At 41.6% G+C, this 72,089-nt stretch overlaps 5 protein-coding genes and 3 pseudogenes across 5 annotated transcripts; 7 read left to right on the top strand and 1 right to left on the bottom strand.

Moving 5' to 3' along the window:
* Window positions 1-8,454: 8,454 nt before the first annotated feature.
* Window positions 8,455-9,436, top strand: LOC120442355 (annotated as a pseudogene).
* A 3,591-nt stretch (window positions 9,437-13,027) lies between these two features.
* Window positions 13,028-14,049, top strand: LOC120442356 (olfactory receptor 1500-like). Its single transcript, XM_039618774.1, has one exon. The coding sequence runs from the start codon at window positions 13,078-13,080 to the stop codon at window positions 14,047-14,049; it is 972 nt and encodes a 323-aa protein (XP_039474708.1). The 5' UTR covers window positions 13,028-13,077.
* An 8,068-nt stretch (window positions 14,050-22,117) lies between these two features.
* On the bottom strand, window positions 22,118-23,101 carry LOC120442357 (olfactory receptor 1500-like). Its single transcript, XM_039618775.1, has one exon. The coding sequence runs from the start codon at window positions 23,099-23,101 to the stop codon at window positions 22,118-22,120; it is 984 nt and encodes a 327-aa protein (XP_039474709.1).
* Window positions 23,102-38,702: 15,601 nt separating this feature from the next.
* On the top strand, window positions 38,703-40,341 carry LOC116322126 (olfactory receptor 1500-like). The gene has a single exon (XM_039617987.1). The coding sequence runs from the start codon at window positions 38,703-38,705 to the stop codon at window positions 39,684-39,686; it is 984 nt and encodes a 327-aa protein (XP_039473921.1). The 3' UTR covers window positions 39,687-40,341.
* Window positions 40,342-42,540: 2,199 nt separating this feature from the next.
* On the top strand, window positions 42,541-43,468 carry LOC120442358 (annotated as a pseudogene).
* A 2,938-nt stretch (window positions 43,469-46,406) lies between these two features.
* LOC116311761 (olfactory receptor 1-like) lies at window positions 46,407-47,360 on the top strand. The gene has a single exon (XM_031728971.2). It carries the CDS (start codon window positions 46,407-46,409, stop codon window positions 47,358-47,360), a length of 954 nt encoding a protein of 317 aa, XP_031584831.1.
* A 5,093-nt stretch (window positions 47,361-52,453) lies between these two features.
* Window positions 52,454-54,642, top strand: LOC120442359 (annotated as a pseudogene).
* A 7,951-nt stretch (window positions 54,643-62,593) lies between these two features.
* Window positions 62,594-63,559, top strand: LOC116322124 (olfactory receptor 6C4-like). The gene has a single exon (XM_031742132.2). The coding sequence runs from the start codon at window positions 62,594-62,596 to the stop codon at window positions 63,557-63,559; it is 966 nt and encodes a 321-aa protein (XP_031597992.2).
* The last annotated feature ends 8,530 nt before the right edge of the window (window positions 63,560-72,089 follow it).

The following is a 72,089-nucleotide window of genomic DNA, read 5'->3' on the forward strand; positions in this document are numbered from 1 at the left end:
TCTCTGAGAGGTTTTGTCAGGTTGAGCAATCTGGCTCTGTTCCTTTCAGTCATGGTGGACTGAAAGCAGTCTTATTTTGATGGGATTCTGGAGGTCCTGGAGGAGGCCATAGCTAGCCGCAAATAGAGGTGGGCTGTGACTAACTGTTCCATAGGGGGGCATGCAGAGTAAGGCGTGCTTGCCCATGCCCTCAAAATTAAGTGAAGATTCTGTATAGGGCTTCTGCTGCTGAACGGGCAGTCCTTCCAAGAGACAGTTACCTCTTCCGGTAGCTCCAGGAAGACAGAGAGTAACTGCTTTGCTGCCCTTATGGCCTGGGCAATTTCTTCCCCTCTTAACATGATCTGGTGGTCTCAGTTAATACATTTGTCCTAGCGTTTCCCACTGCAAAACGTATTAAATTCAGTTCTTTGTATTCTTTAACGGCCAAGAAAGACACGGCTCAAAGTGGTCTAACTTAAAAAAATTATCTTTAATTTTACATTTTCCAGAAAATGGAGACTTGGCACAGAAACGCCAGCTCAAGTCTGAAGCAGCAGCAGGCAGTCACACACACACACTCCGTTTACCCAGTTCCTCTTTTCTTTGTGTCTTACTTCCTGTGCAGCTTGCAATAACTTCCCCTTTCTGAGGTTTATTGCCAGGGCAACCTGTCACTCCTCGTCTGAACTTAGTTTCACTCTTTCTCTGCAGCTCATATTCTGCAAAAACATGCAGTTTCCTGTCAGCCTGTGACCTAGTCAAGTCTGGGCCTCTCATAAAACAATCTAATCAGCAAATAAGCATTAAGAATATATATTTATTTCTTAACAGTTTACACACGTTTTGCAGTGGGAAGGGGTGGGATTCCATGTTTAAGTTTTCCAAGTTAATGTTACATGTCCCTAGTGTTTAGTTTAGTTCAGTTTTCCCAGTTTAGTCTTAGTTAGTTTTGCTTTAGTTTACTCCTGTCTTCCGTTTGTATCACTCTCCAGTTTTCCAATTAAGTCAAGTTTTGTTTCCACGTGAACATGTTGGACCCAGCACACATTTAGTTCAGCAACAATTTTGATTTTAGTGTCTGTGTTACTCAGCTCTGCGTCATATGGATCTTCTCCACTAGAGAAGAGAAGGGCCTCAGCTGGCCCAGATTGCTATGGCCAACCCAGGTTTTATGGATTGCCTACCGTCTTGAGACGCTGGCTTGCTTGGTTGCAACAGCAAGCCAGCATCACCACCAACGTCATTGTTCTGAAGTGATTAGAGTCGGCAACCTGCGACTCTCCCCAGCGCCATACTCACCAGCTCTATCACTGCCATTAAGTCCTTCAACATCCATGTTGCCGCTGCTGCGGCAAAGCCTCTCAAGTTCTTCCAAGTCCATGTCACCACAGCAACGGACAAACTCCTCGGCAGGCATGTGGTCTGAAGATGGGGAGCCTATTGCCACGGCACCTTTAGTTGGTCCTGGCATCCTCGTTGCCTCTTCCAAGAGGAAGTGGCATCCAGGCAGGTTGCCAGGACCAACCGCTCCAGGGTCTTCATCAGGATGTCAGAGCCACCAGCCTGTAGCTGTTGAGGTCCTTGGGGCGTGAATGCAGATACATGTATTGTTGCACCCCTAATATATATATATTTATGTAGCTACATGTTGGGATAGGTTCTTTGTGAAGGCAGTCTTAAATTTCTTAAATTTCACCATGTAGTTTGAGTCATCATCGGAGACCTCCATGGTGTAATGGCAGAAAGCAGGTAAAACCACTGAACATGAAACCTATATCTCACCTCCAAGAAGCTCAGATACAAACCTGTAGTAGACAGTTCAAGAAAGTAATTATTAATCTACACAATAACTGTCCACTACAGAGCTTTTTGAAATAGTTTTATTTTACTGCATAGCTCAAGGACAGTCCACAGCAATTGGAGTTTTACCAGCTCTGATGGTGTTAAAATGACTAGCTTGTGCTTTTGTTTGTCTAAAGCAGCAAAAACAGCCTCTTGATTTCCACCCTGTGGAAACATCCTGTATGAGTGGCTCTTTCTGTTGCCCCAGTCTTGTTTGCTCCTGGTGTAGTTCCTCCATATTAGCAGGGTTGTGTTTAAAGTGACCCACTATCTTGTGACATTTTGCTAATACATCACTAAACCCAGTATTGGCAAGGCTAACAGTCAAAAAACTGTTGAACTGTACGTGAAATAGTCTTTCTGCATTGTAGTTGGAAAGTTTGATCGCCTGACGCTAACTGTAGCACATTTTCTAACCCCCTATCTTCTACCACTGATAGTGGTCTACAGTTCAGAGCAATCCATTTTGCGAGAGAAATTGTAAGTTTGTCCAATGTTGACTAACTCCTTTTGGTCCTGAAGCCAATCATTTCATCAAGTTTGGGCTGCTGACACCTTTTGTTGGTACTTGAATTGAGGCTTACAGCTCCCACGGCCTCTGTGCTCGCTGCAGGTCCTTTAGTGGTATGCAAACTGCTTTTTGCACAGTTTGCACAAAACCACGCTTTTATCAAAGCTTCTGTCGGGTAGTCTCTTAACTAACTGAAGTCTTTCATTGAACTACCAAATATAAAAATTTGTACTCTCTTTCTGTCCAGACACATGGCAGCACTTATTTAACAAAATAATAATGCAGACATAAGTGTACACATTAATTTTTGACTGCTAGTGAAAATTGTTTTCTTTACTAATTACTCTCTCACTGAACTAACAGCCAGTCCCTCAACATGTTTATACTCCCTGCTCATATTGCCTTCAAATTTGTTTGTTGTTGCACTCAACAACAAACAAATAACAAAACTAACAAAAAAGTATCTTCAAGTATCGAATTGCATTATATTTCCTCATGTCAATATACAGGCCACAAGTAGGGGCGACGTGTGGCCCCCGGGTGTGAGTTTGAGACCCCTGATGTGAGTGAATGAACTTCCAGTTACATTGCGCCCCCTGGTGGATGCACAAGAGATTACGACTAGTTTTCATAAATGCTGCTTGGGTGCATTAACATTCCTGTTTGCACTGTACACGTCACATGCGGGGAATATCATTAAAATCATGGATCAGCCGGCAATGGGTCAATAAACCACCAGGTATCTATTATGGCCCTGTCAGGAATGAGTCTGCCATTTAAAGTGGCTGTATCTATAATTTTATTTTCCCGTACCAGTATGATTATTGTATGATCATATTGAATTGAATGACACTCAGACACCCTCATATATTCTTCTACCAGGGCTTGACTGGGACAAAAACAAAATCAGAACAGGCAATTTTGGTACAGGCGTCCCACCATTATCAGTCAGTCAGGTGGCAACCAATGTGAAGTTGCATCTCTGCTTCAAAAAAATCTTTGAAAAGATTATTCAAACTTTCATTTAATCGATACTTGACTATTGGAACAATCTTAAGTCTTCACATGTCAATCTTTCATTGCTTGGTCGAGCTGGTACAAAATCCTCAGTTATGGCTGAGGTTTGTGTAACCAACTTTAAAGATATAAAGGAGAATTACAGTACAATACTACTTGGACCCTAGCCAGAATCAGAAGAGACCAAATTCGTGTGGAACCAAAGTACTGAGCAGCAATAATGACTCAGACACAATTTTAACTTTAGAGTAGCCAATTTGTACAGGAAAAAGTATAAAAAAAAAAATGACCCTGATTATTAGAAAACAAATGAACAGTGTGCACACTTAACCAAAATAAAAGTACTTGTTGGGGCCCTTTAAGAATTTAGAGCCAACTTTGAAATTCCTTGTAAGTGTAGTGTGTAGGTGTGTCTCTCCTTCGTGGTGATTTGTCCTCAAAGTGGTTGGCTCGCCATCTGTCACGACCTGAATCTTGTCCTGGTCCTCGGACTTTGCGGTCCTCTCCAAAAACCTGTCAAACAATTTACATTTCTAGTCAGTCCATTTTCAGATGCATTTGTTTAAGGTTCAAATGTAAAATCAAAATATTGCATCAACCTCATATATACATCTTAAATTGTTTCGAATCTCACAGTTTCTGCTTTTCTTTTAGTTGTACAACATTTAGTTTCAAGTACTCAAATATTTGTCTGTTCATGTAAACAGTAATTCAATAACCCTTTACTCTAGGTTACTTTAAACTCACAGTGAACTGACAAAAATTAGCTTCAGGGAGGCTAAGAAACATATTTCCCACCATTGCTCTGTTTCACAAAGTCAAACATATTGGTATCGGAACTGCAGCAGCTCCCCGGATGAAAGGTGAGTGGTTAGCCTCTGAGAAACCGAGCTAGCATTAGCATGACCACGACGGTAAGTCTCTACAAGCTTTTATTTTCATCAAAATAACACTCGTCTTACCGACTTTACTTCTATCCTTCACCCAGTCACTCGGCTCCGGACTTCCAGCAGGTAAGTACGCTTTCTTTTCCTTTTCCCCAAACTCTGGGTTTTCCTCTTTTTTGTTCTCTGCATTTCTCAGTCTAAGCAGTAGATACTGGCCCCGTTTCAAGTCAAAAGGCAATTAAATTTAAGTTGCCTATTATTACAAATCACATGTAAATTTGCCTTGTTAGGCTTTAAGATTTCAATGGGATATGACACCCTTTTTTCTTTAACACCCATGTCATGAAAGGTATTCAATTTTATGAGTCAGTGTAATTCTTGTTTTCTTTCTGCTTACCTACCAACTTACCTAATCTTTCTCCCTTGGCATTTGAAGTGTTTACCTAACCTTTCAGGACATTACATCATCCCGCGAGAGCAGTGGCAACAAACAACTCATTAACAGTCTCATTAAACAGAAATTTTCCAACCTAGGGAGTTAAGACTGTTGTGAAGTCAAGTTCATTGAGACTTTACTTTATTACAGTATTTCTGAGGTAAGCTGTGTGATTATATATGTATACAATCTGTATACTCAATCAAGCTATTGTTTGTAGAAACATATATCAGATTTATTATATTTGGATTCCATACACACCCTTCATGTTTTATACCAAATTTATAATGAAAAATATTCTGGATAATACATTGCCATGTTTTTTTCCGATCTATCTCTGCAATTTGTGCCACAGATAAAGATGGATGTATTTAACTGAAACTTGTCCCTCGTATCTGAGCTAGGTTAGCATTTGTCAAAACAAACATATTGTTTCTGAGATCAACACCTTAGATCTACGTGTGCCATAAGTGTGTGGTGAAGAGTTTATGCACTTCAGGATTCAATTAAATCTGAAGTTTATTCAGATCAGGTGTTAAATAACCAAGAAGCACAACATAAAGCGACCCCAAGGTTTCAAGCTTTAACTACATAGAAAACCAGTGAAAAGTAACACTATTCTCCAGTACTTTGATGTTAAAATGTAAGTGGCTGTATGCCATCTTTTTCAGAAACCAGCTATGAAGGAAGGTGTCATAAATCAGTGTACTTCTAGTGCTAGTCCCTAGCCTAGACAAATGAGAGTTTCATCATGTATGGGATCCTAGTGTAAAATCTTTGCTTAATCAAACGTATAGAATGACGTCAGAATGGTTTGAAGTTCAGGTCCAGCGCTGCTCGCCAACATGATGCTGGTGAAAAGTTTGCTACTGCTGGCTGAAGTCAAAGGAACAGAAAAAAAGAAAATAAGAAAATAGTCCATGTGAAAGAAGGTGGAGGTGAAAGCAAGGGTGCTACATGTAGCTTGGTTGGTAAAGGGAGAGAACTGGATGGAAAGAAGACAGGCGGATATTTAGTGTTTGCATGCTTCTAGCATCCACATGCATTAATACGCTGATGGATATATCAGAGAGCAACTTGGGGTTAGTGCCTCAACGATATTTGGCATGTAGACTGTAGCAGATGTGGATCAAACCACCAACCTTCTAATTATTAGCTGACCTGCTATACTTCCTGAGCCAAAGCCACCCATTTGAAATTGTTGTACCAAAAGTATATGAATATTGTTGAAGAGCACTAAGGAGTGTTATATGGGACTGTGAGTTTGCAGCTGGAAATCAAAGGATGATGTTGAAATTTGAGTGTGTATGCCTCACATGCCAAAAGACAAAGAGGAATTCTGGTGTAAAGTCGATGCAGTGGTAGAGTTATCTAGGTGTGCCTTAAAATGCACTCCGAGATAGACTGATAAACCCTGGGATAAATAGGATAACTAGTTTTGTGTTAGTTATGTTGAAGTTGTTGTTTGTGTAGCCGCTAAGGCTGGTAGGTCTAAATATCCCACCCGAAAGTTCTTTCACGTACAAGGACGAGGGGAGCAAGTGAATCAGTGCTCAGGGCACAGAGACTGAGCAGGTCTTAAATACACCATTTATTCCCAAGAAGGAAGAAATTCAGAGTTACAAACACAATTTTAAAAGGACCTTTATGGAATAAAAACATTTTCAGTATGCTAAAATCCCTGCCAACAGGAATAAATATACACTATTCAAAAAAAAAAAAAAATAATAATACAATGTTTCTCATACACTAAAACTCTCCCCCACGGTCCCGTGATACCATTGTCTGGCCACGCTCAGGCAAATGTTTCTTATCTTTAAAACCAGGCGAGGAATTCCTCTTCCGAGAGAGAGACCACGCCAGCCAGAAAACCAAGGAGGAACCTCCTGTCTCAGCCCTGTTTCTTCCTAACGGGCGCGTTGCCACACAGCCCAGCCGCACTCCACACTTGGCCTCTCGATTACTGCAAACACAGCCTCCCTCGTAACACCGCCTTATGCTGGCCGGTCCGTCTCCGAATGACCCGTCGTACCCCACGATCAGGCAGCAGGTCCTTCTTTGCCCACGCTGGCTTGCACGCGTTTTTTCCTTCCAGTCTCTGCGCTCACCCTCTCCTTTATCAAGTCTGTTTGGTGGCTAATAGGCTGCCTCAGGGCATGCCCACACTTCAACAATTGCCTGCTATTGTCTGCCCAGTCCACAGTAGATTAAAATGATATCATGCAACAACACTAAAACATGCAATATATATATCAGGGTAAAACCATGCAAATAAAATCAGTACTGTATGCACCAATATATTACAATCAAAACAACATAAACCCTAAAACTAACACAAATTTCCACTGTGTGACATCTGCATTGTGTTCAGTGCCCTGAACACAAACAAAAAGTAAGCTTTATTATAAAGCCATTCCTCCACTATTTACCTACCATATTTGTTGGACCATAATGTGCACTGGATTATAAGGCGCACTGTTGATGAATGGGTCTGTTTATAAGGCGCATTCAGCGAAACAAAACAGTCAGATAAGTCAAACTTATCAGCTGAATTCAAAGGCGATATATGATGTATCTACTGTACAGGGGAGATTAAAATATTAATGAAAGGAAAGGGAGAGTTTGGCAAAACAGCTGAGTTACATGTAATACATTGAGATATTCCCATAGATCGCAAAGTGTTGCTGAGCCTGTACCTGTTCAACTTGCCTGTTTTATTGGTTTATCCACAATGTGCATGCGCGAACCACCAGAAACAAGCTGCTGCCCTTAGAACTTACAGCTCCAGTCACTGTTAATGGGGTACGACACGCTGTCAGGGGCAGAGACGACACTTTGTTATAGCCACAATGGCAATAATAAAAACGTTTGATGCACATATTAATTCACAGGTGAGGAGCTTTATGACAGAGCAGTGTGAGATTAAAGGAGTAAGATCGCTTTAATTTGAAACATTTTAAGTTATGACAAGGCAAGAAGTGTTTGCCTTGCTTTTCCTGAAGAAACTGCCACTGGTATATATTAAGGGCTGATTGGGAATTAGAAACAGAAGGGAGCCAAGACATGTGAAAACAGTCAGGACAATCAGGGGGAGAGGACATGAAAGAAAAAATAACCTTAATGTAAAACAGGGAGTAATCAAAATAGACTAATAGACTAATATGAATGCTAACACTTAGGATTTAAAGATAAGGAAATGCAAATGGACCAAGGTGTAAACACAAAACAAGAGCGAGGGAGCCGCAAACAGACGCACAGGGATGTAGTTGACTGCAACTCTAATGCCAGACATGAATCAAAAGCTCTTCACTAAAATAGCCAAGAACAGGAACCAGATTCAGCAATGCTACAATGCAATCAAATCAGTCAAACCACAGAACAATGGAAAAAAAAAAAAACAGGAATCCAAAATTTCAAACATTAGAACAGAAAAACTAAACAGAAAACTAAAACTTGAATATATTAATTAAGATATTAAAACAGGAAAGAAGGAGCCCTTTGAACCTTCACAGGTGATATTAAGTATACTGATAAACTGAATTTTACTGAAATATCAAATAAAACCAGCAGCAGAATGACCCGTTTCTACTGTAACCATTTATTTTGTGAACCAAGTGACTGTGACCTGCTGAATGGTTGACACAAGGGAACAGACTGCTGCTATAACTAACATAACACAAAGTTGGTCTGTTCATGTTTGGAGCCAGCCTTCAGAGAACAAAGGTTACATAAGAAGACAGAGCACAGAAAATTATAGAAGATTAACAGAGGGTTATCTAATGGAATTTTTGAACTCAGCTGTTGAGAAAACAGCACCTTTGTGCAATCTGCATATTTTATAATAAGTGGGTTCATTGGCATACCTAATATTAGATATTATTTCGTCTTTCTATGTTTTATTTACATTTTTTCAGTGGTGGGAAACTCTTTAGTGATGATTGTAATAATTTTGGATCGTATGTTGAGAAGTCCTAAATATATTGCAGTTTTTAATCTTGCACTTACAGACCTGTTAAGTAGCTGTGCTTTGGTGCCAAAGGTTCTTGACATTTCTCTGTTTAACCATTATTATATCTCTTACAACAACTGCTTGACTTTCATGTTTTTCTGCTTTACTTTAACTTCAATGCAGGCTTTTAATCTGGTTGTATTGTCCTTTGACAGAGTCATGGCTATCATGTACCCGCTGCACTATCAAATGAGAGTGAGCCACAAGGTCATTCTGTCTTTTGATTGCTTTTTTCTTCCTTTGGCCATCACTCTTACACTCATTGCAGTTGGCCTTCTCACAAGACTTTCCTTCTGTCAGTCTGTGATTATTCAGAGCTATTATTGTGATCATGGTCCTATGTATCGTCTTGGCTGCAATGATGTTACCCCTAATTATATAATTGGGTTTTGGCAATAATTCTTGTTCTTGCATTTCCACTGGCATTTATCGTGGGAAGTTACTGCTGTATCGGTTATTCTTTGTCAAAAATTTCTACATTTAGGGAAAGAGTGAAAGCTTTTAAAACCTGCACAGGTCACCTTTCATTAGTGGCAATTTATTTCCTTCCTATTATATTTGTGTATGTTTTTTGGCCTGTAATACATCCAAATGCAAGGATCATAAACCTTTCTATGACCAGTGTCATGCCTCCTATGTTAAACCCAATAATCTATGTTCTTCAGACACAGGAGATCAAAGAATCATTGAGAAGATTGATGAAATCTAGAGTGCAGGCTAAATTGGAAGTGTTTAGACTTAAACCTTTGTAAGTTTCTATTCTATCATTCTAGTTTTTTTTTCTTTTAAGTTGAATATGTAGGCGAAGTATTTCATCCACAGTATTGCAGTCTTTTATGCAGCCAAACCATCAAGATTTCATTTGGAACAATAAACAATATAACTACTTCATTCACCGAAATGCAAAATGATCTAAAACGTTACTGTCAGAATAAAAACTGACAAAAGACAGCAACAGCCAAGAACTGTAATAATGGACACTTATTCTTGCAAGGGAGCAAAAGCATCAAATACAAGGTTTCATATTAGACTTTGTCAATTCCACCCTCCTTTGCCTTAAAACTCTCACAAAATAAAATTTTTCTTTCTACGGGCTTCTCACAGTGTGTGTACTGTAGTGAGTAGATATTGAGTAGATAATTGAGTAGTATATTGAGATAATGAGTAGACATTTTTTTGCAGCTTATTGAGTGTATCCTTGACTTTTTTTTTTTTTTACTATAATGCAGCTCACACTAATTAGAACATTGTATAACATATTTTTTACCCATCAGTTAAACACAAAAATCTAAAATGTAACAAAAAATTTCCTCATTTGTATTTTGTTGGAGTAACAATGTAACTCAAAAAAAAGTTATAACAAAAAGTAATAATATAGAGTAGCAGCAGTCTTTTCGTTTTTTTGTCTCATTCCTCATTTCTATTACTTTTATGGTACAGGTATAGGCTCTTAATTATTCTTTCTTCTTCATGCATACTGTTATTGTATGTGTGGTTGTGCATTCAAAAGAAGCACCTAAATCCACTAATAGTAGACAAGTTTGTGTTTTAAGTGCTGACCAAGTTTATAGAAGCCTACATGGGACTGTATAAAACCGATGATATAAAATGGGAAACTTCACCTGAGTGTAAATACAAATGAAAATCCAAAAAGTTTAATGTTCTTTGGCTGTACTTCTGTGGGTGTTCTATATCATATAAATACTTCAAATTCAGTTTTCAAAGTCATAGCATTCAATTCCCTATATTTATCCTCCTCATACATCTTACTTGTGACATTCAAGAAGTATGGAGATTAAAGTTGGTATCGGCACGACACCATTCTTGCTGGCTGCCTCCAAAAATATTTGTGAAATGATTTGTTTTCTTGCTGACTTCATGGATATTGGGTATTTGTTATGGAAACAAACATGATTAAGCGAGTAAGTCTGTATAAGAGGATTTAAGAATTATTTTCATCATACTAAAAATAATTATAAAAAAAATACTTGACGATATGCCATCTTATTTACTCCTTAAAATTGTACATTATCAAACTGGCTTATGTGTGCATACGTGTGCATATATATACTTGCAATTTGTTATTTTAAGAAAAAGGATGCTATGGCTTAATCGCATGTTGTAAACATCAAATTAACACTGAATAATATATACCAGTTAAGCCCATAATTATTCATACCCCTGGCAAATTTTGACTTAAAGTTACTTTTATTCAACTAGCAAGTTATTTTTTGACTGGAAATGACACAGGCATCTCACAAAAGATAATAAGATGATGTACAAGAGGCATCATTGTGGAAAAAAATATTTCTCAGCTTTTATTTACATTTGAGCAAAAAGTATCATGTCCAGAATTATTCATACCCTTCACAAACTGTCACAGTCTCTGGGAAAATCCAAAGTTCCATACCATTCCAAATAGTCAAAGCTGTTCTAAAGCATCCTAATTACCCTGATTAATTGGAAATAGCTGTTTTGATCAACTCAACAGGTGAAAAACAGCAGCTCTCTGCAGGTGGTCTGTGGACATTCATGGCTAAGACAAAGGAACTCAGTGAGGACCTGCAGCTGTGCATTCTGGCTGCTCACAAGTGACGAATGGGCTACAAGGCCATATCCAAATGTTTTCAAGTTCCAGTGGCTACAGTGCAAAGTATTATTAAAAATACAAGATGTTCCGCACTGTGGAAAATCTCAGAGGACGTTGTCGGAAGCCAAAAGTGAAACCTGTGCTGGCCAGGAGAATAGTGAGAGAGGTGAAAAAGAATCCAAGGATCACCACCAAGGTCATTCTGGTGAATCTGGGCTCTGCTGGTGGCAATGTCTCAAGGCAGACAGTCCAACGGACACTGTTGGGTTCCACGGATGCAGACCAAGGAAAACGCCACTTCTCCAGGCACTTCTAAGACATGCAAAAGCTCATTTGGCCTTTGCAAATGCTCATCTGGACAAAGAAGAAGGTTTCTCGTCTTCAGTGTTATGGTCAGATGAAACAAAAATTGAATTATTTGGTCACAATGATTTTGCCTTCATTTGGCATAAAAAATGGAGAAGCCTTCAACCCAAAGAACACCATCCCCACTGTCAAACATGGTGGTGGGAACCTAATGCTTTGGGGTGTTTTTAGCCAATGGACCATGGAACCTAATCACAGTAAACAGCACCATGAAAAAAGAGCAATACATGAAGATTCTCAACAACAACATCAGGCAGTCTGCAGAAAAACTTGGCCTTGGGAGCCAGTGGACATTTTAGCACGACAATGACCCAAAACATACAGCAAACGTGGTGAAGAAATGGTTAGCAGACACCAACATTAGCGTTTTGCAGTGGCCTAGCCAGAGTCCTGACTTGAATCCAATTGAGAATCTGTGGAGGGAGCTAAAGATCAGGGTGATGGCAAGAAGACCCTCCAACCTGAAAGATTTGGAGCTCATTGCTAAAGATGAATGGGCAAAATGCCTGTGGAGACATGCAAAAAGCTGGTCTGCAATTATAGGAAGCGTTTGATTGCTGTAATAGCCAATAAAGGCTTTTTTCTATTGATTATTGAGAAGGGTATGAATAATTCTGGACATGATACTTTTTGCTAAAATATAAATAAAACCTGAGAAATATTTTTTTCCACAATGATGCCTCTTGTACATCGTCTTATTATCTTTGGGGAGACACCTGTGTCATTTCTGCTCAAAAAAGAACTTGCTTGTTGAACAAAAGTAACTTTAAGTCAAAATTCGGCAGGGGTATGAATAATTATGGGCTTAACTGTATACCAGTTTTGAAGCAAAATATGAAGCCATAAAGAAAGAATCTTTTTCAAGAAAGGCCTTGCCAAATTGAGCATTTAACAAGATGATGCCAAATCACATTCTACCAGTATTGTAACAGCATCACTACAGAGACCAACTCCAGTTATTAAACACTCCTTAACTAATTAAAACATTTGGTACAATATAAAATGTAAGATATGACAAAAGAAGCCCTGAACTCAAATCCATTTTTGAAATTTTTGAAAAAACCTTTTTGAAATTTGTTGTTTGCATGAAATTTGAAAAAAAAAAAAAAAAAAAGCATATATATGAATAAATATATTATAATATATTTTGGAATTTCTGTTGTTATTATTAGCAGTTATTGGTTTGAATAATCAGGTGACTGAACTGAATTTAATGTACATTTTAAACACCTTGCAATTATTGTGGAAAAAACAGGTTGCAGAATACGCTCATGGGATCATGCCTGAAGATAAACATTGAGGGGATCTGCAAACAGTTAAAGCATGCAAGAGCTTCATCATCTGGTGTACTGCATGTGCATAACAAAACCCAGTCAGCCAGTGCTGCCACCTGTCTCATCAGCACTTGGGCAATATAAGCTTGGCAGAAATCTTACAATGGACTTTTTTAACTCTGCACTTGGAAAAAATATCACTTTTTTGCGTCCTGCATTTTTCATTATAAGTGGATTTATTGGCATTCCTAATATCAAATATTATTATGCCTTTCTGGTTTTTGTTTATATTATTTCTGTCCTGGCAAACACAGCTGTCATGGCTGCAATATATTTGGATCACAATCTAAGAACACCGAAATATATTGCAGTTTTCAATCTTGCATTGGTTGATCTGTTAGGTAACTCTGCTATGGTGCCAAAGGTTCTCGATATCGTTTTGTTTAATCACCCCCACATTTCCTATAATGACTGCTTGACATTCCTGTTTTTCTGCTATGTATTCCTTTCAATGCAAGCTCTAAATCTGGTTGCACTGTCATATGACAGAGTTATGGCGATTGTTTACCCACTGCATTATCAACTGAAGGTAACTCACAAGCTCATGTTCTCTTTAATTGCCTCTTTCTGGGTATCTGCCATTACTTTTATACTAATTGCAGTTGGCCTTCTTACAAGGCTTTCCTTCTGTGAATCAGTTGTTATTAAAAGCTATTTCTGTGACCATGGTCAGATGTACCGGCTTGCATGCAATGATTATACACCCAGCTATGTAATTGCTAAGATTTTGCCAGCTCTTATTCTTTGGCTTCCTCTTACAATTGTTTTGTTGAGTTATCTGTGTATCTGCTATGCTTTAGCTAAAGTAGCCACAGTTCGAGAAAGAATGAAGGGCTTTAAAACCTGCACAGCTCATCTTTCATTAGTGGCAATCTATTTCCTCCCAATATTAATCACATTTACTCTAGGCGCAAACATAGAGCCAAATGCCAGAATCATAAACCTGTCTTTGACCTCAGTCTTTCCTCCAATGCTGAACCCTATCATATATGTTCTTCAGACACGAGAAATCAAAGAATCTCTGAGAAAGTTGTTAAGAATCATAAAACGCTACAAAATTAGAAAGGTCAAATGAAAAAAGTGTAAACTTCCTTTTTTCATGTTAGTCTTTTGAGTTAGTGTTTTGTTTATTTAAGGAATGACTATGAAATAAAAAATGGCTGATATGTTGCAGTACTTTGAAACAGAAGTGGTACATTCAATATTCACAGTGCAAATTGTGGTTGATTTTAAAACACATCACCTAGCAAAGAGGTAGATTTTTTTTTTTGAGGATTTGGAAGGTATGTTTCTGTGCATCACATATCTCTGTCTTCAAAAATGTTGTATTTATGTTTTGCCCTATAGTAGACGAAAATGACAATACGTATGTTGCAAATAATCAGGGATACATCATATCTCCATTTTAAAAGGAGTGTTTTCAAATTCAGTTAATGTGCATCAAGTTATGTTAATGTCTCCTGTCAGGGACAACTTGAACTCTTCTGTATTTAATGATGAGCAATTTTTGTGTACCTGACATTATCTTTTGAGCCTATATAGTTTTAGAATTTCAGACTTTGCTTAATATTGTGTGAACGCAATATTATAGGGGGCCTTGAGCCAGCTGTGTACCTCTAATACTTTATTAGGGCCAGCATAGAGAAATAGGCAGCTACACATCACTCATTCACAACTGTGGCCAGTTTATACAGACAGTTTATACACATACACACAGTTTATACAGTACTAGTTACTTTTAAATGTACGAAAAAACCTGGAGAGAACATGCAGAGAGAACAAAGAAACCCCACATTGAAAGGCCCCAGCTGAGGCTCAAACCATCACCTGGTGACCGTATCAGTGACGATCTTTGGTCAAATGTAGGAGTTTCTTTTTAAAAATGTAACTGCAGCATATATTTATTGTTTGAAATATATTTATTGTTGTTCAAACAGGTAAGCATAAAAGCATTTTTTTCTGTGTTACACTTTGTTGTTGTACTTTGTTCTATCAGCTGTCCTCAAAATTGTAACTGTAAAAATACACTTACTGTTTTATTGTCTGCTCTGAGAATGTCAGTACATTTTTGTTTCTTTGCCTTCCAGCTTGTAAATAATTATGTAAGTTCATCAAAAAGTTTATAGTGATTAGAAACTTTTTGATCAATTTTATAGCCAGGATTGATCAGGTGACCCTAGGCCGTCCCTTCGTTGTGCTGCAAAAGGCCTTAGCAGCTGGGGGCTTCTCATGATGCACTGAATGTTATTCTTCACTCACCTCTCCTACTCTGTACACCACCCATATCATTGATTATGATTAATTTCTGGCTCCTCTACACAGCAGGGCTCTAGACTAACTTTTTTGCCATGGGCGCACCGGTGCCTAACTTTAAAAATTTAGGCGTGCCGGCACAAATGTTAGGCGCACTCAAATTTTTCAACCGCATCGCTTAACACCGCAGTTTTACATGTGCACTTTCTTTGGGGGAAGTCCATACAGACAATATTCATTTCTAAATTATTAACTAACAAACTTGTGCTTAAATTGCTTTGTCAATATTGTAGAAAATGTTAAACTTAATCATCATCTTGGCTCCTCTGACGACCTGTTTGCTGCTGCCTGCTGCTGAAAGGCAGTGGGGAGAGGGGACACTTGGGCAGTGCATTTATTGCAGCATATAATGTGTTTTCTGGATACACTGTGCTTTTTCAGCGTTCAGAGGTTGATGGCACCGTGTCAGAGCTGGCTATGAATTTCAGACGGATCAGTCCTTAACTTAACACAAAAGTTATCAATAGTTCTTTTCATCTTTTCTTATTACCCACAGCTACATCCACTTCTGTCAGGCCTAGGCTGCTCACTATAGGGCTGGGTATCATCAATGATTTCTATAATCCATTCGATTCTGGTTCTCAAAGTCCTGATTCGATTCAATTTAGCCTCAGACAGTCAGAAATATTATAATTCTGATCATTTATCAGTACTGATACACATGAGACTTCATCAGAATTGTGAACATCACAGCAGATGCTTTTGTGTCAAAGTAACTGAGAATAAAACACAGAAAAACATGAAGGAGATTTTCCTGGTCTGGCGTTTTATAGCAGATAACCTTAAAAATATTCTGCAATATTCTGCAATTTTGCATAATTTTAAAGTTTAAATTTCTTCAGTATTGAACAGCAGAAATTAGGCTTTCTTGTCCGAGGTCATTTAAATAAAAAAAAGAAAAAGAAAAGAAAAAGACAGCAACCGAAAGCGCTGTAAACAACGGTAGACTGGTGGGTAATAAGCGAATAAATAATGCAGAAAACAGAGATTTGAGACGGGAAACTGTTCTTGAAGTACACAGAGTGAGAGAGAGACAGCTGTGCATGAAGTGTGATTTTTATCGTGGTGGAAGCAAAACAGCAAAAGTAAGAGGGAATTCATGACGACATTGATCAAATGTGAAGCGTAGTTTGCTGCTTCTTTTGCTGCTGGCTCGGCGAATTTTGGTTGGAGAGACAAAACCTGCAGCTCAGAATCAGTGCAAAAAGACGGAAACACAGCGCGGACCCGACGCATCAGAATCGCTAAGCTCCGACAGCATGTCCGTGTTCAGGCCGTGGGGTCCGCTCTGTGTTTACGTCTTTGTGTGGAATCCGTTAATGAATTGATATCGCTTTATTCAAGCTACTCACCTCTCTCTTCCACCTGCACTTTCAACTGGACCACGGCCAATCAGAGAGGTCCCGCCCCTGACTATCTCTGATTGGTTTAGTCCACGATAGGGGCATAATGTGTGTCTGTTGTTGACCACATGGAGAGTTGCAGAGATTTTTTTTTGTTTTGTTACCCGAAAATATTTGGTCGCACTGGTGCGACCAAATATTTTTTTTTTAGTCGCACCACTGAAAAATTTGGTCGCATTTGCGACCAAATTGGTCGCACTCTAGAGCCCTGCACAGTATGTATTTTGTAGTGTCTCCCTCCCCTCAACACTATCTGGTCGCGACAAATGGCTGCCCCTCCCTGAGCCTGGAGGTTTCTTCCCGTTAAAAAGGAGTTTTTCCTTACCACTGTTGCTGAGTGCTTGCTCACAGGGGCTCGTTTGATTCTTGGGGCTGGTACAGTTGTAGCCACACCTGCCGTCCCAGAAGCGAGGCTTCCATATCGCACCATCGGCCCCTCTGGCTATCACCAGTAGGCGTTAGGTGAAGTGTCTTGCCAAAGGACACAACGACCAAGACGGACAGAGCTGGGCAACCTTCCGGTTACAAGATGAGCTTCCCAATCCCCTGAACCACGATTGCCCCCATGGTTCAGAGAAACATAATACACTCCTTCCCGTACCACTGTGCTGGAGCATGATGTAGGGGACCACCCTCCAATCAAACAGCATGACTACTGGGTGAATCCCACTAAACGTGCTCTTTTCCAGACAGAAGTTTCTTATCTGCTGGAAAATGGTCTTGCTGTTCCTAGCTCTAGTGCATGGAGTTTCCCGTGTCTCCTAGTGCCTAAAGCGGATAAAACCCCGCAGTTTTGTATGGATTTTCTGAAGGTGAACAGCGTGACCAAACCTGACTCCTATTCTCTTCCCAGTATGGAAGATTGTGTCGATAGGGTCGGTTCTGCAATGTTTGTTACTAAACTGGACTTGTTGAAGGGCTATTGGCAACCCTGTGCACAGCCTGGATTGATTACAAGAAGGCCTATGACTCAATGCCCCATGCCCACACCTGGATCCTGGAATGCCTAGAATTGTACAAGATCAACAGGACCCTAAGAGCCTTCATCAGGAACTCAATGGGGATGTGGTGTACAACAGTAGAGGCCAACTCCAAGCCCATAGCACAAGTCACCATCAAGTGTGGGATCTACCAAGGAGATGCTCTGTCCCCACTGCTGTTCTGCATAGGCCTGAACCCCCTCAGTGAGATCATTAACAAGACAGGCTACGGATACCGACTACGAAACGGAGCGGTTGTCAGCCACCTCCTGTACATGGATGACATCAAGCTGTATGCAAAGAGTGAACGAGACATCGATTCACTGATACACACTACCAGGCTATACAGCAATGACATTGGAATGTCGTTCGGAGTGGAGAAGTGTAGTCAGATGGTAACAAAGAGAGGGAAGGTAGTCAGAACTGAGGGGATTGAACTACCAGAAGGCAACATTGCAGACTGTGACAAAGTGGCTAGGACAGAATTCATTTGCCATTTGTCACTTGCATATATTGTTATTTTGTGTTCTGTTATCCTATAGTCTATCATAATGCTTTAATGTAAACACGGCACATGTAACCTTGGCTCTACATACTATCCCGGGTCTGTTTGTGGTAGCATTGGTTATATTCATTTCATCTGTGCAAATGTACTGAAAACTAAATGTCACTTCTTCATTAATTGGTTTGAATCTTTCATTTGTTTATGTAGTTTGGTTATACTTACCATTGTGTGTTCCTTTGAGCAGGTCCTATGTGTAACACGGGTATATGGGAAGGGCCGCCCCAGTACTTCCTGATTTTATAGGATATGATGTCATTGATCATGTCAATTGGGTATAACCAAATGAAGGGTTTTTTCTTTTGTGTAAAATTGTTTATTTCATTTAAAATAACCTTATGAGTCAGATTAAGTGAAGAGATTGACTTTTCAAACTGTTTAGTTGGGTGAATGAGTTTAAGCGGAAAAATGATTTTATTCCTGTTTCTTTGTCTAGACTGTGTTATTAAGGCTACATTCACACTGCAGGTCTTAATGCTCAATTCCGATTTTTTGATCAAATCTGATTTTTTTGTCTGCTTGTTCACACTACACATAAAATGCGACATCAAACGCTCTCCAGTGTGAACGCTCAAAGCGGCCCGCATGCGCAAAAGAAGATGTCACACACAACTCGCTCTGTTTAGACCCAGAGCAAACAATATTGTTTGACTGATTGCCCTTAATATAAAGACTTCGGACTTTATGTTTCCAGATTTTTGCTTTAAGTTATTTTGTTATTTACATAATAATGTAGAATGATCCTTTTGCTGTTTTAGAGGAGCGGTGCTTCAAAGGATAGTTGCAGATTTCTGTCAGAATCTGCAGAAAATACAGTAAAATAAAATGTTCACATTTCTCCAACGTTGTCTTCCCAACAGTTTCACCGGATGGTAGGAAATCGTTCGCAATGTCCTATCGGGCGCTTCTCCGGCGCTGATAATTGCCGTCTGTCTTGTGTCAGTGACGTAAAAGACGGATTTAATGCGACTTGACCGTTCACACAGCAGTCGCTTTCTAAAACATCGGATACGTATCGGATTCAGTACCACATATGAAAGTGACCCAGATTGGATTTGAAAATATCGGATTTGTGCCGTTAACACTGTCATACCAAGATCGGATACGGGTCGCATAGGGGCGAAAAAATCGGATTTGATGCGCTTTCGCCTGCAGTGTGAACGTAGCCTTAGTCTACCCTGTTTTCCCAATGGTAGAGGTTAATGAGATCCAGGTGTGAGTGGAATTCTATATAAAGCAGGTGAGATTTTGACTGCCAGGTTCTTATGTTTTGTGAAACAATTGTTGAAAGGCGATGCCAGAAAATAAAGAACACTTAAAAGAAACATGAACAGTCTGCAGATGCTGTCTTCCTATCATCTTCCATGCTGCTCATGTTATACTACTTCACACAGACATAGAGGACAGTTACAAGTACCTGGGGATCCCGCAGGTGAATGGGAACCATGAAGTGGCCGCTAGGAAAGCTGCAACCACCAAGTACCTGCAGAGGGTCAGGCAAGTCCTGAGGAGTCAGCTGAACGGTAAGAACAAGATCCGGGCCATCAACACCTACGCCCTGCCCGTGATCAGGTACCCTGCTGGGGTAATAGGCTGGCCAAAGGAGGAGATAGAAGCCACTGACATAAAGACAAGAAAGCTCCTGACCATGCATGGAGGTTTTCACCCCAAGTCCAGCACCCTGAGGCTGTACGCTAAGCGGAAGGAAGGGGGCCGAGGACTGGTGAGTGTCAGCACCACAGTCCAGGATGAGACAAGAAACATCCATGAATACATCATGAAGATGGCCCCAACTGACAGCGTGCTCAGTGAATACCTCAGGCAGCAGAAACCCAAGAAAGAGGAGGAAGGCGAGGAACCATCATGGAAGGACAGGCCCCTGCACGGTATGTACCACCGGCAGATAGAGGAGGTGGCTGATATCCAGAAATCCTACCAGTGGCTGGACAAAGCTGGACTGAAAGACAGCACAGAGGCACTAATCATGGCAGCACAAGAACAAGCTCTGAGTACAAGATCCATAGAGGCTGGGGTCTATCACACCAGGCAAGACCCCAGGTGCAGGCTGTGTAAAGATGCCCCAGAGACAATCCAGCACATAACAGCAGGGTGCAAGATGCTAGCAGGCAAGGCATACATGGAGCGCCATAACCAAGTGGCCGGCATAGTGTACAGGAACATCTGTGCCGAGTATAACCTGGAAGTCCCAAGGTCAAAATGGGAGATGCCCCCAAGGGTGATGGAGAATGACCGAGCTAAGATCCTGTGGGACTTCCAGATGCAGACGGACAAAATGGTGGTGGCTAACACACCGGACATAGTGATGGTAGACAAACAGAAGAAGACGGCCGTGGTGATCGATGTAGCAGTTCGAATGACAGCAATATCAGGAAGAAGGAACACGAGAAGCTGGAGAAATACCAAGGGCTCAGAGAAGAGCTCGAGAGGATGTGGAGGGTGAAGGTAACGGTGGTCCCGTGGTAATCGGAGCACTAGGTGCGGTGACTCCCAAGCTAGGCGAGTGGCTCCAGCAGATCCCGGGAACAACATCGGAGATCTCTGTCCAGAAGAGCGCAGTCCTGGGAACAGCTAAGATACTGCAAGGGACCCTCAAGCTCCCAGGCCTCTGGTAGAGGACCCGAGCTTGAAGGATAAACCGCCCGTAGGGGCGTGCTGGGTGTTTTTTTATATATATATGTATATATATATATGTATGTGTGTGTGTGTGCGTGTGTGTGTAATTCTTAAATCCTCTCATATAGACTTACTTGCTTAATCATGTTTGTTTCCATAACAAATACCCAATATCCATGAAGTCAGAAAGAAAACAAATTATTTCACAAACATTTTGAGAGGCAGCCAGCAAGGGTGTGTATGAGTGTTTGAATGTTTTATTAAATAAATAAATAAATAAATAAATAAAGGGAATTGAATGCTATGACTCTGAAAACTGAATTTGAAGCATTTATATGATATAGAACACCTACAGAAGTATAGCCAAAGAACATTAAACTTTTTGGATTTTCATTTGTATTTACACTCAGGTGAAGTTTCCCCATTTTATATCATCATTTTAATACAGTTCAATGTAGGCTTCTATAAACCTGGTCAGCACTTAAAACACAAACTTATCTACTATTAGTGGATTTAGGTGCTTCTTTTTGAATGCACAACCACACATACAATAACAGTATGCATGAAGAAGAATGAGTAATTAAGATACCATAATAGTAATACAAATGAGGAATGACGAGACTGTTGCTAGTCTATTTTATTTTATTTTATTTTATTTATTTATTTTTTTTACATTTTTTATTTTTTTTTTTTTTTAAATTTTAAGATTTTTGTGCTTAACTGATGGGTAAAAAAATGTGTTATTCAGTGTTCCAATTAGTATGAGCTGCATTATAGTCAGAGATAAACTCGGTGCCTGGAAGTACACCCAAGTTGCAAAAAAATGTGATCATATTATACTACTCAATTATCTACTCAATATCTATTTACTACAGCACACACACTCATAACTGTACCCGTGAGATACCTGTAGAAAGAAAAAATTATTTCGTGAGAGTTTTAAGGCAGGGAGGGTGGAATTGACAAAATCTAATATGAAACCTTGTATTTGATGCTTTTGCTCCCTTGCAAGAATAAATGTCCTTTATTACGGTTCTTGGCTGTGGCTGTCTTTTGTCAATTTTTATTCTGACAGTAACGTTTTAGATCATTTTGCTTTTTGGTGAATAAAGTAGTTATATTGTTTATTGTTCCAAATGAAATCTTGATGTTTTGGCTGCATAAAAGGCTGCAATACTGTGTATGAAATACTTCACCTACATAGTAAACTTAAAAAGAAATAAAATTGAATGAAAGAATAGAAATCGGGAACTACAAAGGTTTAAATCTAAACACTTCCAATTTAGCCTGCACTCTAGCTTTCAACAATCTTCTCAATGATTCTTTGATCTCCTGTGTCTGAAGAACATAGATTATTGGGTTTAACATGGGAGGCAATACAGTGGCAATAGAAAGGTTTATGATCCTTGCATTTGGATGTATTACACGCCCAAAAGCATACACAAATATAACAGGAAGGAAATAAATTGCCACTAATGAAAGGTGACCTGTGCAGGTTTTAAAAGCTTTCACTCTTTCCCTAAATGTAGAAATTTTTGACAAAGAATAACCAATACAGCAGTAGCTTCCCACGATAAATGCCAGTGGAACCCCAAGAACAAGAACTATTGTCAAAACAGCAAATATATAATTAGGGGTAACATCATTGCAGCCAAGACGATACATAGGACCATGATCACAATAGTAGCTCTGAATAATCACAGACTGACAGAAGGAAAGTCTGGTGAGAAGGCCAACTGCAATGAGTATAAGAGTTATGGCAAGAAGCCAGAAAAAAGCAATCAAAGACAAAATGAGCTTGTGGGTCACTCTCATTTGATAGTGCAGAGGGTACATGATAGCCATGACTCTGTCAAAGGACAATACAACCAGATTAAAAGCTTGCATAAAAATTGAAGTAAAGCAGAAAAACATGAAAGTCAAGCAGTCATTGTAGGAAATATGATAATGGTTAAACAGAAAAATGTCAAGAACCTTTGGAACCAAAGCACAGCTACTTAACAGGTCTGTAAATGCAAGGTTAAAAACAGCAATATATTTAGGACTTCTCAACATGTGATCCAGTGTTATTACAATTATCACCAATGTGTTTCCCACCACTGCAAGAATGTAAATAAAACACAGAAAGACAAAATAATATCTAATATTAGGTATGCCAATAAAACCACTTATTATAAAATATGCAGGTCGCACAAAGGTGATGTTGTTCTCGGCAGCTGAGTTAATCAATGCCATGTAAAGAGCTTCTGTTAATCTTCTATAAATCTCTGTGTTTTATCGTTTGTTTAGGGAGCCTCTATTTTGTGAAGCCTAGCTGGACATAGAATCAGGGCAACACTGTGCTCTGATACTTATAGCAGTGCTCTTTTCCCTTGTGTCAGCTGTAAGCAGACCTGGGTTCACAAATGTTATTATTGGCCCATTTGAAAAAAATAAAATAAGTCTGCCTCTTCTCTTCTTGATAGCTACATGCCAGTCTCATAATTCATATTTACTGCTACTTGGTAAGGTTTTAGAAAAGGTTGTGGCCAAGCAGCAGCAATAAAGGTATCTTGATCATTTTCAATCTGGCTTTGCAGACCTCATTTTACAAAAACAACCATTTGCAGAGTCCATTTCAAAGTCAGCTGGTTAACTATTTTATGATAGCAGAACGCTTCTCAACATTGTTAATATGTTTTTTTAACCTGACCTGCCATGGCCAACTGAGATACTGCGCAGTGCGGTCAACAGCAGGGGACGAGACGCTTGTAGGTGCAGAACAAAGAAACGCCAGGAGACACGTTCTGGCGCATCATGCACTATTGCCCAGCATTTTGTTGGTCAATGCACTGCCATGGGAGAACAAGCTGGACAACATAAGGGCCAGAGTTACTTTCCTGAGGGATTGTAATATGTGCTTCACTGAGACAGGGCTGACCCCCATCTGTGCCAGACCATGCCATAAATCTGTCGGACTGATTCTCAGTGTTCTGTAAGGACAGAACGGGAGAGTTGAACAAAACCAAAGGTGGAGGGGTGTGTCTCATGGTAAACAGAAATTAATGCGATGCCAGGAGCATTTCTGGCAAGAGACTTTAATAAAGCAAACCTCAGAGAAGTTATGCTGAACTTTTACCAACACATTATGTGTCCGACAAGGGGAGAAAGAATTTTGGGCCATTGGTACACGCCATACAAGTAGGGCAACAAAACTGTTTCACATCCAAATCTGACCACAACCCCATTTCCTCATTCCTTAGTATAAACAAAACATACATATTGATGAGGTAGTCACGAGGAGGTGAAATGCTGGTCTGCCCAATCAGAAGCTAAGCTACAGAAAGCATTTGAACACGTGAACCGGAAATGTTTCGGGTTATCAATGACATTAGCGAATTCTGGAAGTAACAGCTAGCTTCGTTAGCATGGCAGCAGGGAGATCATCCTTTCTGTAAGAGTCAAGATACTTCCAAACCAGAAACCGTAGTGGACGGATTGATTGGCACTGCAGTGAACACTAGGACCGCCACATACAATGCTGGTCTCGCCACTGGCAATATGAGCGCCTAAAAAGTGGCTTTGTATAGTAGTGAGAGATGCCACAGGTATCGGGAGTGCGTGGAGTCTCACTTCCACCAGGGTGACACACAGAGCATGCGGCATAGACTGCGCAACATCACAGATTACAAAGCCAAGGACACCACGACAATCAATGTTGATTCTTCATTTACCAATGAGCTGAACGAGTTCTACGCCCGTTTCAAGGTTAGCCAGGTGGCTAGTGCTAACTACAGCCCGACAACAGGACGGTGACGTCAGCACCGAGGAACAGGTAATCAGCATAGTGGAGCACGGCGTCCGGCGGCATTGAGGAGAGTGAACACCACGACAGTGGCGGAACAGACGGCATCACTGGCCATCTGCTGCATTGCTGTGCTGACCAGCTCGTGGGTGTATTCACTTATATCTTCAGTGACTCCCTGGTAAAGTCCGTGGTCCCCACATGCTTGAAAATATCCTCCACTGCTCCGTGCCCAAGAACAACAAGCCAGACTTTAGGACTTAAGAGCCATCTATGTGCATGTGTGTTGACTTCCTCACTGGCAGATCTCAGGTGGTGAGGGTGGGTAGGTGGGTCTCTGACAACATCACTACCAACATGGGAGCACTACAGGGGTGCATACCCTCGCCACTGGTGTATTCCTCTAAACTTCTGAGTCCAATACCATTGCTAAGTTTGCTCCATCAACAATCCTATTTGGATGAGGTGAAGAACCTGGCATCGTGGTGTCAGGACAACCACCTCCAGCTGAACATCTGACCAAGACCAAGGAGCTGGTGGAGGACTTTATGGGTCATGGGTCAGCAGTGAGTCTATCGTCAACGGAGCTCCAGTGGAGTGGGTACTGCCCTGAAGTATCTAGGTGTTCACATTGCCTCAGACCTGACATGGTCTGCTTGCATTGAGGTCCAGTCCAAAAAGGCTAGGCAGCACCTGTACCATCTCCGACAGGGATGGGGTCTCTCAAATGATCCTTAGGACTTCCTATTCAGGTGCTGTGGAGCACATCCTCACACAGAACATACTGGTATGGGAATAGCTGTGTTCATGACCAAAAACTCTTCAGAGAGTGGTCCGTGCGGCAGACCACTGCTGCAGGTCTGTTCTCCCTTCCCTACTGGACAGTTACCACAGGAGATGTTGGTCCTGTGCAGTTCAGATATTAAAGGACTCGTCCCATTCCAGTAACAAACTGTTTCCACTTCTGCAATCAGGCATAAGGTTCCACACTATCAGGACAAAAACGAAGAAATTCAAGAAGCCCTTCTATCCTCAGGCCATCTGAGTCCTAAATCAGAACATGCCCCCACTCCCCCTCATAGCATCACCATAAGGGTCTGCAACACAACCTTATTATCATATTCTTGTCATATTTCATAATTCTCACTGTCAAATTTCATATTATATCTGATTTATTATTACATCACACACTGCTACACTTATCATACTGCTTCACTGCTTATATTACTCTGGTTATACTGTTCACATTACTCTGGTCACTCTTTTTACATTACACTATATTACTCTGGTCACTCTGGATAGCATAGTGGTTAGACTACACGCCCTACACGAGCAGAGGATCGTTTGATTCCGCCTGGGCGCCTGTATCCAGTAAGGGTCCTAAGGCTAGACCCCTATGCTAAGCAAGCCTACCGCAGACATGAGCGAGACACATAAATATGAAAGCATGCCGGGCTCGGATGTCGCCCGGATCAACAAGGTCCACGTCAGGTGTTGAGGAACCAGGGCACCCTGACGAGAAGTGGGCTACTGGAAGAAGAAGTGGGCAAGAGACGAAAACAGGGTGTTGTTGGAATGCTACTGCGCAAGTAACCCTGGTGCGGAGGAGGTTAGCCAACTATCGGAGTTGCAGAAAGGCGCGATGAGGAAGGTGCCTAAGAAGTACAGGAAGCTGTCCATATCTGTCCATATATGAGGCCTTGGAAACTGCCAAGCAACGACTCACAGCCTTGGCCAGCCGCTTGAGGAGATACACCAGCTGTTCTCCACGGAACCAGCCAAGGTGTACTCTCAGTGGCAGGGGAACAATATGAGAACAGCACCACCAAGAGCATATGGGAGAAGGACGCAACCCATAACGGCAATGCTCAGTGGCTAGTGGTTCTGAGGGCAGACCACAGCGACCTCCCTGAACAGGGTCCAGTAACCATCACAGTGGCAGATATCCAAGAAAGGGTCTCCAGTATGAAAAGTTGGACAGCACCAGGCCCTGACATGGTTCACGCCTACTGGCTGAAGAAGCTGACTGCACTCCACGAGCGCCTGGCAGCACAAATGAACCAGCTGCTAGTTGACAAGAGACACCCGGAATGGCTAACCGAAGGCCGGACGGTCCTGATCCTCAAGGATCCCAAGAAGGGACCGGTCCCATCCAACTACCGACCAATAACCTGCCTCAGCACCACGTGGAAGCTCCTGTCAGGCATCATAGCGGCTAAGATGAACAGGCACATGGGTCAATACATGAGCGAGGCACAGAAAGGGATGGGCAAGAATACCAGAGGCGCAAAAACACCAGCTACTGGCAGACCAAGCAGTCAGCCGAGACTGCAGGACCAGACTGACCAACCTGTGCACAGCCTGGATTGATTACAAGAAGGCCTATGACTCAATGCCCCACGCCCACACCTGGATCCTGGAATGCCTAGAACTATATAAGATCAACAGGACCCTGAGAGCCTTAATCAGGAACTCAATGGGGATGTGGCGGACAACACTGGAGGCCAACCTCAAGCCCATAGCACAAGTCACCATCAAGTGCGGGATCTACCAAGGAGATGCTCTGTCCCCACTGCTGTTCTGCATAGGCCTTAACCCCTCAGTGAGATAATTGACAAGACTGGCTACGGATACCGACTACGGAATGGAGCAGTTGTCAGCCACCTCCTGTACATGGATGACATTAAGCTGTATGCAAAGAGTGAATGAGACATCGATTCACTGATCCACACCACCAGGATATACAGCAATGACATCGGAATGTCGCTCGGGCTGGAGAAGTGTAGTCAGATGGTAACAAGAGAGAGAAGGTAGTCAGAAGTGAGGGGATCAAAATACCAGAAGACAACATTGCAGACATAGAGGACAGTTACAAGTACCTGGGGATCCCACAGGCGAATGGGAACCATGAAGAGGCGGCTAGGAAAGCTGCAACCACCAAGTACCTGCAGAGGGTCAGGCAAGTCCTGAGGAGTCAGCTGAACGGTAAGAACAAGATCCGGACCATCAACACCTACGCCCTGCCCGTGATCAGGTACCCTGCTGGGGTAATAGGCTGGCCAAAGGAGGAGATAGAAGCCACTGACATCAAGAAAGCTCCTGACCATGCATGGAGGATTTCACCCCAAGTCCAGCACCCTGAGGCTGTACGCTAAGCGGAAGGAAGGGGCCGAGGACTGGTGAGTGTCAGCACCACAATCCAGGATGAGACAACGAACATCCACGAATGCATCACGAAGATGGGCCCAACTGACAGCGTGCTCAGTGAATACCTCAGGCAGCAGAAACCGAAGAAGGTGGAGGAAGGCGAGGAACCATCATGGAAGGACAGGCCCCTGCACGGTATGTACCACCGGCAGATAGAGGAGGCGGCTGATATCCAGAAATCCTACCAGTGGCTGGACAAAGCTGGACTGAAAGACAGCACAGAGGCACTAATCATGGCAGCACAAGAACAAGCTCTGAGTACAAGATCCATAACTTATGTCTAAAAATGTATTGTTTCATGCATCGGTTAAAACACTGGACTCCAGCTACATGACGCGCATTACATAACCCAAATGGCATGACTGTGTACTGGAGGAAACTGTCCGGAATTACAAAAGTGGATAACTTTTGGTTAAAGGAATTTGCCAGTAACCTTTCAACATATCCAGTTTAGTAATAAATGTGGCAGGTCCAATGTCATCAATGCAATCATCGAAGAGAGGCAAGGGGTATCGTCAGGAACTGTCACAACATTCACTTTACAGAACCGTGGACTCCAATCAGCTTTAATGTCCAACAAACATGGGGACCTCTAGGGGCTAAAATGGGTATGGCTAGTCTATTCCTAACTAGATACTAGTCTTTCTTTTCATAACCTCTCTTCTGATGGGATTGACACTCTATGCACGTAGTTTAATGGGTGCAGGATTGGTAAGAAGAATGTAATGGGATATCAAACTCGTCTTGGTAGGAATATCCCCAAACATACACCGGAAGGACAAAATCAGGTTCTGAATGTCTTCAGCCAAGTGACAGGTGAGACAAATAGTGGGGCAAGTGAGACAGAATCTCACTATTACTTAGTCTCGTACCCTGTGACACATCTTTGCGCAGGACCGCATCCTCCTCACTGCTTTCATTGGCTATCTCTGAAGCTATGCATGCTACATTAATGCACAAAAATATGTTGGCTAAGGTTACTCAGAGGTTAAAGGTGAAGCTGATCAAATAACATTTTATGTTTCTGCCTTATTTTTAAAGAAGAAAACTGCACTTTATGTTGAAATTGGTAATATTATTATTATAAGACAATACCATTTTGAGAATGTACTTAAAGTACTTAAAATAACGCTTTATTTTTAAGGGTTTTCTCTGGATTATATAGGGTATGTATTGACGCGACTGGGATGACCCCAACCTTCCTAAGGACCTTCTCCAGGCCTGGAATGAATGGGAGCAGGAACTGCCCCAGCTGCAAACCATTTCTCTAGCTCATTGCTACACCAGCTCCAGCATTGATTTGAGCACCTGCCAACGTGACATCCACATATTTTGTGATGCCTCTGAACGGGCCTATGGATCAGTGGCTTACCTGAGGAGTGCGGATGCTAGTGGCACTGTGGAAGTTAAGATAAGATAAGATGACCTTTATTAGTCCCACAGGTGGGAAATTTGTTTTGTTACAGCAAAAGTGCAAAGTTATGTAGCAGAAATGAGAAAACACTGGAATGCAATAAAATAAAATACTATATACAATAGAATAAAATAGAATAGAATAGAATAGAATAATATATACAATAGAATAAAATAGGAATACAAATGCTATATACAACTGAGTAAGAAAATACAAAAGTACAACTTCGTTAGAAGGAGAATTGTACAAGAATTGCACATATAGCATATAGAATTGCACATATAGCAGTCTTATTACACGTGTGAGGGTTTGATCAGCTGCAAAAGTCTTTGTTGTGGAGTCTGACAGCAGTGGGGAGGAAAGACCTGCGAAATCTCTCCGTCCCACACCGTGGGTGCCGCAGTCTCCCACTGAAGGAGCTGCTCAGTGCTGTCAGAGTCTCTTGCATGGGGTGGGAGATGTTGTCCAACAGGGATGACAGCTTAGCCGCCATTCTCCTGTCATGCACCACCTCCACTGGGTCCAGAGGGCATCCTGGAACAGAGCTGGCCCTTCGGATCAGCCTGTTCAGTCTCTTCCTGTCCCCAGCAGAGATGCTGCCGCCCCAGCAGACCACACCATAGAAGATGGCTGAGGCCACCACAGAGTCATAGAAGGTCTTCAGGGCCCTCTACTCCAAATGACCTGAGTCTCCGCAGCAGGTACAGCCTGCTCTGCCCTTTCCTGTAGAGGGCAGTTGCCTTCCTCACAGCACGTTCCAGAGTAGCGTCCCGGAAGCAACAGACCATACCCCGCTTGGAATTACGTGCTGCATTAACAGGGGCACAGCTGGCACAGGTGCTCAATACTGAACCTACAGTCATCAGCTGGGTTGCTGGTTGAGTCGAGATATCTCCAGGCTGCCCGGTCTGTCAGGTCCTGTACCTCTGCCACCCGTGTTCCGACAAAGACTTTGAATCGGCACGTGTCTGACTGTAGCCATGTTAGTATTGTGGTAGAATCGGTCCAATAGGTGACATGGCGAAGCGAGACATCTGTCAGACTTAAGTGAGTGAAGCCGCTGGTGCCGAGGTCCTCCATTCCATTTCAACCCACCAACTTCCCCCTATTTTGGTGGTTGCTGGGAGAGAGAGATCCGCTCCTTGTTGCAGGCTGTGAAGACAACCTTAGGGGCACAGACTCTAACTGAGGAGGTTCTGCAGACCCTCCTTGCCGAAGTTGAGGGTATTCTGAATTCAAAGCCCCTGAGCTATGTTTCCTCAGATGTAGCTGATGTAGATCCTGTTAGTCGGAGAGTAATGCTGCTGCAGGACTTGTGGACTTGAGTTGAATTGGATTAAGGTGGGCAAGTGTGCGTTCATAGAACAAGTAAGTCACATTGGGAACATATTTTATTTCTCTTGCTGTTAATGTACCAATGTAGACATCTGTTACTAGGGTTGCCAACTCCTGAAAAATAAATAAAGGGACACCTCGTGGCCAGGGCCAGGCAACCCAGTTGTCTTCACCCTTCCCAGTGTGGTGAATTTTACAGCTCTTTTTTTTTTTGTGTGAAATTATTTTTTAACCATTTGGCTTGAATTTGATTTAAGTAGATGCATATTCTTTGTGATATGAACACATGGGAAACAAATGATCATTTAGCCATTTATTTTTAGCTCAAATTGACAACATTAACACAATAAAACAGGTCTTTTTCTTTAAAAGAACTCTGTCCTGCTTAACTTAAAATTATATAAATTAATAGAAAACAATAGAAAGAAAAGCATTCTTGTAACAGTGCACATTTAGTGCATTTAGTGCAATTGGCTTCAGTTGAGGTATTATTTCAGCTGTTCTAATGCTAATCAGCTGCTCCTGTTTGTAAACCCACTTGTTCCCATGATTACACATCATGACTCATCATCATTATTCATCTATGTATTACTTTTTATGTATTAGCCATCTATTTGTTGTAATCATCTATCCTTGCAGTTGTTTATTACACAAAATAAATTATATTATCACACTTCTGGCCACATAGTGCTGATATTCACTGCACATGCCCATATTAACCTTAATAATAATAATAATAATAATAATAATAAATTTTATTTATGAGCGCCTTTCAAGTCACCCAAGGACACTTTACAATAGGAAGACACATAGTAAAACAATGGCAAAATAAGAACAATAAAACAAAAGCACAAGATAAAATTAACAAACAGTGGATTCACAGTGAATATGCAGATTTGAACAGATGAGTTTTGAGTTGGGATTTAAACTGGGGAGAGAACCAATGTTTCTTATTTCTGGGGTAGGCAGTTCCACAGCCTGGGAGCAGAGCAGCTGAAAGCTCTGCTTCCCATTGTGGTGAGGCGGAAGGAAGATACAGCAAGCTGGATAGAAGAGGAAGATCAAGTGAACGGACAGAACAGGTAGTGGTTAACAGGTCAGAAAGGTAAGGAGGAGCGAGGTTATGAATGGCCTTGAAGGTGAGCAGAAGAAGTTTGAATATTATCCGAATTTCACAGGGAGCCAGTGAAGTTCCTGAAGAACAGGGGTGATGTGCTGGTAGGAGGGGTTCTGGTGATAATGCGAGCAGCAGAGTTCTGAAACAGTTGAAGCTTATGGAGGGATTTTTGGGGAGACCATGCAGAAGAGAGTTGCAATAGTCAATACGGGATGTAACAAGACTGTGGACAAGAATGGACGTAGACTGGGTGGAAAGAGAAGGAAGTAATCTGTTAATATTATGTAGATGGAAGTAGGCAGAACGGGTGAGATCATTGATGTGAGATTTGTAGGAAAGTGAACTGTCTAGGATGACACCAAGGCTCTTAACCTGAGGAGAAGGGAAAACTGTGGAGTTATCGATGGTGAGTGAGAAATGGTTCGCCTTCAGAAGGTTGGATTTGGTGCCAATAAGGAGGATCTCAGTTTATCCTCATTGAGCTTTAAAAATTTGAGGTAAACCAGGATTTTAGCTCGGATAGACATTCTGAAAGGGAGGAAGGTGGGAGGGAGGAGTCAGGTCTGCAAGAGAGGTATATAACTGGTTGTCATCAGCAAAACAGTGAAACTGGAGATCAAATTTGCGGAAAATGGTACCTAGAGGGAGGATGTATATTATGAAGAGAAGAGGGCCTAAGACTGAGCCTTGGGGTACACCAGAGGTGACGGGGAATAGACGAGGCGGAATGATCTTAGTTGAATAAACTGGGAACGGTTGAGGAGATATGATTGAAACCAGGCAAGGGTGTGTCAGAGATGCCGAGAGAGGAAAGTGTGCTTAGAAGTACAGAGTGAGAAATGGTGTCGAAGGCTGAGCTCAGATCTAAAAGGACGAGAATGGTGAGAAGACCAGAGTCAGCTCCGATTAGAAGATCGTTAGTGACTTTAAGTAAAGCAGTTTCTGTACTGTGACATGAGCGAAAACCAGACTGAAATCTCTCAGAGATGTTATTATTAACCAGGTGTAAATGAAGTTGAGCTGCAACCACTTTTTCGAGTATTTTAGAAATGAAGGGTAGATTGGAAATCGGACGGAGGTTGTTAAAGTTGTTGGGATCTAAAGAAGTTTTTTTTCAGTATAGGAGTGACTAGAGCAGTCTTGAATAAGGAGGGAACGATACCGGTGGTGAGAGAAGAGTGAATGATAGTAGAGATGAGTGGGAGTAAAGAAGAGAGAGAGATTTTACAAGCCCGTGGGCATGGGGTCAAGATGACATGTGGCAGGCTTTGATTTACATATGAACTCGGAAATATCAGATAAATCAGGAAGATGAAAAGTGGAAAACGGCTTAAAAAGGAGAAAAGGTTCTGGAGAGAGGGTAGACACAACATTTGATCTGAGTTGCTGGTGGATGTTATTGATTTTCGTGGTCCAGAACAGCATCAAGGAGTTGCAGGTTTCAGAGGAATAGAAGTGTGGTGGTAAAGCGTTGGGGGTTGAATTAGTTTGTTAAAACTGAAAACAGAGTCCTTGCATTACAACTCATAAGAGTTGATAATACCAGAGTAGAAGCTTTGTTTGGCCTTGCTGATGGAGTCTTTATACTGAAGTACATGGTATTTATAGATTTCAGAATCAACAGTTAAACCAGATTTCTTATATTTACGCTCTAGCTGCCGAGCTTTGGCCTTCAAAGCTCGGAGGTCAGAGGTAAACCAGGGAGCAGAGCGAGTGAAGGAAACAGTGTGGGTTTTACAGGAGCCAGAGAATCAAGGACAGTACGTAGACAATTATTATAATATAACGACAAATCATCAGGAGTGGAATAGAAGTCCGAATCTGAACATTGTCCAAACTGGTAGTGAGAATGTCCATATCAATGTTCTTGATGTTGCGGATTGAGATGAGACGGGTTGGGTTGGTAGAAGAGCAGCAGAGAGTGAGGTTAAATGAAAGGAGGAAGTGGTCAGTTATGGGGATTTCAGTAGCAGAAAGATTCGAGGGAGTAAGATCAGAACAGCAGACCAAGTCCAGGGTGTGTCCTTTAGAGTGAGTGGGAAAGTCGATAAATTGTTTAAATTCAGAGCCTTCCAAACAGGAAGAAAAGTTTCTGGTGAGCAGAAGGTCATTATTGTCCATGTGAATATTGAAATCTCCCACCAAGATCACATTTGGGGAGAGAGATGAAAGATGGGTTAGTAGATTAGCAAAGTCACTGAGGAAGACAGGGTTAGGTTTGGGGGCGGGCGGTATACAGTAGCTATGATGGTGGGAATGGGTCCAGTCAGTTCACATGTAAGGACCTCCAGAGAACTAAAGGTACCAACATTAACTGGCAGGACTTTCAAGTGCTGGCGAAGGAAGATCACGAGACCACCCCCACGACCTGAGCAGCGGGGTTTAGAAGAGTAAACAAACCCCGGAGGAGTAGATTCATTTAGCTGAGAAAAGTCATCAGGTTGTTGCCAGGTTTCAGTTAAGCAAAAAAAGTCAAACTTACGGTCAGATAGGAGGTCTTGGATGAGAGGTCCCTTATTTGTCAATGAACAGTATTTAGAAGACCGAAGTTGAGTGGAGTATTTTCTTTTTGCTAATCGCGGTGGGCGCCCTGGGCAGGTGGGCTAGAGATCGATGGTTGACAGCCCGATCAGGGTTACTGCGATGGCGTCGAGTAGCAGACCAAAACGATTTAGTTCCATTGGAGTTATGGAAAATCCTGCGGGACCCGCGATGGATGTATCTCCGGCGAGGCTGGAAAGTGATGTCCGGGTGGTAGTGGAGCTCTGCTGGCGACGGGAGCGACAGCTGCCCGTGAAGGCGGAGGAGCTCAGCAGCTGAATAGCGGAGCAGTCCAGCCGTAGGATGGTAGACGCGTCAGGAGAATCCAAAATACTGCCGACCAGTTCAGGAACATCTTGGCCTACATCTTAACCAGAGGGTTTAAAAAAAACAAACCAATATTTACATACCATATCTGCTTCTGCCGTGGCCTGGTGGACAAAAAATTGGTTAAGGGTTCCCCGAGCTTTCACGCCCCTCATGTTCTTCATTTGCCCACCATTAGAAGCATGCCTATAGAAAAGTGCGCCGCACACAGTGCAGTGCTCTTTATAGGTGTTATCCTGCACTTTTCCAGCCAGGTGTTTTCCTTTTCCCATTCCTCCCTGTACTTTTGCAGCCTTTTTTTTTTCGTTCTCTGAGGGAACAAACATTGCTGGTCTAATGCTGGGCTTACACTGTGCGATTTGTGGCCCATTTTGAGCCGATTTTTGAGTCGTGCGACCGATTTGGTGATCGGCCCGATTTTGGCCTTCATCATGCATCGTGTAGTATACGTGGGGTAACGAGTGATTAACACCAGCTCCCGATCATCAATCGCTTTCGTGAGGGTGTCACCGCAGCCGCTCACACTGCTCACGCCGCAAACACGTAAATGTCGGTGCAAAACACGGAGTAAGTTGTTTCAGTTATTGTGGAGAGTTAATGTTCCCAAAGATTTTACCTGATGGAGTTACTAAGTTAGCATACGAATCAGTTCTTGTTTATGAACCCTGCATACGCACGGCGGCCTTTGACTGAGTAATTGTAATTGTAATTGTGTCCACTAGAGGGTGGTGTTGACTCACAAATGAAGGAATTGGCCTAAATCGATTATGATTCTGTGTTTATGCCATCCTGTTATGGTATTTTACTCTAAGCTCAGCTTCTGGTATCTGGAACTGTCCCTTTGCAATCTGGTATGGTGTTCTCTGTGATACTGAAGTATGAGAAATGCTAGACAAGCAAGAGAGATGTTTATGTTATTTCTTATTTGTATTGACTATGTGCACGAGAAAATGCTAACTTCCTGGTTTGAGGCCGGATGTGGGGTTGCACATTTCCGGTAGCTTTACTTTGCGGTAAATCGCTACTGCGAAGATATACTCCAAAATCATGTCCAAAACTTGAAAACGGAAAGATTGCATTAAGTTCCAAAGAGCAGAAGGTGGGAACACTCACCACTGTTGTGTCACAAAAAATCTAATGATAGATTTTGACGTTTAACCACTTAAGCCCCACGCCTCGGTACCGGGGCAAAAGGAGGAGATCACGTTTAATCGGTTATAACGCGGGTTGAGAAATATAAGTCCAGACATGTGTGGTATCCACAGAAACCTCATAATCTCAGCTAAAATGTCATATAAACCATTTCTACAACCACCAAACACACCGAAAATAAGCCGCGATTAAACGAGCAGTTACGTAAATGCGCAGAAGTCCGCTAAACAAACAAAACCGAACCAGAAATTCTTCAGATTTCATGTAAGTAACCGATTAAAGATAGGCTGGTTAGCTCCCAGAGCTATCACTGACTCCACACACAAAGTTTCACCACGATCAGACCAAAATTCACTGAATTAGCCGCAAAAGAAGACCACAAACACACACACAGCGGCGCAAATGCTCTAAGACAGAAATTGGCTTACTGTCCCGATTATTTTCGCCGGTAGCCGGTAACCACGTGATTGACGTTTAAAGAGTTTAGATCGATCGGTTGTTTGCATCACTCAACACAAGCAGAACTGCATCACTGCAGCATAAGACACATCGTCCACATTCAGAAGCACATCTCTGTATAGTGACTGGTCTTATTCTTTAAACAGGCAAATGTTCAGCATTCAAACTACAGGTGAACAACAGTCACAGATGTTTCCGTTATGTCCACACCTACACAGCATGTTAACAAACCGTGAAAAAAGCCACACAAAAAATGAACGATTGCTGGTGAGGGTTTCTATACATTAGTATGTATGAAGGGTATGTTGTGACTTACCTTCTAAATTAAAAAGTGCAGTACTGGATGTCCACGATGTCCACGCATCAAAAAAATAAAATTGGCTACTTGATTTCACCTATCGTTGGTTATTTTTTTGAACATAACACCCGCAATAAACGAGGGACAGCTGAGAAATATAACATTTGAATCCTTTTTCTCTTTTGCTCTGAGGCGTGGGGCAAAATATCGACAACTCCATGAACATCATTTACAGTTATATTGGGTAAATGACCAAGACATCTATAGAAATGTAAATCGACGCTTAATTCATTCATTTGGTTAACTTCTTTTGGACATTAAACAGGGCGCGAATAGGACACCGGAAACAAAGCTCCCCACAGCAGTTTTTGCACCGGAAGTAGCATATGCTAACGTGCACATAGTCAATTGCAGAACCACATCCTTACTTGGCAGAGAGAGTGTGTGTTCGATGTGGGCTCGTGGCAAATAAAGTTCTTCCACTCTGACATCATTCCCCGTCTCTGACCGGACGTTATTACCAGGGAACAGTACCGAATCACATTTCAGAGATAGTGGTCCAGGGCGTCCGCTATAACACCTGTATTACATTACATCAAAATCTTGTTGGACAGTCTAAGACTAGCTGGGTCTGTAAAATGAGTAATATGAATTCATATTAATCAATGTATGTTCTCATCTGCTCCGCTCATGTGTTACTAATTGGATGTATTCTAATTTTCTCCATCTCAATTCTAGTAAAACTGAGGTTCAAGTGCTCGACCCAAACATTCAAAGTTAGCCAGTACATCAGTGCCCTCGCTAATAACATCTGGTTAAATCATCTGGTTAAAAACCTTGGTATCCTTTTTGATACCAAGATCAACACTTGAATTTTGAAAGTCATATCTCAAAGGTTACTCAGTCTTGTTTCCTTCGTCTGAGAAAAATTGCAAACAACAGCCCTTTACTGTGAGTCTATCATCTTGAACTTATAGTACACACTTTAATTTTCTCCTGTGTTGATTATTACAATTCACTATTAACGTACATCTCTCAGTTCTTTCATAGCTCATCTTCAATTAGTTCAGAACGCAGCAGCAAGGCTGCTAATGAAAACTAGCCAGCAGTCCCATATTAAACCTATCCTTGCTTCCCTTCACTGGCTTCCAGTGAAGTGTGTACCCTATGCACACATGCACACACATGAGGAGAGCAGTACACAAGAGAACAGAGCACTGCTATCCGGTTGTTCAGTCTGGCGTCACTGGCCGTGTCTGGGCCTAAACTCCGCTGCAGGTCCATATATCAAACGATCACTGTGGCATTACTGAGAGAGTTGAAAAACTGTCTAAAGTCTTTCATCTTTAATAAAATGATCAGTGTTCTGCTCTACCAGGTGTAACAATTGAGTTTAACATCCAGGCAGGCATCCATGAAAATGGAATTTATGACATTTAACGGCGTTAGAAGTTAGCAGGAAGTTAGCTCGCTAGCTTCTATCTAAATACAATATAGCATGTCCTGACTGCGGGGTTTTGGAAAAAAATTCAAACGTACAGCTCTGCTATAACTTCCAACATAAATGAAGACAGAAAACTAAACAGCAGTGACGTTTGTAGGGTTACTGAAGTTTGGCTAGCTGGTATATAATGATGTGCTACGTGACCGCTAGCGACACTGCTATGTTAGCATAACATAAACAAGCTAACTTTTTTCCACTCGATAAAAGTTAACGTGAGTGTTCTCGGTGGTCAGGAACAAATGTAATCGCATGGCAGGATGCTGTAAAAGGACTAAACTTCAGCCAGGAGAACAAGTGAGATAATCCATCCACAATACGAGGTTAGTGATTCATATACTGCTGCATGGGCTGTGCTGTAGTTACATCGTAAGGTTTTAAAAACTGAGCTTAAATAAATGATTAGCAGTAATAAAAGCCGAGGGAGGTCAACGGTGATCACTGACTGTTTTAGGAGCTTTTTGAGATTAAATAGAAGAAAATACAAAACATTAAACATGTTAACAACACAAAAGCCATATTAAACGCAGACTACTTTAGGCCTGGAAGTAGGATTCGTCACGTCATCACTGAACAACCGGATAAGTATCAGAGCACAAAGTTGCTCTGCTTATATTTGTAGCTAGCCTTCACAAACTAGAGGCAGCCTACACAAACAATAGAGTACAGAGAATTATAGAAGATTAAGAGAAGCTCTTTACATGGCATTGATTAACTCAGCTGCCGAGAACAACATCACCTTTGTGCGACCTGCATATTTTATAATAAGTGGTTTTATTGGCATACCTAATATTAGATATTATTTTGTCTTTCTGTGTTTTATTTACATTCTTTCAGTGGTGGGAAACACATTAGTGATGATTGTAATAACATTGGATCACATGTTGAGAAGTCCTAAATATATTGCTGTTTTTAACCTTACATTTACGGACCTGTTAAGTAGCTCTGCTTTGGTTCCAAAGGTTGTTGACATTTTTCTGTTTAACCATTATTATATTTCCTACAATGACTGCTTGACTTTTATGTTTTTCAGCTTTACTTTATATGCGATGCAGGCTTTTAATCTGGTTGTATTGTCCTTTGACAGAGTCATGGCTATCATGTACCCTCTGCACTATCAAATGAGAGTGAGCCACAAGCTCATTTTGTCTTTGATTGCTTTTTTCTGGCTTCTTGCCATAACTCTTACACTCATTGCAGTTGGCCTTCTCACCAGACTTTCCTTCTGTCAGTCTGTGATTATTCAGAGCTACTATTGTGATAATGGTCCTATGTATCGTCTTGGCTGCAATGATGCTACCCCTAATTATATATTTGCTGCTTTGGCAATAGTTCTTGTTCTTGGGTTTCCACTGGCATTTATCGTGGGAAGCTACTGCTGTATCGGTTATTCTTTGTCAAAAATTTCTACATTTAGGGAAAGAGTGAAAGCTTTTAAAACCTGCACAGGTCACCTTTCATTAGTGGCAATTTATTTCCTTTCTGTTATATTTGTGTATGCTTTTGGGCGTGTAATACATCCAAATGCAAGGATCATAAACCTTTCTATTGCCACTGTATTGCCTCCCATGTTAAACCCAATAATCTATGTTCTTCAGACAGAGGAGATCAAAGAATCATTGAGAAGATTGTTGAAAGCTAGAGTGCAGGCTAAATTGGAAGTGTTTAGATTTAAACCTTTGTAGTTCCCGATTTCTATTCTTTCATTCAATTTTATTTCTTTTTAAGTTTACTATGTAGGTGAAGTATTTCATACACAGTATTGCAGCCTTTTATGCAGCCAAAACATCAAGATTTCATTTGGAACAATAAACAATATAACTACTTTATTCACCGAAAAGCAAAATGATCTAAAACGTTACTGTCAGAATAAAAATTGACAAAAGACAGCCACAGCCAAGAACCGTAATAAAGGACATTTATTCTTGCAAGGGAGCAAAAGCATCAAATACAAGGTTTCATATTAGATTTTGTCAATTCCACCCTCCTTTGCCTTAAAACTGTCACAAAATAAATTTTTCTTTCTACAGGCATCTCACGGGTACAGTTATGAGTGTGTGTGCTGTAGTAAATAGATATTGAGTAGATAATTGAGTAGTATAATATGATCACATTTTTTTGCAACTTGGGTGTACTTCCAGGCACCGAGTTTATCTCTGACTATAATGCAGCTCTCGCTAATTAGAACATTGTATAACATATTTTTTACCCATCAGTTAAGCACGAAAATCTAAAATGTCACAACAAAATAAAATAATAAAAAATGTAAATAAAATAAAATAAAATAAAAAATTTAATAACATAGAGTAGCAGCAGTCTCGTCATTCCTCATTTGTATTACTTTTATGGTACAGGTATAGGCTCTTAATTACTCATTCTTCTTCATGCATACTGTTATTGTATGTGTGGTTGTGCATTCAAAAAGAAGCACCTAAATCCACTAATAGTAGATAAGTTTGTGTTTTAAGTAGAGATGGCACGATACCACTTTTTTATGTCCGATACCGATACCGATATCATAAATTTGGATATCTGCCGATACCAATATGAATCCGATATAGTGTGTTTTTAATCAATAAAACTGTTTTTTAATATCTTGCTGCATTTTGTATAAGTTCATACTCAAGTTTAAATAAACAATAACACTAAAGCTATTCTGTTATACCTGTATGTAAAAAATACACTGCACCCAAAATATTTCATAGTTCAGCAACACTGATCAATCTAATAAACTTAAACCTACTCCATCCTCCCTATTCTGGTATTTTAAAGAGTATTTAGCAGAAATATTAAGCAACCTAACTAATAGGGTTGCAAACTCCCAGCAAAAAAAAAATAGGGAACCACCCCACCCTCCACCTCATGATGCTTAATCGATGTAATCAACTTTAATTTGATGCAGGGTGAAAAAAATGCACAGAATTAAATTATTTTTCAAGAATAATTAAATAGATTCAACATCTTTCTTCAACAGAATTGCAGACTGCACAGATGGTACTTTCCAAACGGAAAAGTACTATAGCTTACTAGGGTATATTAGACTTAACAGTTACTATATACAGTAATGGACTTCTATACATTTTACATCAGATTAAAACTTTGGGTGTAAGATTCAGATAATTATTTATTAAAAGCTAGACATTTTAAATGAGAATAAGAAAGAAAAGTATGTCTTTGTGCCCCTTTTCCCTGTTAATGCCCTATCGGCCCCCTGGCTAAACTTTGCTAGATCCGCCCCTGCACAGTTACCAGCCGTCAGCTACGTGAAAAGGATCCTGGTGTAGAAAGTAATATTAAATAAAAATTCTAACAGCAGCTTATCAAGTTTAAACGTGCTGCTGTTGTTCAGTCGCTGGTTTCCTCTTTCTGGTGCAAAGTGGGCCAAAAAAACAAAGAAGAGAGACGGACTCGCGACAGAAAAGCCGATCAGCTGATCATTAAGCAGTTTCACGATTGAAGTAGCAGCAGGAAGGTGAGGGAGGAAGAGAGAGCAGTCGCTCCATATATCGGTTGTTAAGTTTAACATGGGAACGCTTTACAAACATTCAGAGATGAACTTACACACTTGCTTTACTTCTCTCTGGATAACTTCCTCGGAGATGAAATGCTGGTTTGGTAGCGAGGCTACAAATACACACAGCCGCTCTATCACGTGACGCATACTGCTCCGACGTGCTACGGTTATGAGCCGAGTTACGCCGTCTCGCAAGTTTTGTGAGGTGGTTTTTTATATTTAATGTATCGGATTACATTTTTAATTTCTCACCGATATCCGATCCAGTAATTTACGTCAGTATCGGACCGATACCGATACGTAATATCGGATCGGTCCATCTCTAGTTTTAAGTGCTGACCAGGTTTATAGAAGCCTACATTGGACTGTATTAAAATGATGATATAAAATGGGGAAACTTCACCTGAGTGTAAATACAAATGAAAATCCAAAAAGTTTAATGTTCTTTGGGTATACTTCTGTAGGTGTTCTATATCATATAAATGCTTCAAATTCAGTTTTCAAAGTCATAGCATTCAATTCCCTTAATTTATTTATTTATTTATTTATAAATAAAACATTCAAACACTCATACACACCCTTGATGGCTGCCTCTCAAAATGTTTTTTGAAATGATTTGTTTTCTGTCTGACTTTATGGATATTGGGTATTTGTTATGGAAACAAACATGATTAAGCAAGTAAGCCTGTATGAGAGGATTTAAGAATTACACACACACACACACACACACACACACATACATATAGTCTTCTTATTATTAGCAGTTATTAGTTTGAATAATCAGGTGACTGAACTGAATATAATGTACATTTTACACACCATGGAAATATTGTAGGAAAAACAGGTTGCAGAATACACTCATGGGATCATGCCTGAAGATAAATATTGAGGGATCTGCAAACAGTTAAAGCATGCAAGAGCTTCATCATCTGGTGTACTGCATGTGCATAACAAAACCCAGTCAGCCAGTGCTGCCACCTGTCTCATCAGCACTTGGGCAACATAAGCTTGGCAGAAATCTTACAATGGACTTTTTTAACTCTGCACTTGGGAAAAATATCACTTTTTTGCGTCCTGCATTTTTCATTATAAGTGGATTTATTGGCATTCCTAATATCAAATATTATTATGCCTTTCTGTTTTTGTTTATATTATTTCTGTTCTGGCAAACACAGCTGTCATGGCATAATATATTTGGATCACAATCTAAGAACACCGAAATATATTGCAGTTTTCAATCTTGCATTGGTTGATCTGTTAGGTAACTCTGCTATGGTGCCAAAGGTTCTCGATATCTTTTTGTTTAATCACCCCCACATTTCCTATAATGACTGCTTGGCATTCCTGTTTTTCTGCTATGTATTCCTTTCAATGCAAGCTCTAAATCTGGTTGCACTGTCATATGACAGAGTTATGGCGATCGTTTACCCACTGCATTATCAACTGAAGGTAACTCACAAGCTTATGTTCTCTTTAATTGCCTCTTTCTGGGTGTTTGTCATTATTGTTATACTTATTGCAACTGGCCTTCTTACAAGGCTTTCCTTCTGTGAGTCAGTTGTTATTAAAAGCTATTTCTGTGACCATGGTCAGATATACCGGCTTGCATGCAATGATTTTACACCTAGCGATATAACTGCTTGGATTTTGCCAGCTCTTATTCTTTGGCTTCCTCTTACAATTGTGTTGTTGAGTTATCTGTTTATAGGCTATGCTTTAGCTAAAGTAGCCACAGTTCGAGAAAGAATGAAGGGCTTTAAAACCTGCACAGCTCATCTTTCATTAGTGGCAATCTATTTCCTCCCAGTATTAATCACATTTATTCTACGTGCAAATATAGAGCCAAATGCCAGAATCATAAACCTGTCTCTGACCTCAGTCTTTCCTCCAATGCTGAACCCTATCATATATGTTCTTCAGACACGAGAAATCAAAGAATCTCTAAAAAGTTAAAGGGAAGAATCACAACACACTACAAAAATAGAAAAGTCAAATTTAAAAGTAAGAATAAATTTGGCATAAATATTTTACCCCTTTGTTTATTTAAGGAATGCATATAAAATAAAAAAATGTTCAAGTATGTTTAAGTACTTCCAAATAGAACCCAAATTACAAATGTCCCACTTCACGGGCAATGTGCTTTGATTTTAAAGCACATCATGTAGCAAAGATTTGTGATTTGTAATTTTTAAGCAACTGTAATTGTTAATGTTAGGACCAACACAGAGAGATATACAGATACTTATTCACAACTATGGCCAGTTTATGAACGTGAAAGTTTAGGAGTTTATCATAAATAAAATAAAATAAAATAAAGCCTGTTGTGAAGTCATGCACAAACAGGAAAGCACGGAAAGGTGAAAGATTAGATTCAAAGCAGGGACCTTTATGCTGTGAGGTGATAGTGATAACTAATCACATTTATCTTTAGCCAAATGTAAGGGTTGCCTTTCTGAGATGTATGCATTGCAACATGACATATGGTTGTTGTTGTTTTTTTTCAAAGGGAGATTCAGTAAAGCTACTATATAACTACAGAAATACATTTTAATGACTGTTTAAATAGATCATTTTCTGCTCTGAGAATATGTCAGGAAGCCTTCCAACTTCTCTTTCTTCCAGCTTCTATGTGGATATGGGCAGCCTTTGATTAGTGTTTCAAAGAACGTCCAACCAAAATGTAAATATAATGTAAAGGACTGACTAAACTGGTAGAAACCCAGAAATGTTATTTTTTGTGGCAAATAAACTGAATCATTGTGTAGTGACCCGACTGAGTAAATTCTACTTATAACAATATGATCACATGGTTTGATTACAGTGGGAACACAGGGCTACTAAAAGTGACAGACCGTGTGGTTACATTTTAACATTGGTTCTCTGAGTGAAGACATTAACAGGCCAGCTTTTGAGCTGCTCCTCATGGTCACGTGCTGGTGTTTTATAAGCAGGAAATTTTTGAGTCCTTAAGTTGAGACTATGATTCGTATGCTTTATATTGATGAGAAAATTCGTATTCTCTCACTAATAAATTAAAAAACATTGGTGAAAATAAGTTTAAATAGCACAGGAGGAATCAGCAGTACTGAACAGGCCAATTGCTATCCGGTAATCAAGTTACACTGTAGGGTTTCTGAGGGATTTGCAGTTAGTAGTAGCTATGATGTAGTTTTCCTGCTAAAGCATAAATCCCCAGTAACAAACCACCCAAAGTGTAAACTCAAAGTGTAGACTCTGCACACTGGGTACTCTTCAAGGGGTGGAAAAGAAAATCTCGCCAGTCTGTACAAGAGCAAGGTCTAACCAAGTGTGTTAGCTCACATACTGTAATAAGTAATTTGCTGGTAATAGAATCACAGTCAGTCTTCCTGTAACAAAGGACAAAGAAACATAAGCAAAGGAAACAATAATCCTGGGAGACTACTTACAGAAAAATGCCTAAACATATAAGGTCAATGGACAGAAGGTTGTAACTTATACAAAACACTTGCACTAAGAACACTTGAGTACAACACATGCTGTACTCACTAACTGTACTCACAGATTGTCTATACCTCCTGAATCAAATCATGTTATATGTACTAGTGTCCTTAAAGCTGGATGTGACTGATAGTGAGCAGGCTCAGGGTCGCTATTGCGGGGACCCAGTATTCATGGAGTTCTTGGTAAGCTGGTGAAAGTCACCCCACTTCGGGGCTCCATTATTATACTGGGGGACTTTTCTTGGTCAACAACAGTGGGGTGTGATTGGGAGGAGTGTCCTACACCCAGTCTGAACCTGAACATATTGTCCATGACAAACAACATGCTTAAATATAAGTGTGTTTATACCTGTAAGTGCACATATGCAAGGGCGCCCTAACTAAAAAATAAATAAAAATAAATAAATAAGTAAATGGAAGCGTACAATTATTCATTTTCTGTGCTGCTGTCACTCTCACCTGGATGGTACTGGTGGCATAGCGAGAAACATGTTTTTCAAAAAAAATATTTTTCCACTACCCTTTATACCATCCAGCCATTTCTGCCAAGTGAGATTTCCAGTACAACAGTGGAATATGCCACCTGCAGAAATCTTCTGATGACACTGCAGTGGTTGGGTGCATTAAGGGTGGGAAGGAGTCTGAGTACAGGGATCTGGTGAGGAAGTTTGTAGAATGGTCCGAAATTCTTTCTGAATTTCAGCAAGACAAAAGAGATGGTGGTAGACTTCTGGAGGAAAAAAAAAACCTGTGAGTTGGCCCATCACAACATCATGGGTGAAGACCAATCACACCTGCTCCACTCCAAACTTCCAAGCCAGTGCACAACATCTGTCTATCTTTCCATTCCAGCCATCCATCCTCTTCTGTCTTGTGAAAAATATTTTACCTTTGATGAGTCTTTTAACATATGTTAGCTTTTACCATTATTGACTGACTTCTGTTAACTAAATTTGCTACTTACGAGCTTATTGACACAAAGTAACAGTGCCCAACAACAAGCTTGGCAGGACAGCAAAGCCGGTATTTGGTAAGCTTAGATTAATATCAGGAGTAGAAAAAGGGTACACATTTTTCACTAAGTACCCAGCTTTTAATTCATCCAAAACAACATGATGTTTAGTTGTATTGTCAGTCTGAGGTTGACCAGCATTCAGAAAAAATTCAGGATAGCAGGATGGCAGTCAGAAAATATTAACCATTATGTAATATTCCTATTAGTTAAACTGTCTGCACAAAGCTGTAACCATATGGTTTGATGTCATAGGGAATGCAAAGTGGCTATAAGGGACAGAACACAAAGGTGCTCTGCTTCCATTTGGAGCCAGTCTTAACTAAACAAGGTTTGCCCAAACAGAAAATAAAGGACATTAACTTTAACCTTACAAGATTAACAAAAAATTCTACAAATGGAATTTTTTAATTCAGCTGTTGGGAAAAACATCACATTTGTGAAACCTGCATATTTCATAATAAGTGCATTTAATGGCATAGTTAATATTAGGTATTACTTTGTCTTTCTGTGCTTTATTAACATTTTTTCAGTGGTGGGAAACACACTAGTGATAATTGTCATAATTTTGGATCATACATTGAAAGGTCCAAAACATATTGGAGTTTTCAACTTTGCATTTACAGACCTGTTAAGTAGCTCTGCTTTGATGCCAAAGCTTGTTGACATTTTTCTGTTTAACCATCACCATATCTCCTACAATGACTGCTTGGCATTCATGTTTTTCTGCTTGGCTTTTTTTGCAGCACAGGCTTTTAATCTGGTTGTATTGTCCTTTGACAGAGTCATGGCTATCATGTACCCTCTGCACTACCAAATGAGAATGAGCCACAAGCTCATTTTATCTTTAATCGCTTTTTTCTGGCTTCTTGTTATTACTATCATACTCATTGCAGTTGGTCTTCTCACAAGAGTTTCTTTCTGTGACTCTGTGGTTATTCAGAGCTATTTCTGTGATCATGGACCTGTGTATCGGCTTGGCTGCAATGATCTTACTCCAAATCGTGTAATTGGTTATTTGGCACCAGTTCTTGTTCTTTGGGTTCCACTGGCATTTATCGTGGGAAGCTACTGCTGTATTGGTTATTCTTTGTCAAAAACTGTTACATGTAGGGAAAGACTAAAGGCTTTAAAAACCTGCACAGGTCACCTTTCATTAGTGGCAATTTATTTCCTCCCTACACTATTTATCTTTACCTTTGGGAGTACAATACCTCCAAATGCAAGGACTGTAAGTCTATCTTTGGCCACTGTCATGCCTTTGACTTTAAATCCAATAATCTATGGTCTTCAGACACAGGAAATCAAAGAATCGTTGAAGAAGTTATTAAAAGTTAAAATGCAATTTTAAATTTCAACAAACAAAAAAAAAAGCATTCAGATTTGAACCTTGGCAGTACCCAATCATCCTTTGTGGGGGTTTAAAAAGCTGAAAACATAGACTAAAAATTCATATAAAATAATCCAAAATATGGCAAACAAAACAATAATGTTTCATGTCTCATAATAACAATATAACATTATATAATTGTTGTTGAAAATTGAAACTATTTAAAATGTAAAGTATAAAAATCCTAAAAACAATGTGTGAACATTTTATTGTGAACAAAGAATTGTGCTGGAGTAATACATTTACAAGTAGAAAATATTTTAAATCTAATTTCCAGGGTTGAGGTCATTTCTTTTAGTACAATGCCACAATTTATGCTATAATTTTTTGCTCTTAAAACATCATGTATACGGTTATTGTGTGTGTTTTTGTGAAATACTTTAATGTAATAGTGTATTTGATGCTGGTTAATGAACATTACAAAGCATAATTATTAATTTTAATCATTTCTTTACATTCTCATTTGACTTTAAACCACAAGGCAGTTAATAAAAGCCCTACTGTGACTTTCAGGATATCTAGGTGTGTTAGTGGAAGTTTCTGTTTTGTGTGTGGTCTTTTTATGGTGGAAACTTATGTCCAGAATATATTTTAGCTGTGACACCTTAGTATTAAATGCACTTTAAACCTGTTTAAGGTAAATAATTTTAAAAGTAAAATAAAAACTGTAAATCTAATTACAGTCTTTCTCATTTGAAAACACAACTGTATGATATTACACAGCTATTTTATTGCAAAAATCTACTTTCGTAGTACTTTAGTGTAGTACTACTGGTAGCTGTTCTAACAACCCTTATTGTATTATAGCACCAGTGGAGGGGGGTTGCGCTACTATTGTAGTAGTTGTGGGAGTCTCGTAGTGGGTGTGTGAGTATAGGGTGGCAGCCATATACTCAGAGAAACCTTACCGTTATAACGGGCTGGCGCCGCTACTACTACCGATCCCCGCACATGTATGTTTGGACAGAGTAGAGCCGTGGAGACCTGGCTTGATTGGTCTTGTGTTGCTGGCAGCGTATAAAGGTCTGTTGTTTGATTTAACTGACTGGCTTCGAGTTATCCGCTAACCTTCACACCCTATGCCCGCTGGACCTGCTAGCCGCTCCTTCCTCGCCAGACTGCTGTTACACTGTGCTCACCAGAACTTTACGGTTCAACACATAAGAAATTATACTTGACTGGCATCCACTGCTTATGGTTAATTGAAAAGGTAATAGCAGATAAAGTCCACTGCAAACAAAGACACACTGTTAACATTAAAAAGCTTGTGGCATTTACACATTCTATGTGAAAATAGATCAAATTAGTTTCCAATATGTCCAGAGATGGGAATTGCTACGAATTTACTGATTTCAATCCCATTTTCAAAGTCGATTATCAGTTTGATTTCTTATAGATAACTGGATGTTGTGTGGTCAAATGTTTGTCTGTGTTGGAGGTATTTCCCTGCTTTGTAGTGATCGGTGTGGAGGTTGTTAATGAAGTAATGTATTACACATATTACACTGGACATTTTTCTTAAGTTATGCAGTATGTTACTTAATTACTCCCAGAAGAAAGTATTTTATTAGACTGCTTGTTACTGCTGATTGTGCTGGTTAGGGATGGGAATTAATAAGAGTTTAGCAATTCGATTCCATTATTGATATGACTTATCGATTTGATTCCTTATCGATTCGTGTTGGCTCCAGTTTGAGAGTCACCACCATCTCTAAGCAGCATATCAAAGACATTACATTCATGCAAGTTAATTATGTGCTGCGTGAGTCAAATGTTTGGGCATGTTGGAGGTCTTTCCCTCTTTGTTGTGATCAGTGTTACTGAGGGTCATTACCAGTGATGGGAATAACGGCGTTACAAGTAACGGCGTTACTAACGGCGTTACTTTTTTCAGTAACGAGTAATCTAACTAATTACTATTCCTATCGTTACAACGCCGTTACAGTTACTAACAATAAAATGCGGTGCGTTACTATTTTTCAACATACACACGCGGTTGAAGCTGTCTTCGACTTACTGGGAGGTAGGAGCGTAAAATAGTTGCACAAGTGGTTCTGATTGGCTGAGTAAGTGTAAGGTAGTAAACCAATCAGAGGTAGACTTGGGCAGATGTTCACATACAAACAGATAGCACAGTAGCAAAAGTCATGGAGAGCCCGGATAATTCGAAGGTAGCATTTTTTAAGTGGAGGTACAGACATTATTTTTCACTCAAAGAGATAAAAGGCAAGAATCTGTATGTGAAATGTAACCTATGCCCTGGAACAAAGTGTCTTTCAACATCAGTTACAAGCAATTCAAATCTTACAAAGCACCTCTCAACGTCACATGCTTCAACAAAACTGGTCGCCAAGAACGACGGTGTTGATGCTAGCAGGCGCAGCTCAAACCCAGGTGAGGCTAACATGAGCTCAGCGAGCGATGGAGATGTAGCGACGCAATCCAAGCAGTCTAAGCTTGATTTCTCTTCTCCACAAACATCTGTGACTGTGACACAGACTGAATCAAACAAATTGATAGCCAGGTATGTCGTTGAGAACATGCTGCCTTTATCAACAGTCGAGTCGGATTCCTTCAAGTCTCTTCTTGCCAAGATACCAGCTAGAGGAGGGTCGGCCCACCATGCAGAAAGACTTTTTCCAAACACATCGACACCGGTATGCTAAAATGAATGTCGAGCTCAAAAGACATTTAATGAGTTAGAATACGTCTCTCGACAGCAGACATCTGGACTGCATATAATAAAAGCTATCTTGGTGTAACAGTACATTGGATAAATCCACACAGCACGCAGAGAGAGAAAGCAGCACTGGCATGCAGAAGATTTAAGGGTCGCCATACGCATGATAATATTGCTCTTGAGTTGGACAACATTCACTCACACTATGGCATATCCCACAAAATAACATCAACTGTGACGGACAGTGGCTCTAATTTTGTCAAGGCCTTCAAAAAGTACCAGCCAGTTGAGGAGGATGACTCTGAGAATGATGAGGATGAGGTAACTTTTACAAACATGAATGATGCCTTAAAAACAGTGTTGGTGATGATAATGACAACGATGAAAATGTAGGTGTGATGATCACTCTGCTGCCACACCAGAGATGTGCATCACACACATTAAATCTTGTTTCTTGTAATGATGTTGACAAGTGGCTACTTTCACAATCAGAAACAAAGGCAGTATATAGAAGCGCTACCACAAAGTGCACAGGGTTATGGAACAAGGCCAGTCGTTCAACAGTGGCTGCAGAGACAGTGGATGGCATTATTGGAAAGAAACTGCTAGTTCCTTGCACTACAAGATGGAATTCGTTTTATGATTCCCTGGCTCGAATCTGAGATTTCTCTTATTGAGCTGAACACCATCTTCTCCAAGTTTGGGTTGACAGCCATGACAGAGCGGGAACATCAGTTCATCAGGGAGTACTGCACTGTCATGAGGCCACTTACAGTGGCCCTGGACATTCTTCAGGGAAGACAACACTTTTTATGGGATACTCCTACCCACACTGGAGACATTGATGTTTAAGACCCTGGAGTTGAGCAGTGGCCTGCAAATTCTTGAAAACCTTCCAGAGGCAGTATTTCACAAAACCATTGGATGTGACTTGTGGAGATCAAAATTTGAACATCAGTTTCTCTATGCACCAGATTGCCCACTCAACTTACTGGGCTGCGACCTGCTGACTAAATTGGGTCTGACTATCTCCTGCAATGAACAAGGACTATTGGGCCTGACTATCTACTGCAATGAACGAAGACTCTGAATCTGCTTGCCACTAAAAGAGCAACTTGGCCACAATCATTGAGTCCTATATATGGCACTAAAGCAGAATCAGAAGAAAATCTGACTAAAATCTTTTGGTCATGACTAGTACGCAGAACCCAAAACACCACACATTCACTACCAATTCATGGCCGTGTGGCCAGCTGAAACAGTTCAGGGGGCTGAACGGGAGGCCAGTGACTAAGACGGAGCATATCAGGAGGCTCACCGGGAGGCCGACTGAGAAGCCAGTGATGAAGACGGAGCAGATCTGGAGGCTGACAATGATGGCGAAGATCCTCAGCTGACGGGACCGGAGGCTGACAATGGAGAAGACAGAGACGGAAACTATAAGGTGGCTTGGAAGATGGCCGGCACTGTTGTGGCCTAGCAGATGGCCAGTGAGAGAGACCCTCAGGTGGCTTTGCTGGAGGCTGACGTCGATGAGGACGGAGACCCTTGATGGAGAAGGACTGGGTTTTGGCGAAGCAGGACGTGGCAGTGCACTGGCTACCAACTCGGTTGGAGCCCAGACCTCTGGCTCAGGACCTGGTGGTGCAGTGAGCACCGACTTGGGCAGAGTGCAGACCTCTGGCTCTGGTGGAGTAGGACAGTACGGTGCAGAGACCTTTGGTGGAGCAGAAACAGTACCAATTGTTGTGGAGACTGAGCTGGCTGGGGCAGTGCAGGGGCACAGGTGGCTGCGTGTGGCACACAGCCTGCTCCAGATGCTTCCCAGATTCGGGCAAACAGGGACCCTCCAGCTCAAGTTTGCGCACAGATGATGGGTGTTCCTCAGGCTCAGGCAGATGGAAACCTGCAGGCTCAGGCGGCACTGTGGAGTCCGCAATAGGCTAGGTCTGCTCAGCTGAGCTCCCAGCTGACACAGAAGTCTGAGATAGCTCGGCTGAGCTCCCAGTAGATGCAGGAAGGAGACCTTCGGTGGTCCAGAGTAATTTAACCTGGCGCAGGTGAGGGTTCTTCCAGGAGACTGTAAGTCGGGCTGAACGCCAACGAGGCAAAGTTCATGAATGCCCTGAGGTGTGGGCAATGTGCCTCACTAAACTCTAGAAGTGGACCAGATCTCTGTCCCTCACGGGGTGATTTGAGTCCGCTGAGTTCATGTTGTGGTTGTGTCGTTCTGTCATGGATAGTTGTGTGGCAGGAAGGAGTAGGAGCCGAACTCAAGACTCAAAAATCGAAGGGATAAAATAAAAGAGGCAGCTTTATTGTTGTACAAAAACTTGAACGCTACAAACAAGAAAACAAAACCTAAACTAGAAACATGGATCTAAGAAATGAGAACAGAGAACTAGGAGCAGCCAGGAACATGATGAGCACAGGGAAAAACACAGCAACATGGACAACAAGCAGAGCAAGACAGAGGGCTAAAATATGCACAGGGTAACGAGAGGATGGGAAACAGGAGGGAACACAGCTGGAACTAATCAGACATAACAAGACAGGGTTGAAGCAAAACTGAACATACTAAACACAGGACGAGAGACTGTCAAAATAAAACAGGACGTACGATAACCATGGAGACAAAAATTAAGACATGCAGGCTTGACACTGGGACTGGGGGAGAAATAGACATGGGAACACAACTGACTGGGCCACAGAAAGGGAACACTGAATGAGAAGACGAGACTTAAACACACAAGGCTGGCAAACATGGAACGTGGAACACAGGGGAGTCATGGAAACAACCTAAAGACCAGAAAGTGCAAATATATCATAAAACAGAAAACAACAAAGAATATTACTTAAACCATGAAAGATCGATGGGCGTATCTGAAAGGGAACTATATTTGCTTTATTTGCTTTGGACAGTAAACAGGAAGTTCTTTTGTTCTGCTCAGTCAGACCAAGCAGGGGCCACACAAGGCATTTGGAATAAGCCAGGGATTGTAGGTAGAATACTATAAAGTACATATCTATGTACCTCCAAATGAAGATGTATTTGTATATGTTTTATGTGAATGGGTTGTCAAGCTTTATAGTTAACAATGAGTTAAAAATCATTAGGTTATTTCTTGTTCAGTTCTCACTTTGACTTAACATGATGCAGTTTCTTGTTTCATTTTTCTTTGATATAGGACTGTTTGGACCATCTGAACTGTGCATTTGTGAGTGGGACCCAAACAATGCACTAGAAGTTAATATTGTGTTTTTAATCATAACTGTTGTTGGCTTTTTAGCAGTTATATATGAGTTTTGATGTAATTGGAAAACAACCCACTATAGCTGTTGACCCAGTCAACCATAGACTATTTTTTGCTGTAAGGAAATTGAGAAACTTTCTGCTATAGTAGTCAGACAAGCTTGACCCTTATTAAGTTACCCCTATTGCCTAGCCTTTCTGTATTCAGCTTTATCACCCTGTTACTTCCACAAGGGAACAGATAGCTGCTATAAGGAACAAAACACAAAGCTGCTCTGCTTCTATCCTGAGGCAGGCTTCACTAAAGAAAGCTTGGCTGAATTGAAAAAAGAAGAAGACAAAAACGTCTTCAAATGGATTTTTAAACTCAGCTGCTGAGAAAAAACACCACTTTTGTGCGACCTGCAAATTTTATAATAAGTGGATTTGTTGGCATACCTAATATTAGGTATTACTTTGTCTTTCTGTGCTTTATTTACATTTTTTCAGTGGTGGGAAACACAGCTGTGATGCTTATAATAATTTTTGACCATACATTAAGAAGTCCTAAATATATTGCAGTTTTTAACCTTGCATTTACAGACCTGTTAAGTAACTCTGCTTTGGTGCCAAAGGTTCTTGACATTTCTCTGTTTAACCATCACTATATTTCTTACAACAACTGCTTGACATTCATGTTTTCTGCTTTACTTTAATTTCAATGCAGGCTTTTAATCTGGTCGTTCTGTCCTTTGACAGAATCATGGCTATCATGTACCCGTTGCACTATCAAATGAGAGTGAGCCACAAAATCATTCTGTCTTTGATCACCTTTTTCTGGCTTCTTGCTATTGCTCTAACAGGAACTGCAGTTGGCCTTCTCACCAGACTACATTTTTGTGAATCTGTGGTTATTAATAGCTATTATTGTGACCATGGCCCTATATATCGGCTTGGCTGCAATGATGTTACCCCTAACAAAACAATTTCTGCTTGGTCAAGAGCTTTTGTTCTATGGCTTCCTCTGATATTTGTCTTGGGAAGTTACTGCTGTATAGGTTATTCTTTGTCTAGAATTTCTACATGTAAGGAAAGAGTGAAGGCTTTGAAAACCTGTACAGGTCACCTTTCATTAGTGGCAATATATTTCATTCCTATTTTAGTTGTTTATAGTTTTGGGAGTACAATACATCCAAATCTTTAGCCAGTGTCATGCCTCCCATGTTAAACCCAATAATCTATGTTCTTCAAACTGCAGAAATAAAAAATCTTTGAAACGGTTGTTAAGAGCTAAAATACAAAAATATGTCACACAGAGTGCTGTAGTTTAATGAAACACATGTAGCAAAACACTTATAATTCAGTGTAAGCAAAAAAAAAAAAACAAAACATTATATAACCATGACACTAAAAAGGACAACCATTTGAAAATTAAAGTGGGAAACCCTAAAATAAGTGAATTAATCTTTTATTTGAATGTTTCCTAATTGTATTCTGCAGGGGTAATTCCTTCCCTTAACATGTAGAAATGATTGCAACTTGCATCCAATGAAAAAAGTAGCAGCAGGACTAACCTTTCTACACTATACCTTTCCACAAGCAATAGCTAGCTGCTGTGCATATGAAGCTTGTTTGTTTTGGGTTTTTTAAAAAAAATGTTTTTCATTGAAATAATAAAAGGGAAAAATGAATTTTGTTTTTCTAGAAAGAATACTAAAGGATTGATATTTTGGGCATCTTTCTAATTTCAATGCATTATACGTACATCAGGAAAAAATATTTGAGTTTTATGTTGTGATTTATGAACTTTTTGTAATAATCTTGGCTTAAATGTAAGTGTTGCCATTTTAGGACATAATGCACCAGTACACTTTTTAAAACAGGTATGTAGAGAAAAATATTTTCTCTTCTATACTTTGTTTTATCGGAGTTCACACTGAAACTAAAAGTAACTTGCTTAAGATGTTTATTTATTGTTTGATCTAAGAATATTTCAGCATGTACTCCTGCCTTTGTCTGTCATGAAAATGTATATATATTACTGCAAATACCATTTTAACAAAAGTCTGACCAATTTTGTAATAAAATGTGAAGATCTGACCAAACTGAAAGAAAGGAAGAAACGTCAAGCAAGCTCAACCTGTCATGATCCTGGACCAAACTATTCTTAGTTTTCGTGTGTTTTGTATTTTGTTCTTTATTTATGCCTTGGTTTCTAGGTGGTTCTGTTAAGATGTTCCTTATTTGATTTCCCCATGTGACTTTACCCCCTGTGTGCCCATCTGTGTATCGGTGAGTCCTCGTCTCCCCTCCTTGTGTTTTATTCCATGTTTCCCCAGCCCGGTATGTCTGTGCTCTCCCCGTGCTCTCACTCTCTCCTCCCGTCTGCACCTCTGTGTACTTCCTGTTTTATTTTGACAGTCTCCCGTCAGTGTTGCATTTACTCCTCCCGTGTCTTGTTATGATTATCAGTGTCACCTGTGTTCCCCTTGTGCTCCCACTTCCCTCGTTAACCCTCTGTGTATTTATGTCTGCGTCTCCCTCAGTTCTGTGTCGCGTTCTCCCTCATTCATGGCCGTGTGTTTCTCTGTGTACTATGTTATAGTTTCCCAGTAGTGATGGGTAGATGAGGCCTCGTGAAGCGTTTCAGCACATTCCCCAAACTGTATCGATACTGTGTGGACACAGTGTTGCTGTTTTGCTCCATACTGACACCTGCTGGACCTTAAATATCATTGCAGGCAACTTACTTGAGACTCACAACAGACACTGATTCAATGACCTATTCATACTTGTATACACTGTAAGGTATTGTACTTTCCATGGAATCATTTTATATGTTTTACATTGCAAATATTGTAGAAATCTTTAAAATATATTGTGAATTACATTAAGCGAAAATTAAATGAAAGTATTGTGAATATAATATTACCCATTTAAATGTAATTGACTCAGAGTTTATTATAAATTTCTATTCAGAAAAATAAGTTTATCCAATGTTTTTGCATTCAGTCTATTGCGTTTTATTTTATTTTATTTTATTATTTTTTTTAAACCATTTCCCCAGCTTTGGAAAACTCAGAGGCACAGATGAAGCTGGGGTACACAAAAACTGTAAAGCCAGGTGGAAAAGGTTCAGATAAGATATCTTCCTATTCCTCCAGTACGTTAAAGGATCCTCTGATCTTGGAATGTTTCTCTCCGACACTCTCCACAATACTAAGGGGTTGGCAGTCCTTTATAATAAAATTCAGGACTGCCTGGTCCAGAACAGTCTTCGATGCTTGATTTCAAAATAATAAAACACATATTAACAAAAGAAAATGATGATAAAGCTGTTCAGTGTCAATATAGGCCGACCTGTGTTCATTCTCGGTGTGTTTGTCTCCTCATTTTCATGTTTGGCTCTGTAATGCCTAAACACTGAGGAGGTGCTTTTGTTTGTGTAAGAAATGCAGAACAGATGTGACATTTAACCTGCAAAAAATGAAATAAATAATTTACACTGCAGGTCACATACTTGAACTCCTCCACTTGGGGCAGGAACTCATCCCCGACCCGGAGTGGGCACTCCACCCTTTTCCGGCTGAGAACCATGGCCTCAGATTTGGAGGTGCTGATCCTCATTCCCGCTGCTTCACACTCGGCTGCGAACCGTTCCAGTGCGAGCTGGAGGCCTTCACCTGATGAAGCCAACAGAACCACATCATCCGCAAAAAGCAGAGATAAGATTCTGAGGCCACCAAAGTGAAGGCCCTCCGCCACTTGGCTGTGCCTAGAAATCCTGTCCATAAAAATTATGAACAGAACCGGTGACAAAGGGCAGCCCTCGCGGAGCCCATCACCCACCGGGAACAAGTCCGACTTATTGCCGGCAATGCGAACCAAACTCTTGCAACGGTTGTATAGGGATCGAATGGCCCGTAGCAATGGGCCAGACACCCCATACTCCCGCAACACCTCCCACAGGACACCCCGAGGGACACGGTCGAATGCCTTCTCCAAGTCCACAAAACACATGTAGACTGGTTGGGCAAACTCCCATGCACCCTCAAGTATCCTTGAGAAGATAAAGAGCTGGTCCAGTGTTCCGCGACCAGGAAGAAAACCGCATTGTTCCTCCTGTATCCGAGGTTTGACTAGCAGACGAACTCTCCTTTCCAGCACCCTGGCATAGACTTTCCCAGGGAGGCTGAGGAGTGTGATCCCCTGTAGTTGGAACACACCCTCCGGTCTCCCTTCTTAAAGATGGGGACCACCACCCCGGTCTGCCAGTCCAGGGTACTGCCCTTGATCTCCACGCAACATTGTAGAGGCGTGTCAACCAGGACAGCCCTACAACATCCAGAGCCTTCAGGAACTCGGGTGGACCTCATCAACACCAGGGCTCTGCCACCAAGAGTTGTTTAACTGCCTCAGTGACCTCGCCCCTGGAAATTGGCGGGTCATTCCCTCATCCCCAGACTCTGCTTCCTCCTCGGAAGATGTGTCAGTGGGATTAAGGAGGTCCTCGAAGTATTCCTTCCACCGCCTGACAATTTTCTCAGTCGACGTCAGCAGCACTCCGCCAGCACTATACACAGTGCAGGTAGAGCACCGCTTTCCCCTCCCAAGACACCTGACGGTTTGCCAGAATCTCTTCGAGGCAGTCCGAAAGTCTTTTTCCATGGCCTCTCCGAACTCCTCCCACACCCGAGTTTTTGCTGAAGCCACTGCCCGAGCTGCATTCCTCTTGGCCTGTCGTTACCTGTCGGCTGCCTCCGGAGTCCCACAGGCTAACCAAGCCCGATAGGACTCCTTCTTCAGCCTGGTGGCTCCCTTCACCTCTGGTATCCACCATTTGGTTCGGGGGTTACCACCACGGCAGGCACCAACCACCTTGCGGCCGCAGCTCAATGCAGCAGCTTCGGTGATGGAGATGCTGAACATGGTCCATTCGGACTCAATGCCCCCAGTCTCCCTCGGAATGCTGTTGAAGCTCTGCCGGAGGTGTGCGTTGAAGATCTCGCGGACTGGGGCCTCTGCTAGACATTCCCAGCACACCCTCACTCACGCGCTTAGGCGCACCGGGTCTGTCCAGCGTCCTCCCCGCCACCTGATCCAACTCACCACCAGGTGGTGATCAGTTGACAGCTCAGGCCCTCTCTTTACCCGAAGTGTCCAGAACATATGGTCGCAGGTCTGGTGATACGATTACAAAATCGATCATCGACCTGCGGCCTCAGAGCGCCCTGGTGCCACGTGCACTTACGGACACTCTTATGTTTGAACAAGGTGTTCGTTATGGCCAAACTGTGATTTGCACAGAAGTCCAATAACAAAACACTGCTCGATTCAGATCAGGAGGCCGTTCCTCCCAATCACGCCCCTCCAGGTCTCGCTGTTGTTACCCACGTGAGCATTGAAGTCTCCCAGCAGGACAACAGAGTCTCCAGGTGGGGCACCTTCCAGCACGCCCCCAGAGACTCTAAGAAGGCTGGGTACTCTGAACTGCCACTCGGGCGCATAAGCGCAGATGACAGTCAGGACCCGTTCCCCGACCCTGAGGCGCAGGGAACAAACCCTCTCATCCACCGAAAACCCCAACGCATCGGCAGCAAGCCGAGGGATATTAGAATACCCACCCCAGCCCGCCGCCTCACCAGGGGCAACTCCAGACTGAGACAGAGTCCAGCCCCTCTCTAGGAGACTGGTTCCAGAGCCCAAGCCATGCGTGAGGTGAGCCCGACTATATCTAGCCGGTACCTCTCAACCTCACGCACTAACTCAGGCTCCTTCCCCACCAGAGAGGTGACATTCCATGTCCCTATTGCCAGTCTTGGCAGCCGGGGGTCACTCCGCCAGGGCCTCCGCTCCTGGCCGCCGCCCGGCACACAATGCACCCGACCCCTATGGCGCCTCCTGCAGGTGGTGGGCCTGCGGGAGGATGGGCCCATGTCTCCTCTTCGGGCTGGGCCCGGCCGGGCCCCATGGACTAAGGCCCGCCACCAGACGCCGCCCTGGGCACCTCCCTGCCTGGCTCCAGGGCGGGGCCCGGTAACCCTATCCCGGGCAGGGTAAACTGTTCCCTCGATGTTCTCTTCATAAGGGTCTTCTGACATATTGACTTTTAACTGAATTAACAAAGAAGCTATAATGTGTTACTTAACAGTTAATATGGGGCTGACTTATCTTTAAAACTTTTGGACATAAAAATAGCTGTTAACCGTTGTTTTCAGTCTTTTTAGGTTTTTGATAGTATTTTCATGTCTGTATAGTAAATAGCAAGTTACAGCCTGTAGGTGAATTCGTGCCTATCTTAGCTATCATAGAGCAAAACAAAGTGGTTCACCCTGGATAGGTCATTAGGTCAACACAAAGAGAGAGACAACTATACACTCTCACATGGCCAATTTATTATCATTTTTCTGTTGAGATTTTTAAAAAAATATTTTTTATAGAAAAGGATAACCAGAGGGTGATATCTTTTATCATTTCAATTTGCTGTGTCACGATTTAAAGGATAAGAACCCAAATGCAGACTCAGGAGCCAAGCAGGATTTAAGAAAAAGTAAGCTGTATCTGTGTACATAGTCACACAGTAATTGGAATTAATAAAATATTTCTAAAACTCCTTGAAATAAATGTGTACGCTTTCAGTTCAATGACATTTTTCTGAGTAATTTAAAAAACACTGTTGTGGGGTACAAAGGCACCATAAATTGTCATTGTCCCTGAACGTTTGGACTTAACTGTATTTATTCATCATCAGCCTTGAGAATAACTGATGATCTACCCCAGCTTCTCACTCCTGTGGCTTTTTGTTTGTAAATAGATGTCTGTTAAAATTTATTACTGCTTTAACAAGTGTCTGACGAAATTTATAATAAATTGTAACAGACTGACCAAGCTGAGAGATGAGAAACGTTTTTACCCTTCAGCTGTAAAGGGCTGATGAGGTATTGCTGCCACCCTGCTGGGTGGGCTAGCAGACAACATGGGCACCCAAGTTTGTGAATGCTATAACTCAAGAATGATGTGATGTAGGAGTTTCAAATTGATCCCTTTGGTGTACCTAATAAAAATCTCGAACGAGTTGAAAATCTTGTGAATGCGATTATTGAGAACAAGGCGATGTAGGACATCGATTCATTGATCTATACCTCTAACATCTACAGCAATGACAGAGCGTCATTGGGACTGGAGGAGCATGGTTGGATGGTAACAAACCATAACCATGGGGCCATTGGGACAATGGTCGCTAACTTGCACTACCAGAAGGCAACATTGGAGACATCGAGAATAGTTATGAGTGTCTTGGAATCCCACAGGCAAATGGGAACCGAAACAAGATCACCAGGAAAGCTAGAACTGGAAAATACCTGCATAGTGACAGGCAAGTTCCTGAAGAGTCAGCTGAATGCCAAGAACAAGAATGGGGCAATCAACATCTATGCCCTGCCAGTTATCAGATACCCTGCTGGGATAATAAGCTGGCCAAAAGAGGAAATAGAATCCACTGACATCAAGACAAGAAATCTCCTTGCCACGAATGGAGGGTTTCACAGCAGGTCCAGCACCATGAGATTGCACGCTAAGTGGAAGGAAGGAGGCTGAGGACTAATGAATGTCAGAACCACTATCCAGCTATCTTTGTTATTTGAAACAACAAAGATTCAACTGACTATGTGCTTACTGAATACCTCAGGCAGCAGAAACCCGAGAAAGAAAAGGAGATCCTAGGAACGACATCTGAGATCTCTATCCAGAAGAATACAGTCCTAGGGACAGTGTTGGGGAGTAACGGAATACATGTACCGCCGTTACGTATTTAGAATGCAAAATATGAGTAACTGTATTCCGTTACAGTTACCGTTTAAAAAGGTGGTATTCAGAATACAGTTACTTTGTTGAAATAAATGGATTACACAGCGGTTCTTTCCTGTTTCATATTGTCACGGGTCAGGACTGTTTGGGTTTGTTTGACAGCTACGTAATGTTGTTCCAGGCGGCAGCGTTACGGTTGCCATGGTTACAGGGTGACGCGCTCTTTCTCTGCGTGTTTCCTGGGTGAGAAAGCGCTTTGTTGTTGTTGTTGTTGTTGTGCTAAGCTAAAAGGCAGAATGCTACAGGCATGGCCCTAAAGAATGTAGCATCATGGGCAGTGTAGTCCGTGCTGCAGGGAGAATGGACTGCCATACACGTTATGTGTCTGTGAGCGAGGGAGGAGAGAAAGGAAAAGTCCGAGCTGTCACGGAGCAAAACGGGAGCTGGAAGCATGTAAATATAATAATAACCACTGCAGCCAAGAAGAGTGCCTGACGAGCCCATTTGTAAGTAAGCTATTAAGACTCAACTGTACACTGTGTTCGTGTTTTCCTCCGGAAAAAATAAGTTCCGTTGGAGCAGTCTTTCAACGCCTCTCTCTGTCTCTGGCAAGCAAAGTTGACCCAGACAACAAAGTAAAGCTAGTTTTCGGCTACCAGCCCGACACGGAACCCACCGTATTAGCCAGAGGTCCCTTTACTACGGTTCAGACCATGGACCTTCAGTATCAGTAATAAATCACAGCAATAGTACATTCACGTAGCTGTAAACAGCACGATAATATATTAAGTAATCCAAAGTATTCAGAATACGTTACTCTCATTGAGTAATGTAACGGAATACGTTACAGAATACATTTTGGGGCATGTATTCAGTATTCTGTAATGGAATACATTTTAAAAGTAACCTTCCCAACACTGCCTAGGGACAGCAAAGACCCTCAACCTCCAAGGCGGTAGAGAACCTGAGATTGAAGGCTAAAAGTCTGCCCACATGGGCAAGTGGGGAAATTAAAAAAAAATATTATTGTTCATCACAATATTTCTATCAAAACTTCAAAGTCATAGTTGTGCAAAGTTATAGACTGATGTGATAATAAAGTGTATCTTTTCACACTTTACTGACTGCTGTTTATTTCATACACTAATTGCTCATATAAAAACAGTAAACTACTTGAAACATCATCCATCCAATTGCAACATGAAATATAAAAAATGCATTGACGGTTCTGTGTATATTTTTAACAAAATTGCATTCAGATGTACTGAAATAAACATTTAAACACAATATTTACCAGATATCCAGAAGAAGACAGCTTCTCTTTAGCATCGTCTTTCAAAACAGGTAAACATAAACAGAGCTCTTCCCCCTGAGAGTAAGGTGCTTTTCTCCATCTACATAAGAGTATAGAGTCGTGATACTAGCGCAAAGGAGAGGCATCTGTGTAGACATCACTGTGCTATAGGCATCTTTACAATGGAGTTATTCAACTCAGCTCTTGGAAAAAATATAACTTTTGTACATCCTGCATTTTTCATCATAGGTGGTTTAACTGGAATCCCAAACATAACATTTTATTATGTCTTTCTATTTTTTGTTTATATTGTTTCTGTGGTGGGAAACACAGTTGTGATGGCTGTAATATGCTTGGATCATAATCTGAGAACTCCAAAGTATATTGCAGTTTTTAACCTTGCATTTGTGGACCTGTTTGGTAACACTGCCCTGGTGCCAAAGGTTCTTGACATTTTTCTGTTTGGGCACTACTTTATCCCCTACAACGATTGTTTAACATTCCTGTTTTTTTGCTACACTTGTCTATCACTGCAGTCATTTAATCTGGTGGCACTCTCGTATGACAGAATGGTGGCCATCATCTTTCCACTTCACTATCAAGTAAAGGTGACCCACAGGTTCATGTTTTCTTTGATTGCCTCTCTTTGGGTTTTTACTATTATTGCTGTACTAATTGCAGTTGGACTACTTACAAGACTTTCTTTCTGTAAATCTGTGGTTATTAATAGTTATTTTTGTGACCATGGTCAGATATACCGACTTGCTTGCAATGACCATTTCCCCAGCTATGTCATTGCTTGCTTGTACCCAGTGATTATATTTTGGCTTCCTCTAGCTTTTATCCTGTTAAGTTACCTTTATATTGGCTATACGCTGGTTAAAGTGGCCACACTTCAAGAAGGACTCAAGGCTTTTAAAACATGCATTGGCCATCTTTCATTAGTGGCAATCTATTTTATTCCACTGTTAACTACGTTTACTTTGATGGAAAAAATACAACCAAATGCTAGGATCATAAACCTGTCTTTGACTTCGGTCTTCCCTCCCATGTTGAACCCAATAATTTATGTTCTGCAAACACAAGAAATAAAAGAATCTTTAAAAAGATTATTAAAAAGGCGAGGAAAATCCAAAATAACAATTTAATATTAGTAGTGATGTGAGCATTTGTTTGCACTATATATTGTGTTTCTTTCAAGCAATCTGTCCTTTGAAATAGAATTTAAAGTAGAATTGTCTAATGTCATTATGAGTTAAGACTGTTTGCAATAAAAGAATAAGTAATTTCATAGGACTGGAGATGATTTTTTAAACAAAATGTAATCAACGATAACACAAAAAGTCTGTTAGGATGCACGTATTATTTGTGATCAAGGTGATAATGGGCTGTTTAAAAAGCAATAGTATCTAAAAAATCATTGAATGTCTGACCTATTTTTTGTCTCTGTGCTGATAATCATTTCAAAACAGAATGCAATTATTTTATCTCGGTCTAATTTTCTTCTAGGAGGGTTTTTTTTTAAATGAAGAAAGCAAATGCATATTTTGTTTTTTTTGTTTTTTTACTTTTTCATATCTACGATTTCTAATAAATTCACAGTGTCACCTTGTCTCTCTGTGAGGCAGCACACAGGCAAACACTGCTTTGACTGAGAGCCAAATATCAGCATGTAAAATGTTTGCAATGGTAGTGCTGGTGTTTATAAGGTGGAAAGTTAAGTGATGTGATTACTTTTGTAGAATCAAAACACTGGAGAAGTTGAAATTTTCACTTGATAGTGACATTAGATTAAGTCAGGGGATTATTTAAAACTATCGTCTTACAGTCAGCTAGAGCCAACATCATGTAAATATTTAAAAAGTTATACAAGCATAAAGAACTCCACTCTGACACTATCACAGCCAGCATCTGCACAGACAGTGTGGTAATGCTAAGCTAGCCAAGAACCAAGAGTGATGATAAAGCTTAGTGATTGCTGGCCTGTCAATCTTTCATACTAGCCATAAAATATATATTTTTTCAGGTTCCAGTTTTAAGTACTTTCTGATTTCCTTTTTCTCATGAAATTCCTTATCTAGCATCTTTTTTGGCCTTTTTAGCCTTTATTCAATAGTGACAGTGTAGAGAGACAGGAAAGCGGGGAAAGAGAGAGAGAGAGGAAGACATACAGCAAAGGGTGCCGCAGTCTCCCACTGAAGGAGCTGCTCAGTGCTGTCACAGTCTCATGCATGGGGTGGGAGATGTTGTCCAACAGTGATGACAGCTTAGCCACCATTCTCCTGTCACTCACCACCTCCACTGGGTCCAGAGGGCATCCTAGAACAGAGCTGGCCCTTCGGATCAGCCTGTTCAGTCTCTTCCTGTCCCCAGCAGAGATGTTGCCGCCCCAGCAGACCACACCATAAAAGATGGCTGAGGCCACCACAGAGTCATAGAAGGTCTTCAGGAGTGGGCCCTCCACTCCAAACGACCTGAGTCTCCGAAGCAGGTACAGCCTGCTCTGCCCTTTCCTGTGAGAGGGCGTCTGAGTTATGAGTCCAGTCCAGTTTGTTGTTCAGATGAACACCAAGGTACCTGTAGCTGTCCACAGCCTCGATGTCCATACCTTGGATGTTCAGTGGTTGCAGTGGAGGATGCTTGTGCCTCGCGGAAGTCTACCACCAGCTCCTTGGTTTTACTGGCATTGATCTGGAGGTAGTTCAGCTGGCACCAGTCCACAAAGTCTTGAGTCAGTCCTCTGTACTCCTTGTCGTCCCCATCAGTGATGAGGCCGACTATTGCAGAGTCATCAGAGAACTTCTGCAGGAAGCACTGGGTGGAGTTGTGGGAGAAGTCTGCAGTGTAGATGGTGAAGAGGAACGGAGCCAGAACCGCTCCTGTGGGGCCCCCGTGCTGCAGATTTCGACCCTGTCCGACACACAGCCCTGAGTCCTCACATACTGTGGTCGGTCGGTGAGGTAGTCCAAAATCCAGGTAGTGAGGTGATGGTCCACCCAGAGTTCTCCAGCTTGTCCTTCAGAACCGAGGGAAGAATGGTGTTGAAGGCACTGGAGAAATCAAAGAACATGATTCTCACAGTGCTCCCAGCGGTCTCCAGGTGAGCGAGGGAACGATGTAGGAGGTGAATGATGGCATCATCCGCTCCAATGCCAGGCTGGTAGGCAAACTGAAGTGGGTCCAGTGATGAGCTCACAAGGCGCGAAAGCTGAGCCAGGACCAACCGCTCCAGGGTCTTCATCAGGTGGGATGTCAGAGCCACCGGCCTGTAGCTGTTGAGGTCCTTGGGGCGTGAAGTCTTTGGCACTGGAACAACACAGGAAGTTTTCCAGAGCTGTGGGACTCTTCCCAGCCTCAGGCTCAGGTTGAAGAGGTGCTCCATCACACCACACAGTTGGTCTGCGCAGGACCTGACGACCCTCGAGCTGATGCCATCTGGACCCGCTGCCTTCTTGGCTTTAATCCTCCTCAGTTCCCTCCTAACCTGGGTGGTTGAGAGAGACAGGCTGGAGCCTTGTGTTGAGTGTGTATTGGATGCTGTTGTTGGGGGTGGGGAGGAGTGAGCAGGGTGAATAGAGGAGGTGTGAAGTGTCTGAGGTGTCAGAGGTGGAACAGCAGCAGTGGGGGTGGCTGAGTCTGCAGCCGATGTTGGAGACTGCCTCATGGCTGAATCAAATCTGTTGAAGAAATGATTCAGTTCATTTGCCCACCTCACATCCCTCCCAGGCAGAGAGTTCTGATGTTTGTGGCCTGAGATGGTTCTGAGGCCTCTCAGACTTCACCAACATTGTTTTGCTGAAGCTGGTTCTCCATCTTCTGCCTGTAGCTGTCCTTCCCATTCCTTATCAGTCCCCTAAGCTCTCTCTGCACCCTTTTCAACTCCTCTTTGTCTCTGGATTTGAAGGCCCTCCTCTTCTGCTTGAGGACAGCTTTAATTTCTGAAGTAATCCAGGGTTTGTTGTTGGAGAAACACCGTACAGTCCTGGTAGGTACGGTGTTATCCACACAGAAATTAATATAGTCAGTAATGCATGTAGTAAGACTGTCGATGTCCTCTCCGTGGTCGCCACAGATCACCTCCCACACAGTCGACTCAAAACAATCCTTAAGAGCCTCCTCGCCTCCTCCGACCATCTCTGCACTGTGCGGGTGGCTGGTGGCTCCCTGCGCACTAAGGGCTCATACACAGGGACAAGGTGCACCAGGTTGTGATCAGATCTGCCTAGGGGAGGAGAGGTGATGAACTGTATGCCTCTTCAGCATTGGCATACAGTAAGTCCAGTGTTTTATTGTCTCTGGTTGGGCAGGTCACATACTGGGTGAAGGTGGGCAGTGTGGAGTCCAGTGAGGCATGATTGAAGTCCCCTGATATTATGAGAAGGGCTCTCGGAGATTGTGTTTGCAGTCTGCTGACCACAGAGTGGAGAGAGTCACAGGCTGCATCCGCGTTGGCGAGGGGGGACATACGCTGTTATCGCGATAACATGCGAGAATTCCCGGGCAGGTAGTATGGACGCATGCTAACGGCTAACAGCTCAATGTCTCTGCTGCAGAGTTGTTCTTTACAGTGATGTGCCCAGGGTTACACCATCTGTCATTCACAAACACTGCCAGTCCCCTCCTTTCCTCTTACCGCTCTCTCTCGTCCCTGTCCGCTCGCAGTATCTGGAATCCCGGTAGTGTCACGCCGTGTCCGGAGTTAGCGGTGTTAGCCACGACTCCGTTAGCATCATGATGCTACATTGCCGGTACTCCTCTGTGACCAGGTTAGCGACGTTAGCTCATCCATCTTATTGGGCAAAGATCGTACATTTCCAATAATTACAGAAGGAAGAGATGGTCGATAACGTCTCCTTCTCGGGCGACGGCGCTCCTTCCCAGCACGACACCCCGTCTTTTCTTCCTCAGTTCACTGGGAATGTCGAGTCTGTCCGCCGGCAGTACCGCTGCGGGACGCAGCGCTAACAGCTGATCCCTACTGTAAACAAAGGATCCCTGCTCTGGGTCCCCAGACACGGGTGAAAAAAATAGAAAAAAACTAAGAAAAACAACCAGAACTAGCACAAAACGGTAGAACATGGTTGCAGAGTCTAATTACTAATACGTTAGTTATAAAAATTACTAGAAGAAAAAAGATAAGAAGGAAAGAAACTCAGAATGAGCAGAGCTGCTGTAACAGGCTGCCGCACACGGGGGGCGCCGGAAGTGTAAAAAATGAATCACCGACAAAACTAATTTTTCTATTCCGAAATTAAAAATTCTCTTATGAAGTGAGACATACAGAGTAGCAAGTTCCATCCATCCATCTTCTTCCCCTTATCTCTGGCTGGGTCGCGGGGGCAGCAGTCTAAGCAGAGAAGCCCAGACCTCCCACTCCCCAGCCCCTCCTCCAGCTGATCTGGGGGACACCAAGGCATTCCACACCACCACAGGAGGCATCTTTGTCAGATGCCCGAACCATCTCAACTGGCTCCTTTCGATGTGGAGGAGCAGCGGCTACACTCTGAGCCCCTCTCGGATGACTGAACTTCTCACCCTATCTCTAAGGGAGAGGCCAGCCACCCTTTGAAAGAATGAGATTGCAAATACAAGCGGTGGAAATGGGCTTCCTCCAGTCACCAACCACAACTCGTGACCATAGTTGAGGGTAGGGACGTGGGTCGACCCGGTAAATTGAGAGCTTTGCTTTTACACTCAGCTCCCTCTTCACCACAACAGACCGCTGCAACATCTGCATCACTGCAGCTGCAGCACCAATCCGTCTGTCAATCTTCCGCTACCTTATCCCGTCACTCGTGAACAAGACCCTGAGGCTGTGTCCACACTAGCCTGGATAGTTTTTTAATCGGTGACAAAGGGCAGCATTGTCATTGTCCATTCGTGCACAATGTCCCCAGTCTCCCTTGGAATGCTGTTGAAGCTCTGCTGGAGGTGTGCATTAAAGATCTCACGGACTGGGGCCTCTGCTAGGCATTCCCAGCACACCCTCACTATATGTTTAGGCACGGTAGGTCCGCCCATCAATGAGACCAGGAGTAAACAGATGGTTCTGTGTGATGGGCATGTGTACTGATGCAGAGATGTACTTAAAATGACTCCTGAATTGTGACCAAATCCTTAGACTAGACTGTACCACAGGATTTTTTGTGAAATGAGAAGGCTTAAGTGGTAGTGGAGAGAACAATAAAGCTTCTAAGGATGAGGAAGTGCACGACAGGCGCTCCAGTTTACACCACAGCAATTCTTGAGATTCAAGCCAATGGGTCAATTTGTGAATATGAGAGGACCAATAGTAAAATAAAAAGTTAGGCAAGGCAAGACCACCATCAAACGTCAGTCTCTGTAATAATGATTTCCTCACCCTGGGATGTTTCCCTCCCCACAAAAACGATATAACTAGCTGGTCTAACTTTTTGAAGAAAGCTTTAGGTAAAAATATAGGAATACTCTGAAACAGAAATAACAATCGAGGCAAAATGTTCATCTTTACAGCATTGATCCGACCAATTAGGGACAAAGGTAGCGAATTCCATCTCTGAAAATCTGATTGAATTTGAGTGATTAAAGGGGAGAAATTGGAAGAGTATAAAGAAGACAAAGTACGAGTTACGTTAACTCCCAAATATTTAAAGCCGGCAGGGCTAAGTCTAAAAGGAATGTCAGATTGTTTAAGTGTAAGACTTAAAGAATTTATTTTAAGAAGATTTATTTTGTAACCTGACAGAGAGCCGAACTTGTTTAATAGAGACACAATTGATGGTATCAGAAACATATAGAAGCAGGTCATCTGCATATAAAGACAATTTTAAGTCAAGGCCTGACCGGGAAATACCATGAAAATGAGGAAGGGCCTTCAAAGCTATAGATAGGGGTTCAATTACAATAGCAAAAAGTAGGGGGGACAGGGGGCAACCCTGTCTCGTGCCGCATGACAATGAGAAATAGCCAGAGGAAACACCATTTGTATAGACACTGGCTTGGGGTGCCTTGTACAACAGTCGAATCCATGAAATGAATCTGTCCTTGAAACCAAATCTTTGTAAGACCGCAAAGAGAAAGCTCCACTCTACACGATCGAAAGCTTTCTCAGCGTCATGTGAGATAACTACTTCTGGATTAGTGGTCGAGTGTCGGGAAAGAATGACATTCAAAAGCATGCGAACATTAAAGAACAGCTGGCGGCCTTTAATAAAGCCATTCTGTTCATCTGAAATAATAGTAGGAAGAACCTTTTCAAGGCCAACTGCTAAAATTTTAGCCAAGACTTTAACATCCACATTCAGCAGTGAAATAGGCCTATATGAGGTGCAAGACGTAGGATCCTTACCCTTCTTTAAAAGAACAGTAATTAGTGCTTGAGACAATGTAGGGGGCAATAGACCATGTTCAAAAGATTCATTATACACTGAAAGAAGTAGTGGGGCTAACTTGTCTATAAATGTTTTAAAAAATTCAACTGAGAACCCGTCAGGTCCTGGTGCCTTACTATTGTGCTTGGCCTTGATTACATGCACAATTTCATCCAACCTAAAAGGGGCATCTAATTGTTCAGCTATAACAGGATCGACAGTGGGCATTGTAAGACCGTTAAAAAAAGAATCCACCTCAGAGGCGTCAGCAGCAGATTCAGATTCATATAGGGAGGAATAATACTTCTTAAACAACTCATTTACTTCCTTTGAATCAGAGACCAAGTTGCCTGCCGTATCTTTAATTTGAGAAATTAATCGAGAAGAGGCCTGACGTTTTAACTGATGGGCCAAAAGCCTTCTGGACTTATCACCATGTTCATAATATGTCGCACGCGCACGAAGTAAAAGGCGCTCAGCATCTGCCGTAGAAAATAAATCAAATTCGGTCCGCAAGTCAAGTCGTCTTTTATGCAAATCAGGAGTGGGACTGGCTACAACCTGTCCATCTATGTCACAAATTTGTGTAGTCAAAGTTTGAAGTTTGGCTTTGTGGTTTTTAGTGAATGGGCAGAGAAAGAAATTATTTGCCCATGCACATATGCTTTAAGAGATTCCCAAAGCAATGACCTCGTAACAGTATCGCTGTCGTTAAACACCATAAATTCATCAATTGAGGATTTGATAAAGGTAACAAATCCCTCATCCGAAAACAACAAAGAGTTAAATCTCCAGGGTGAGGAAAAAGAGGACTGGGCTATGAGCTTGATGTCAACGCTAAGTGGTGCGTGATCGGAAATGACAATTGGATGATATGTAGATGACAGTACTTTTGGAATAAGGGAACCGTCCACAAAAAAATAATCAATCCGCGAAAAGGACTGATGTACCTGAGAAAAGAAAGAGTACGCTCTGGTAGTAGGGTTAGAAAACCTCCAGGGATCTACAAAACCATTCTGAAACATTGGTACATTGTACACGGTGCCTACAACAACCAAATATCTCCCGTTTTTGTCAGCTTTAATCTCAGAGGCTGTAAACTGTACCCTTCTGTTTATTAAGATCGCCACCCCTGGCTTTTGAATTAAACACTGAATGGAATGTATGTCCCACCCATGGGCACCTGAGCCTAAGATGATCCCTATTTCATAAATGGGTCTCTTGCAAAACATTACATCACTCTTTAGACATTTAAGATGCGAGAATATTTTAGATCGTTTAATTGGGCTATTCATACCTTTGACATTCCAAGTTAAAAATCTAATACCACTATTACCTAAGGACTGACCTGAAGTGCTGATCATTGCAGAAAGATAAAAGAGAAAATACTTATTTCTTCACCCCCAAAGAAAGAACAAGTGGGAAAAACACATTCACACAAACACACAAACCAAAACCACAACAACAGAAGTACAGCTTCAGAATAAAAATAATAATAACACGTCAAACACACCGTGCCGCCTCCCCCCTGCACAGCAAAAAGACCCATCCCCAAACGATGGAGACGGCAGTGCACGCTCCCACCCGGATCAATCTGAACAAAAACGCTCCCGACTACAAAACGAACCGTGTCAAACTAAAGCTCCAACAGAGTCATTTCTGAATAAATTAAAAGGCACAAATAAAATAAAAATAACACAATTATATTTTACTATTAGACAGGTAAAACAAAACAAGTGTTTGGCAGAGTAACAAACTTACCTTACCACAATGATGTTTGGATTTGGATCATTTGCTATTTCAAACAAACAAAAAAAATAAACATTGTCCCGCTATGTTTTTATCGCATGGTTATTGTCTTAATATATTCCTTGGCCTCTTCTGGCGAGACGAAGTCACACTGCATTCCTTGATAAGTGATCCGTAGCCTTGCCGGATAGAGGATCCCAAATCGGACTCCCTGGATGCCGCGAAGCTGCCGACGGACCTCATTGAAAGCCGCATGGGCCCGCGCTAGCGGTGTGGTCGGGGAACACAGAAATGGTCATATTATTTATCTGTACCCTCTGCAGCTCCCTGGCCTTCTGGAGAATCCTAGCACAGTCTGCGTAATAGTGCAGCTTCACAACCATAGCGCGGGGACGTTCATCGGTGTTAGGTTCGGTGGGCTCTGTCTACAAGCGGCTCCTTCCCAAGCTGAAATGCCTCCATCAACAGCACGGACACGTGTAGCAGACAGGATGTTCTCCTCTGGCACACCAACAATGCGTATATTATTGCGGCGAGACCTGGACTCCAAATCCTCGGATTTATTCTCCAATTTGGCCAA

This window comes from Oreochromis aureus, linkage group 10 (assembly GCF_013358895.1).
Source record: "Oreochromis aureus strain Israel breed Guangdong linkage group 10, ZZ_aureus, whole genome shotgun sequence".
In the NCBI taxonomy this organism is placed as follows: Eukaryota; Metazoa; Chordata; class Actinopteri; order Cichliformes; family Cichlidae; genus Oreochromis; species Oreochromis aureus.

Excerpts from the sequence above, each read along its gene's own strand:
- LOC120442356 (XM_039618774.1), top strand. The coding sequence starts at position 13,078 with ATGGACTTTTTTAACTCTGCACTTGGAAAAAATATCACTTTTTTGCGT.
- LOC120442357 (XM_039618775.1), bottom strand. The coding sequence starts at position 23,101 with ATGGCATTGATTAACTCAGCTGCCGAGAACAACATCACCTTTGTGCGA.
- LOC116322126 (XM_039617987.1), top strand. The coding sequence starts at position 38,703 with ATGGCATTGATTAACTCAGCTGCCGAGAACAACATCACCTTTGTGCGA.
- LOC116311761 (XM_031728971.2), top strand. The coding sequence starts at position 46,407 with ATGGAATTTTTTAATTCAGCTGTTGGGAAAAACATCACATTTGTGAAA.
- LOC116322124 (XM_031742132.2), top strand. The coding sequence starts at position 62,594 with ATGGAGTTATTCAACTCAGCTCTTGGAAAAAATATAACTTTTGTACAT.